Below are 70,510 nucleotides of genomic sequence, written 5' to 3'. Positions count from 1 at the left end.
ATGCTTGTTCTTGCGCAGGAGGGCAGGTGGTGAACCTCATGAGCTAGTGCCTGCAGGTGGGGTTTGCGGAGAAAGAGGTCCTGCAGGTCTTGGGTGACACCCATGGAACCGTAGCGAGGCTGCATGGGTGTAAAACACCGAAACTCGACAGAGGTGTGAAGGAGAGCTGTGGGCTCCAGTACCACAGGAAGGGATGTGTGTGCTCTGGCTTTGGATGCTTCTGTGTGTTTTAAGTGACTGAGATACGGATGCTCAGTCCGCTTGAGTGTATAGAACAAGTGTAACATCCTTTCTGATGGAGCATTGTGAAAGGAGTCCTATGGGTTTGAGACCTGCCATTAACCTTGTGGATATCATCCAGGAGTTGGGGATGAGGCAAGGAAAGTTGGGGTGAGAGGATGAGGCATAGGAACAGGAACTTTCTTGGTACATATTAACACCCCCATTTTTTGAACAGGAATCGCTGTGACTTTTTCTATGAAGAAAAGACTCAGTGCAAAGCCTGTGAATAAGTTTGTTCAGGCCTGCTGATTGGTGCTGTTCTCTACAGGGAGCTGCAGTGGAAATGGACACTTGTGGTCCCCTGTCTGGCTCCCTCCCACGTACTCAGATCAGCCTAGTTGTCAAGGCCTGGCTCTTGGTTGGTGAGTTGTAAGCGCGGTGCTTCTGGTAGCTGCAGTAAGCAGGGCCCATCAACAGACTCTCTTCACCGGGCAGTGTGGAGCAGACCCTCACCTCCAGAAGCCCACAATTGGTTCAGCCATTAATTTGACCCGCAAGTTCTCCATGTGATCATGGCTGTTCTTAGTCCTTAGCAGTCAGCTTCTTCATATAGAGGGCAAATCCCACGCCCTCCTGAATTCCACAGTAACAATCACGTCTGTTTTGTGTCAGGCTTTTGTTTTCTTTTTTTTAATTATTACTATTCTTTTCCCATTTAGTACGTAGGAAAGCTACTTTCTGAGCCAGGAGAAGAAGAAGTGCAACAGGCAACAATCTTCCTTGCACTACGCAGTTTGCATGAGTAGCCAAGTGCTCCTGAGGTCATGTGTGCTGCAGAGCTGACCTTGGTGGCAGGGGCCGTGTCTTCATTTTCTACCTGCCCCGTGGGAAATAAGAAGACTATTCAGAGCAGGAGCTGCAGAGCAGGATGAACGGCATGAGAAGGTAAGGCTGGGAACCAAGGAGGCAGCTTTTGTGTCGGGCAGCAGTGATGCAGGGGGCTCCACAGCAGGAAGCTGGCTCATCCAAACGCTTGCTGAGTGTTTGGAAGCCCAAACCCTTATGGTCTCTAAGCTGAAGGCAGCCCAGAGGCAGCATGTCCTTGATCTGATCGTGGTGTGCCTGAGTGAGGGAGTGATCCAAGCTGGATGCAGAAGAGTCATCTTAATTTCTCTGATATTTGACGTCAGATGACACCTCTTGGGTGTTGGTTTCTTAAAATTTGGATCTAGGAGGCGGCCTCTCCCTTTGCTTAAGGTTGCAGTCATTGCTGGTGTGGGATCATTTGTCCCACAGCTGGTGAGCAAAGCTGTTGCTCTCCTGAGCGTGCTGCACGTGGAGACAGAGCTTTGGACCCCCTTGCTAAAGACCACCCTGTGAGAGCCTGTCAGAAGCACTGCTGCGGTGTGCACGTGAGCTGGGCGCAGCTTAGGCTGAGCAGAACTAAGAGGTGAGCTGGGTTTGGTGCTGGGTGGTTGCTGGGAGGTGTCTCAGCAGAAAAGCCTGGCTGGGGTGTGCACGCTGTGTCAGTCCTCATCCCAGCTGGCAGTGAGAGTTGGAGGAGGGTGATGGGTGCTGCCTGCTCTCGCTGCTGCACCGAGTTTGTGGCACAGCAGCACAGTGGTGAGTGAGCTGGGAGGGGGACGGACTGCTGCTGTGCATGGCTAGGCCAGAGCTGGAGGTTTGTCCAACACGTGCATCATGCTGGTGCAGCCATTGCAGCTGCAGCAGGAGTAGAAGACAAAGAGGTTTTCTTCGTGAGAGCAACACCAATGATTTGATTCAAATGTATGACTGCTATGAAGATGGTGAGGAACAGATCCACCTGAAAGACATGCTTGATCACATCAGGAATGAGCATGTGATCAAAGACAGCCAGTGTGGCTTTCCCAGGGGAAGGCCATGCCTAACCAGTCTGGCGGCCTTCTACGATGGAGTGGCGGCATTTGTGGACAAAAGGAAGGAAACAGATGTCATTGACCTGGACTTGAGCAAGATCTTTGACATGGCCCTCCACCACATCCTTCTCTCTAAATTGGAGGGACGTGGATTTGACAGGTGGACCACCTGGTGGAGAAGGTATTGGTTGAAAGGCCACAGACAGAGGGTGGTGATTCATGGTTCTGTGTCCAGGTGGAGGCCGATAACAAGTGGTGTCATCCAGGAGTCTGTCTTGGGACCAGTGCTTTTTTACATCGTTATCAGGGACACCAATGATGCAATCGAGTGCACCCTCTGCTGTTTGCTGAGGGTGCGTCTGACACAGCGGAAGGAAGGGATGCCATTCAGAGGGACCTCGCCCGAGAGGTTGGCCTAGGTGAATCTAATGAGGTTCAACACAGCAAAGTGCAAGGTTTTGCACTTGGGCTGGAGGAATCCCAGGCATTCCTACAGACTGGGAGGAGCGGTCCTTAAGAGAAGCCCCGCAGAGAAGGACCTGGGGGTCCTGGTGGATGAAGAAGAGAACGTGAGCCATCAGCGTGCTCTTGCAGCTCAGAGAGCAAATGGTACCCTGGGCTGCATCAGAAGAGGGGATGGCCAGCAGGGACAGGGAGGTGATTGATCTTCATGATCCTTGAGGTCCCCTCCAACCCGGGCCGTTCTATGGTTCTGTGATTACACTCGCTGTCCGAAATAATGGCAGCTGTGCAGAAGCTGGATATATGTGGGGACAGCTCTTGTAAGCAGCTGATTTTAAGACCTTGCCCTAGTCGAGAGTCTAAATTGCGTGTCAGAAGAAAGCTGGGAAAGTGGTTATTGCTCATTATTTTTCATTTGCTGATTCTTTCTTTAGGGTTCCTTTTCAAAAGGAGATTTTGGTGATGGAAGCAGTTGAAGAAAGAACAAAACCAGCTCTTGCCAGGAGTGCTTGAAGTCCCTGTGGAGAGAAGCAAAGAACCTGGGCTTTCTTTGGGATGCTCCCCACCATGTCTCAGGAAGGAGACAGCTGCTGTTCCAATTTCTGCTCTGTGTGTGGAAAGGTACGCCTGGGTTTCTTCTGCTTGTTTTCTCTTTCTTGTTCTCTCTTTTAAGGAGAAGGGGTGGAGCAAGGGGAGACCCACTGGTCATTTGTTACCTCAAGAACAGGATGGATTCTGCATTCACCGTGAAAAACCTGGGCTAGTAGCACGGGCGTGTTTCAGGCTGGACTCTTCTTTTCCTGCTCAGTTTCCTTTTGGCTACAGGGAGACAGCTGTCGAAAGGTGTGTTTTCAAAGCCACTCTAGAAAACCGTGTTTCACTGTTGCAGGTGGTTCAGTGTGCTCTTGCAGTGTAGATGCGTTTGCTGTAGAATCTTAGTGGTTTCTGTTCCTAGGGGAGGACTGGGAGGAGGTAGTGAGAAGAGAATTCAATGCCTTGGGTGTATCTTAGTGAGAAATGTTGGCATGAGGTGCTGAAAGTCTTCAGCTGTAAAAGGACAGTGAGGCTCAGACTCCTTAACCTGCTGGAGCAGGGCGGAAGCAAGGAGTGGGCACTGCCCTCCCAAGTGCAGGCTGCACTTGGTTATGGTCTGCCAGGTCTCTGCTGCCCTGTGTTTCTTCTGAGAAGTTTGTTGGAGCTGCTTGGAGTAGTGAAGGGTGGGGAAGAAGTGCTGTTCAAGAGCTAAGGCTCTGCATGATAATTCTGGATGGATTGAACCACGGTGTCTGAAGACATAGCTTCCATCAGAATGATCCCAGCATTGTGCAAGTGTCTCAGCTGAACCCCCTGAGCAGGTGTCTGAGAGCACCCGCCTCCTCCAGCTGAGCCATAGGCAAGCTAACTGTGCCCAGGAATTACAGCTTATGCAGACTGAATATGCTTCCAAGTGTTTTCCTTAGTGATAAACAATGTCCCAGCACTCTGATATTCCATCTCCGGCACAATCTGGAGCATCTCTGCAAACCATGGGTGCCCCTTCCCACCACCGTTTCTTCCTTTCTCTCTTTAGAATCAGTGTGGTGCAGTTCCCTGCGTTTGTGAGCAGCAGCCAGCAGGCCGCAAGAGATCCAGTTGCACCTTTAGCAGACAGAGGGATGTGATGGGGACAGACTGTCCTTACCGCCATGCAGAAGTGAGTTTTTCCCGTCCTCTATTAAGAAGTAGGAAAGAATAGAGTTTGAATGTTACTTCTGAGCAGGTGCTGTGCTGTAGGGGATGTCAGGTAACCATTCGTTTGGGGGTGCGGGAAGGAGCAGTGCAAAGTGATGTATTAGTTTGTGTTTTGGCTGTTGAAGTGCAGTTCCATTTTGGGGAGCAAAAAGATGGGCTAATGTGGAAAACAGAAGGGAGAAGGCTAGTACCTGGACAGTGGGCTGAGCTTTGGTGACTGCAGCCATTTGCAGGAGAAGTTTTGCTGTTTTGCACAGTGGAGTTCAGAATGGGAGCTGATGATGAATGGGAGCTGCTGGAGAAACAGACTTCCATGGACAAGTTCCAGTGCCTCAATGACTTTCTTGTAGCGAGGCAGCAGTGATGCTGGAGGGCACGTGGTGAGTGCGTGGACAGGGTGGCACAAACGAGTGCGTGTGCTGAGGAGTTGGGTTGCACACAGGTGCAGACAAAGGGATGTTTGTGGTAGGTGTAGGCACGTCCGTGTTCCCAGGGATGGTTTGCACACGTCTGTGAATGCAAAGGAGGGCAGAAGATGCGGTGCGTGCATGAGGGTGTGCAAAGCAGGCAGGGTGGCACACAGGTGTGCGTGTGCACGTGGATAGGGGAAGGCTGGGGTTACAGGTTGACCTGTGCTGAGGTGAGTGGGGGCTCACGGTGTTGCTCAGTGGTAGATTTGTTCACACTGAGTGCTACCAGGAAACTCGCGCACCCTTTTTGTTTCAGCTGTGCCAGTGCTGTGATCCCTTGCTGCTGGGCTGGGGTGTTGGAGGGATGGTGTGCGTGCCGAGCTCCCATCTCTCTTGCAGGAATCAGGCGCAGAGCAAAAGGGATGTTTGGGCCTGGTGACCGCAGGAAGGCTGGCTGTTTTGGATGGTGGCAGCTGATGGAAACAGGTGTTGTTGTGACCATTCAGCATTTAACAGAAGTCAGGGGTTTTGCAGGAAGAATGACTTGGTTCTCGAATGGCTTCAAACGTGCACACCGAGTACGTCTGTCGTGCCGTGCCATCTCTGTTTCTTTTGGATGCAAGCATTTCTACTACCATGTGTTGGGCCTGTTTGCTTGTAGAAGGAGGAATGTTAGGTACAGTTCTCACCTGGAACGTCAGTGTAATTTGAATCATGAGTGTTAGCGTAGTGAAGCGAAGGAGGGCCCCGGAAGCAAATTGGGTGCTGTGGAAGCACTGCGCGATGAGAAGGTGGGAGGTAACACCTGCTGGCAGATGTGGAAACCACTTTGGGATTGAGGTGTGGAGGAAAGGAAGGGCGATGACGGAGCTGATGGCAAAGAGCTTCCTGGGGAGGCTAGGTGCTTGCTTGGGGATGGATCTGATCAACTCCTTGTGTGCAGGTGTCCAGACAGGGTGTGTGGAGCAATTTTCATCCCAGGGTCTGTCTGGTAGGACAGGGGCTTGGGCCAGGCCAGGGCAGTGTGCTTTGCTCTTGTTCTTAGTTCTTGTTTTTGCTCAGGAGGGCAGGTGGCAATCCTCAGGAGCCAAGGCCTGTGGTTGCGGTTTGCAGAGGAAGAGGTCCTGCAGGCCTTGTGTGACACCCATGGAGCTGCAGCGAGGCTGCATCGGTGTAAAACACGAGAAATCCACAAGAGATCTGAAGGTGGGTTGGGGGACTCGAGTTATGCCAGAGGGGTTGTGCGTGCTCCTTTACGTGTGCGTTGTCCACCTACTGTATGGCGGGTGGGCTTGGAAAGCTGGTACCGTGTTTGTGTTGTTGGGAGAAGTGGATATCAACTCTTCTCTCTATTGAAAGATTTAAGAAAAGTGCCTCTGCTTGCTTCTTAGCGTATGAATCATGGAGTCGTAGAATCACCAGGGTTGGGAAAGACCTAAAAGATCATCCAGTCCAACCATTCTTCAATGACCAATAGCTCCCACTAAAGCACGTCCCTCAACACAACATCCAGTCGTTCCTTGAACGCCCCCAGGGTCGTTGACTCCACCACCTCCCTGGGCAGTCCATTCCAGTGCCTGGCCACCCTTTCTGAGAAGTCATGTTTCCAAATGTCCAGCCTGAATCTCCCCTGCCGCAGCTTGACACCATTCCCTCTGGTCCTATCAATAACAACACGAGAGAAGAGGCCGTCCCCCAGCTCACTACAACCTCCCTTCAGGAAGTTATATGGAGCAAGAAGGTCTCCCCTGAGCCATCTCTTCTCCAGGCTGAGCATTCCCAGCTCCTGCAGCCTCTCCTCATATGGCCCCATTGTGCTCCAGAGCCCTCACCAGCTTTGTTGCCCTTCTTTGAACACGTTCCAAAGCCTCAGTGTCTTTCTTGCAGTGAGGGGTCCAATCCTGGAAACAGAACTTGAGTTGCAGCCGCACCAGTGCCGAGTACAGGGGGACAGTCACTTCTCTGCTCCTGCTGGCAGCGCTGCTTCTGGTGCAAAACGTATGTAAGTGTCACATGTGTGGCATCCTTTTTGATAGAGTTCTGTGACGGGAGTCCAATGGATTTGAGACCTGACTTGAAGCCTGTGGGCATCATCCCAGAGTTGGGTGAGGATGAGGCGTAGGAACAGGAACCTCTTTGGTCGTTATTAACTCCCACCTTTTTTGGTCAGGAATCTATGTGTGTGTTTGGTTTTTTTTACATAAAGAACAGACTCATTGTGCAGCTTGTGAATGAATTCCTTCACGCCTGCTGATTGGTGCTGTTCTCTACAGGGAGCTGCAATGGAAATGGACACTTGTGGTCCCCTGTCTGGCCCCCTCCCACGTGCTCAGATCAGCCAAGTTGTCAAGGCCTGGCTCTTGGTTGGTGAGTTGTGCCGAGGTCAGAGAGCTGGATTTTCTGGGCTTTGAGACACGTCTTCCAGTGGCACGCTGTGTTATTTCTGATGTGTTGACCTGTTGAGCTGCAGCCCCAAATGAGGATTCAAGTCCTACCACAGCAGGAATGGTTTGGATTGGAATAGGAATGCAGAAGGCTGGAGCCAGCAGGAGCAGGGAATCCATCATGCCCCTGTACTCGGCACTGGTGAGTCCTCACCTTGAGTTCTGTGTTCTGCTCTGGGCCCCTCACTGCAATGAAATCCTGAGATGTGTCCAGAGGAGACCAGTGAAGCTGTGAGGTGTCTAGAGCACAAGTCTTATGGGGAGCTTCTTAAGGAACTGGGATTATTTAGTCTGGATAAGAGGAGGCTCACGGAACACCTTATCATTCTCTGTGACTAACAGAAGAGAGGTTATGTGGAGGTGAGGGTTGTCCTGCTCTTCTCCCATGTAACTAGTGACAGGAGTGGAGGGAACGGCCTCAGGTTGTATGAGGGGAGATTCAGCTTGGATGTTAAGAAAACCATCTCCAAATGGGTGCTCAGACGCTGGACGCGTTTGCTGGCTGAGCGCTTTGTTGGGTGAGCATCACACTGCTGGAAAGCACGCAGCTGTTGTCTCTGCCAACAGCCCCACCATGGGAACTGGTGGCTTTTTCACGTTACCCTTGTGTTTCAAGTGCTATGTCCAGTTACTCGTGCTGTTTGAAAGCACCATCTAAGAGGCAGCCTTGATATCTCCAGCCCTGAGCTTTGTGCCACAAGAGCTCTCCCGCTTCTCGCTGTGATGTGAGACCGAATGGAAGGCCTTGCAGAAGTCTGGGTAGGTGATGTCAGTTGCTGTTGATTTCCCCACCCCGGCTGAGAAAAGCAGGGAATGGGACTGGGGGACATGCTGGCGGTGGGTTCCTGCCTCAGCAGAACTGAATGGCTGTTCTGATCCACGTATTTGAACCTGAGTGGATCTGACATTAACGAGTGAGGCGAGGGGCCTGTGGGAAGAAAATGTATGTGGCGCAATTTGTGGTGCAAGGTGTTGTAGGAGCTGCTGCTAACAGTGCCCAGAAGGCTTCCTTTGTGATGGGGAGAGGATTAACTAGGTTATTTTAATGAATCTATTTCCTTTCTGTTCATCTTTCCTACTACCTCTCATAAAACTGTCTGTGGATTCTCAAGTAGTATTTCTTGCTAAATAGAGTATGCGTGCACCCTGCGCTTTCGTCTGCGCAAAGGATCTTCTAATCATCTCTGTCTGTGTTTCTTTTAGACCCTGAGGTGGATCACAGATTTGGGTGAGTCTTCATTCAGGAGCAGGGACATGCAATGCTCATCTTGGGTGTCTGGCTGAGAAGAAGAGCAGCGAGGTAAGTTTCATAGGGTTGCGTGCCCACTTTATTTTATTTTTCATTCATGATCGTAGATGCGCAGAGGCGTTACCCAGACAAAGCAAGCATTTGTCGGCTGGACTTGCTAGAAATGACGTAGGCAGTGAAAATGGGTTTGAAGCATCCCTAAGAGCCCTGCAAAAGAGTGCTGAGAGTGAATCTGGCACCCTCCTTTGGAAACGACAGGTGTCTGCCAGCTCTTCAGCTGTGCCCAAACACCTCCCATTGCGCTGCCACACCAGGACATAATTCCAAGCCCAGCCTGAGTTCTGGAGTGTGTGGTGAATGTTGTTGAAATCAGATGTGACCCCGTGGTCTTGCCTCCCCCCCTTGTGGGGGGTCATGGTGGAGCAGGCTGGTGGCCGTTGGTGATGTCATAAGCGTCTGGACTGAGGGGAGGAGCGGTGCGTTCTGTGTTCCTTTGTGGGAGAGTTGGAGTTCGGAGTGGTTGGTTGGCTTGTTGTTCTTGTGCGTTTAGTGCCTTTGTTTGAGTACCATCGTGCGCAGCATCCTGTAGGTAAGCTGAGCCGGCGTGGGATGGACGGGTGGGCAGTGAGGTGTTGAGAAGTGCTGGCTGTCGGAGCTCCCAGCACCGCATTGCTTACTCTTGAGCATCAGACGTCATTTTCCCCCGGTAGACACGTTCCAAAGGGGGTGTCCGTAAAGGTGGCACCCGTCCCGTGCTTCTTCCGTTGTCTCCTTTGCTCAGTTGTGGAAGCATCGTCTAGTTGCTGGGCAGACAGGCATCACGTAGCCTGAGACTCAGCATGTCTTGCAGCATGTGGATGGGGACGGTTGGGCCGTGTGCATTATTCCATGGCTGGCTTAGCCCTGCTCATTAACCTGCTCTTTCTCTCTCCTCTCCCCACCCTCTGCCCACGTCCTCGGTGCAGCTTTTGCTCTCAGAAGATCTGAGCAAAGCGACAAGGAACTGCTGCAGATAGCTTGAGGTGATCTCTCTGCCGGGTAAGTGCCGTGTTTTGTCCCCCCGCATGGTTTTGCAGGCCGTGTGGCAGCGTGTTTAGTAACACAGCCTCATCCAGCTTAGATGTGACCCTGGTCACGGGTGGGATTTTCCACTGCCCTCCAGCTGCAGAAGTCTCTCCATACTGTGCTGTGTGACTAGATAAACAGAAGTGTGTTTCTGCTCTGTTCCAGGTTGTCACACCTGCTGGGATGGGCATCGCGTGCAGTGAGATCAGCAGTGAGCCTGAGGTGGCGGGCACGGAGGTACAGTGTGAAGCTCCGGCTGGTCTTTGTTCCCTGTGTTGAGCCAGCAGAGGGAGCCGCAGATGTGCTCTCCTGCCGGAAAGAATGGGCCAAAAAGGGCCTGGCCACCTGTCTGTGCCAGTGCCATTGCTGATGAGTCTGGGTAGAGAGAGATGCATCTTGGCATGGCCTGGCACTGCACGCCAGGAAGAGAAAGGACTGTCATGAGACGCGCAGCTCCTTCTGAAGTGCTCCTGATCAGGACGGAGCGCATTGCCTGCAGCTTTCTCTGCAGATGTGCTCCTCCCCTTGAAATCCTCCTGGTTTGTCCTCAGCTGCTGACCACGGCCTGTGCTCTGTTTTGCAGGCTGATGACATGCGGAAGCCGCAGCTGGTGCGTGCAGAGTCATCTGTTAACGTTCCAGCGATTGCGGCAGCCCATGTTATCAAGACCTACGTCGCCCAGGGGCCGGATGAGCTCTCCCTGGAGGTAAGCAGTTGCAGGCGTTCCTTGTTGTCAGGCACAGGAGAGTAGTCTAGGGTGTGAACGCCTCAGGAATCTTCTCAGAGCCCTTCAGAATGTCTCGTGAGGTGAAGCTTTGAAGGTTCGGTTCCAGCTTAGACTTGTGCTGGGCCGGGAGGAGTTCAGCCATCTCTCCAGTATGGTTGGATTGGGCATTTGAACCTTGTGATCAAGCAGATCACAAGCCCAGTATGGGAGCCTGGTCTCTGAGCAACAGCAGACACCACGGTGCGTGATGGGTGCAGATGTGTTCAGGAAGCCCTGCTAACTGATGCCCGTTGTGCCTTTGGCAGAGAGCCTGCTGCTTTAAGACCTGTTTCCTGCTGCACAGCTGCACTGTGTGTGTTGTGTGACTCTTTTGCCTCCAAGTTCAGTTTTAGAAAGGAAAAAAGCCTTGGGGGCTGCACTGGTGCGATTGTTGTCAAGCTCTAGGATATTCTGCGGCGCAGAAGCAGGCAGTTGTTTGAGCTGTGCTTTCCTGCCAGCTGTGCTGAAGCTGGGATTGACGTTTCAATCTCTTGCAGGTGGGAGACATGGTGAGCATTGTCGCTATGCCACCAAAGGAGCTGAGCCCCTGGTGGAGAGGCAAGCGTGGCTTTCAGGTAGGCACCCGCTTCCAACTAGAGAGCACAGCTTCAGTAGAGTCAGGAATCTCAGGTTGGAGCTGCTCTGCCTGCACAGGATGGCTTCTGGACGCAAACGGTTGCCCTGTGTTGCTGTCAGAGGACCTTCCGTTTGGCCCTGGGCACGGGCTAATGCCCTCCTGTCTTTTTGTTCTTGTTACAGGTTGGGTTTTTCCCTGGTGAGTGCGTGGAGCTCATCAGCGGAAAACTTCCCGAGTCCCTTGTCGATACATTGCCAAAGCCAGGTACACATGTTACATTTGACAATGCGGGTTAGTAAAATGGGGTCAGATCGTGGCTTTCAGGGGGTTCGTTAATGCTCGAGTTGAGCAAGCTTAGCAAGAGGACTGCATTAAGGTCCATGGGAACACGCAGAGATCTGTCCCAATCCCACTGTGTTTATTATTGGGCTTGGGGAAGTCACGGAATCCTCCTGGAATGGCTTGGGCTTGGAAGGAGCCTAAAGGATCATCCTCAGGCTCCAAGGCCCCTGCCTCAGTTTGGGTGGCCAGCCTGCGCATTTAGCAGGAGACGAGAGCAGGCTGTCCGGGGCCCCTTCCGACCTGGCCTCGGGCACTTGCAGGGATGGGCAAAATCCGTTCTTGCGTGTCCTTGTTGGGAATGTTCTTCCCGATGTTCCGTGCTCGGTCGAAGGCGTTACGCTCGGCCTCGTCCAACCGATCCAAGCCTGAAATGAACTGGATTCTTTGTTTTCTTTCTTTGCAGTGCCGAGGAAACGGGGCAAGCTCAGCACCCTCCTTCGTTCCGTGGTGAAGGCCCGCCCCAAGAGATCGGAGCAGCCGGAGCCGGCGAAGGAAGGGGTGTTTGGGTGTGACCTGGGGGAGCACCTTCTCCGCTCTGGCCGTGATGGTAAGGAACAGCCCATTGCTGAGATCTTCCTCCATTGGGCATCTGAAGATGAAAGGGAATACTGGGTGGGATGGGAGAAGAGCACGGCCTGAAGCAGGACGTGAGGAAGAAGCTGAGCTAACCGCTGGCTCTTGTTCTGTAGTCCCCCAGGTCCTGCAGAGCTGCGCCGAGTTCATTGAGCAGCATGGCGTGGTGCAGGGGATCTACCGCCTGTCCGGCGTGGCGTCCAGGATCCAGCGCCTACGGTAAGAGTGCTGCGACTGACACAGCTGTCAGCAGGGGCACGTGCCATGCTGCGGGCGTTCAGAGGAACCCCTTCCTTTTCTTGACTGTATTCTGTGTGGCTTTGGACTTGCTTTCCTCTTTCTCAAAGCCCTCTGCCCAATCCTGTGTCCTTCTCTGCAGCCATGAGTTTGAGTTGGAGCAGGTTCCCGAGCTCAGCGTCCGAGACATTCACAGCGTGAGCTCCCTCTGCAAGATGTACTTCAGGGAGCTCCCGAACCCTCTGCTGACCGAGCAGCTGTATGCCAAGTTCTCGGTAAGCTCAGGGCAATGTCTTGGAAATGACACTCACCTCTCCCCTGGGCGTCCTGGCTGATGGTTGCAGCAGTGCCCCAGCTCCGAGGTCTTATTTCTGTTAGCCCCATGAGGCATGTCTTTGCCACATCCTGCCTCAGGCTGATGCCACTTTTGGTGGTGCCAGGAGGTGCTTATTTAAGCTATTCACGACGCTTGGAAGAATTCCCTTTCCTTTGCTATTCCCGCCTGGTGTCTGAATCCCTTCCTGCCTTTTTCCAGGACGCTGTTTGCGCTGCTACGGAGGAGGAGCGGCTGCTCAGCATGCAGGATGCCATCCAGCAGCTGCCCGCTCCTCACTACAGGTCAGTGCTGCGCTCGGTCTGCTGTGTTCAGCCCTGCTGCCTTTCAGAGGGCCATGATGCGATTCCAGGTGTTGCCTCACGCTGGCAGCATCATGCCTGTGCACGCTGAAGCGGCTGAAGGCTGCGTCGGGTCGGTTGATTGGGTCAGTTCCTTGGTACGGGGGCACAGTTGGTGCAGCCGATGGCTGCGGCTGTGCTGTGCTGGGGCTTGGTGCTGCAGTGTGGTGGCATTGGGAATGTTTTACCTACTTCATATTCAGGGACGGTAGCAATGACAACAACCGGCATGAAGTGAGGTTTGTTTTGTGCGCTGCAGCACGGCTTGCTTTTTGGTGCTGAACATCTGCCCCTCTTGTTTTCCAGGACGCTGGAATACCTGATGAGACACTTGGCGTCTCTGGCCGGGAACTGCTCCATCACCAACATGCATGCTCAGAACTTGGCGATAGTGTGGGCTCCAAACCTCTTAAGGTAAACTTCTTTTTCAGCACGATGCTTACTTCTGCTCTCCCCCAACCCCAGGGGCACAATTTCTAGACAACAGTTTCTAGTCACTTGTTTAGCTGGGACTGCTGTGTCCCTGATCATCAAGGAGAATTTCGTCAGTGGCATCGCTGATTGCCCACTGCGGAAGTCTCCAGAGCCCAACTTGTCAGTTTTTGGCTACAGAAATTCAGACTGGGGGAAATGATCCTGGGGAAATGACTTGTAAGATCTGCCTTTTCTTCAGATCCCAGCAGAGCCAGTCCGCCTGCGCCAGCGGAGAAGCTGCGTGCAAGGAGCTGCAGATGCAGTCAGATGTTGTGGAGTTCCTCATCAGCCACACAGACGTCCTCTTCCCCTCCAAATCCACGCCAGCCGTGGGAGAGAGGGCAGGTGAGCGTCTTCCTCCATTAGCTTGATCTTGATCTGACACCTTGATCCAAGCCAGGCCTTCTCCAAGATCTTTGAAAATGCTTTTGCTGTTGAGGAGACTGCAGGCTTCTGGGCTTAGATTAGAATATGGTGCCCCGTTCCTGGATCCTGAGAGTGTCCAAACCCATAATTTACATGGAGAAAACCGTCACTGCTGTTCAGATGTTTTGAGCCCTTCTTCTTCCAGTGCCTCGGATTAGCAAGTCTGAGATAAATGCAGAACTGGGATGGCTGTGCGGCTGCTTTCTGATCCTCCCTCTTACCTGTGGTTTCCCCTTGCAGGGCACAGTTCTTTGGACGGGCCCAAGTCTGTGTGGGTGTCTCCTCCATCTGCAAAGCTGCTCACGCTGCAGGAGGCACAGGCTGAGAGGAGAGGCCAGAGCAGCTCTCCTGCTGCGACACGGAGCAGCAACACTGAGGTGGAGGAAGGCCCCGCAGCTGTAATGAGGAACTTCCACACGGTCATTGATTTTCCATCTGAAAGGTAAAGAGGACTTCCCTTTCCAGCCCCTATCATCATTAGTCGGGTGGGTTTGCCAGGAACGGGCAACTGTCAGCAAGGGCTCAGAGCAGCTCTTCCCTCACCCTGCACCACGACTGACAGCATGCTCTGTTTTCTCTCTCCAGACCAAGCTGTCGCAGCAAGAGGACGGAGTCACCAGCTGGCAGTTGGCGTTCCTGTTTCTGTCTGGGCAAACCATCCCCTGTGGCTGAACGCCAACTGCAGCTGAGTGCCAGGGATCCCTCAGAAGAAGAAGTCGTGGTCCTGGCAGGTAAGGGTGCAAATCCAGCTTTCAAAACACTGCTTGTCAGCAGCACAGGTAGGATTCATGCTTTCAGTGGGCTTGTACCTCCTTCTGGCATTCGAGCCCGTGCCTGACATCTTTGGTTCACCCCTGTCTTTCCCAAATGAGTCTCTTGTCAACACAAGAGCTGGACCTGCACGAGGATCACTGTCAAGACAGTGACACTGTTGCTAGAAGCCTATTTGCTTCTGCCCACCACCACTACGTAGCCAGATGTCAAGAACCTCTTTCATGATTCATCTTGTGAACGTTTGACACTAACCGCTGTGCATCTACTCCTTCCTAGGTGACCCGAGCCCATGTGTGTCCCGAAGACGCAGGGCATGCTACGACAGCGCATCCTGTGCTTCCATCAACGCAGAGCTGCTAGGAAGCACAGGGTGCTGCATTTCAATCGATAGCCTTCCATATGGAACCATCAATGAAGAGAAGAATGTCATCCTTGTACAAGCCCTCGTTCATCCCATCCCTCCGGAAGCTGCTGACCTGAGCCTGCCAGACACCACAGGCACCAGCGTGGATTGGGACCCAGTGCAGGGGTCCCAGGACAGCCCAGCCCAAGCACAGCCCGAGTGCCCCGACAGCAGCACCACCATGCAGGCTCAGGTCAGCAACACCGAGGAGAAGCCGAGCCTCTTGGAGGGGGACATAGAATCAGACCGCCAGTCCCAGCCTCCAAGCAACAGCACGAGCTGTGAGCCGCTCTCATGATGATAAGGGAGGATGAATCCCACCTTTCCTTCAGACCTCACACCCCCTCCTTTCTCCTATTGAATAAAGGCCCGCTCGTGCTCAATCAATGCCTTGACTGCATTCCGAGTCTTCATTCGCAGAGACTGGGATGAGTGCAAGAAACAGCAAGGCAGCTCAGCTTGCACCGCTCTGGCTGTGGGGTGCGTGCAGGGACACTGTAACCATACAGGGAAAGGCTTCCACTGCTTCCTAAAGCTGTAGTCCAGCCCTGCTACTGCTCTGTGGCACAAAGCCCTGAGGGGTGTTACTTATTGTTAGCCCAAGGGAAGTCAGCTTCATGCACTGCGTTTTGTTGTTGCCGGGTGAGAGGGGGATGCACCTTGGTGAGGAGATGAGCAGTGCTGGATCTGCCTCTAAGAAGATGTCCTAAGGAGGATGTGAACACTGCTGGCACTTCCTCATTGCACGTGCTTGGAGGATCTTCAGTTCATGCACATTTCAGGATGTCTGTCAACAGCTACGAGGAAATTCTCAAGTCCTGGGAATTGCATTGAACAGTTGGAACGGGTAAGTGTCATCTTTGTACAGAAACAGCACGCCTAACAGTCTGTCTCACCACTCCAGAGTTAATCTGAGAATAGATTGACAGCTCTTGTCAGTTCTCTGAGTCAGGTTTCAGTTGTATAAACTTGAACTTTTGAAACCAGTTGGAAATTGACGGTGCCGATTACCTCTTCCTCTAATTAAAGCATTACACACAGTGTATGCTAGGTGCTCTGCTTTACCTGTAGTGTTACATTAGAGAAGAATTCACCCTCAACTTTAAGCATCTGTATTTTGAACTGTGGGTGGTTTTGCAAAGGTAAAACTCGGGCGGCATCTTCTTACTGGTGAAAGAGCTGCAATAAAAGACATGGACAAAGTTACTTTAGGGGTAAGCCAAAACGCATTTCAATATGATCGTATCTTCTGTTGGAGTTGCGGAGTTCTCAAGAACACGGGGGCAGGGAGATGGTACATAGGAATGCAGCCTACTGGTCCCATTGCCTTTTGGAAGAGGCTGTAGAACTGGAAAGAGCTGAACAGAGCACCACAAACCTTGTTCCTCGTTGTTCAGAGGGCAATATTCTCTGGCTGTAAAGTGGAGGAAGTTCAACATCATGACAGCAACTTTCACAAAATGCCAATGAAAATGCTGAATGTTTTTCTGTTCAGTTTTCACAGATCTGCGTTCCAGAATTTCTATGGAGTGATGTCAGTCTTTGCTGAGTTGATGTTGAATTGTGCACTGTGCCATGTGTGCTTTTTATGTTCCACAGCAGTCAGATGTGGTACCTGGTATGGCACAGTAGTTAGCGATTCCATAGCTTGCTTTCATGGTCTCTTAAGGACGACTTGCCTCATGCTAAAACAGAAACTGATGCCACGAAGAACTGAAGTCATCCACATGTTTGCCCACTGTATCATGTAAGAGAGACACCAAAGAAATATTTATAGCCTTAGAGGTAAGAAATAGTTTCTGCCACACTTCGGTTTACTGTTTTGATCTTTAGCAGTAGACAATAATATAAAAATAAAGCTGAGATGAAATGATTCTGACAGATCTCAGTGGAGACCGGGTTCAAGATTCACTGGTTTGAAAATTAAGTAGGAAATGTGACATGTTCTCTCTTTGTAGAAGCCATTAATCAGCACTCACGGTAAGAGAACTGGTTTTAATTCCTAACCTGTTTCAGTGTTTTGAAGTAGCATCTGCGAGGTCTGTGGGACACCAGAGCCCCCGAATGTTGTCACCTTCTGAGTGATCTGTGCCACCCACAGCATGAATGCAATGCTTCAGTGACACAGTTTGAGGCCAGGGTCAGATTTCTTAGCTGGTGTGGTCTGCCACAGTGACGAGCCAGGGCGTAACTGGAGCACTTGTGCATACTGCTCTGATTGAGCACGGGGAATGGGAGAGAGTCCTGTCGGTGCTGCTCCGTGCTTTCTGTGCTGCCGTTGTTACTGATCTTTCTCTGATACTTTCTACATGCATTTTCAGATCACCTTATCTTACAGGGCAGCTCTCTGATTCCACTGTTTCTAAGGACCGCCTTTCGGAAGAGGAAGCTCGAGTCTGTTTTCGACAGATTGTTTCAGCAATTGCTTCTGTTCGCAGTCAGGGTTATGCCCACAGAGACCTCAAACCAGTAAGCCTGAACTGTAGTCAGTCTTTCATAAATAACCATTAACGTGTTTTTATGTTTCTGCCGGGGGAGAGAGAAAGTTACCCTGCTGTTGTGGTTTAACCAGGCAGGTGGCTCAGCATCACACAGTCCTCCACTCCATTCCAGTGGACTGCAGGAGAGAACTGAAGGGGGGAAAAGTAACACAAAGTGAGATGGAATTATTTACTGAGATAGAGAACAGGGAAATAGTTATGATGAATGCAAAAGCAATTGCTCGCCACCTACCAATCCGTGTCCAGTTAGCCTCCTGGTAGTGGAAGAGATTCACATGAAGTTCTACCCCCTTCAAAACTCTTTCCACAAGCTGTCGTATGGTATGGAACATCCCTTTGGCCGGTTTCAGTCAGCTGTCCTAATTCTGTTCCTTCTCACTTCCTTGGGCACTCAGCTGAGATTGACTTTGGCTCTGCACAACGCTGCCTGGCAGCAACTTCAAGCATCACCGCGCTGTCTACATTGCTTTTCTAGAATGAAAGCATTCGTACTATCAGACACTGAAGAAAATTCAGTCCCAGCTGAAACTCAGACATCCTTCATCATCTTGTGCTTAGAATTCTTTCACTGCAGGAAACGTTAGATACTTATTGCTATTTGGTACTACGTTCTGGAGCTGAGCTGGATTTTGTATCTTCCTCTGGAAGAGGAGTACAACATTATGCTCCTTATGGGACACAGATCTGATATGAGTGTTGGTTTCCCATTTTTGTTACGCTCTTTGCTGCAGTTTGTATCTAGAGAACAGCCCTTGTGGTGTCAGTCTGTTGTGTAAACTGCTCTAGTTTCGTGCCTCAAGGAAGAGTGATCCTTTAAACAAATGGTGGCCATACAGAGGGTGTGGGGTGAGATGCATTCCTCTGGCCCCATCCAGTGGATTTTCTGTCACTGAAGACTTGAAGCACAGGTTAGGTACTGGAAGGCTTGAATCTTTCCTCACAAGTAGGTTAGAGCTTTGCATTTTTTAAGCTGCCGGTATCTCTCAGTAAAGCAAATCATTACAGCACGAGCATTTTCCTAGGCATCTTATGAAATCCCTCTATCTAAAGAACCTTTCCCCTCTGAAAAAGAAAGCACTGTCTATCCCTCTTAGAAGAAACTGGCTTCCAGCTGAGAGGCTGATGGATTTATAGGCTTGGACGGTAACTTGGTGTGGAGGGGACTTGTAGAGATCTGTGCCTGAACCTGCTGCTCTGGGAATCGTCAGACCAAGTTTCTCAAGAGCTTTTCCCACTCTCATCATCGCCTTCTCCCAGGGATGAGGCTGCATGTTCTCTCTGGGGAATACGTTCAGTGCTTGAAAAGCTTTTTCCTTCTATCTAGTCTGCTGTTCTGGTGTATGGCTGTTTCCTGTCACTATCCCATCGTGACCTGCTGGCCACAGCCTCAGTCAATCTTCATACGCGCCCCCTCTGCCCCCCGTAGGCATTGAGAAGCTGCCACGAGGTTCCTCTGAACAAACATCTTTCTCCCCAGCTTCTCTTCACTGAGTGGGAGCTTCAGCCCCCTGCACAGGCTGCAGGTCATCCACAGCATCTGTTTCAGGTTGTTATCCTTCCTGGCCAAAACTAGATACAGTGTTGTAGATGCGGTCCAATGAGTGTTGAAGCAGGAATGACTTGTCCTGGTCTGGTTGTGCTGCTTTTTAATGCAGCTGATGACACTGTTGTACTTCTTTTCTGTCAGAGCGCACTGCTGGCTTGCATTCAGCCTGTGCTCTATCACCACTTGTCCTCCTAGTCCCCAGGTCCTTTGCAACAGATACAAGCTGGTATTTCCCACCTGGGCTATTGGAAGATGGGTAGTTGCTAGCAGTCAGTGAAGATCTCTGAGACGGCGAGAGCGAGTGAGCTTTTAGTAGACTGGGAACCACTGTCCACAGCAAGAAATAACAGAAGAGAAAATGTCTTTCCTTGGGCACTTGGGTGAAAATCATTCCTGACTGCTTTCCCATCCACCGGGAAAATCTGCTGACTGATAATTAGGAGCTGATAGACTTTGGACTCTGTGCAAAGCCAAAGGGAAGAGCGTCTGTTAAATAAAACATAACGTGCCCCCAAGTAATGCATGTTTGACCGCCATATGCAACAGGGACTTGTCCAAGCAAACACCCTAAAATCAAGCTGTTTCTGTGGCTGGCATGTACTTGCATCTTGTTTGGAATGGCCTGAACTGTGTGAGAGTGGTTAACAGATTGCTCAGAAGCACAGTTAGATCATTTTCTCTACCTAGACTCCCTATTTTCGTAGTCTAAGCTGTAGATAACCTTGTAGGTACATCACCTGTCTTATGCAAGGGTCTGTATTCGGAGTATGGGGTTGGTGCACCTCAGGAACCTTCTAAGGAACTGTAGGTAGGCTGAGATTGTGGATAGAATAAAATGACTTTTGCAGGTGACATGCGGATCCTATGATTGCATATGCTTGAACTGAATTGTTTCTTGATCTTCAAACTGATTTCCAGAAGCCTTTATTAACATGGAAATGGGTGCTGGTAAGAAAGAATGGGAAGGCTGCCTTACTGATTCAAAGAGAATTACGTACCCTCAAATAATTTTTCCTGGCCAAAGTTGGAGCCTCCCACAGGTAATCAAGGCCGACAGGCTGTTGTTGCACAACCAACAGGCACGATCCAGATGATCAGCTGAGGAAAATAATGCAACATGCCAAGGGCACTGGATAAGTGAGCAGCTTGAGATCTGCACATTTACGTGATACGGTCTTAGACAATACTTGCTTAGTGAGGTCACACTGAATGAAAGCAAAATGTAAGATGAATGAAAATATACACAGGAGAAGAAGCCTCTGATGCTTCTGAAGTGTTATTCCCCGAAGACGTCAACTCTGTTAAAGCCAATGTTTCTCTCCATTCTTTGTGTTATTCCAGGGAGGCCTTGATTACCGCCTGAGCACATGCTGTGGAAGCCCGGCTTCTTCAGCACCAGAGCTAATCCAGGGCAAAGTGGATACTGGCTCAGAGGTATGTAGACCGGTGTTTGTTTTACCCTCTTTCCCTCCCCTCTGCACGGAGCATTTAAACGCAGTGGAGCTCAGGTAGGCTCTCTTGGTTTCCCTTCTGAATTCTGCTAGGCTGCATTGCTTGGTAGCTCTCAGAAGCTGTCAGTGGCCGCAGACTAGGAAAGTGCAATTGGTCTCAGTTCACACAGCTGGCTGGTTTGTCTCTGGCTGATCCTGAACTGTCTCAAGCGACTGCTTTGGGGCTCTACAAAACAGCAGCTTCAGAGATTTGCACTGTGAGGCGTGTGAACCTTGTTGTGCCTATACATCAGTAGAACAGCAGCAGAGCCTTACAGGTGACTGTGCTGACGGCTCTCGTAGCCAGTAACACACAACTGTGCTAAATCCCTTGTGATGGCTTTGATTTCATTTTTGCCAGTGAAATCCTGGTCAAAGGAACTGCAGCAGTGTGATGAGCTAAGATGAAGATACTGGTTTTAGTAGCGCTCTAAGTTGAGTGGAAGAGCAATTGAATGAGGGTTATGTGCTTTCTCTGGGACTGTAAGGTTTTTTTTGCTGAGGGAAAGAGCCAGCTTTTCATGGGCCGTGTGTGGGCTTTGGCAAGGGCAGACAATGCAATCTGTCAGTAAGCCATTTTGGGTGCTTCAGGTTTGTAAGCTTGTCTTTTTGTTTTTCAGGCGGATATTTGGAGCATGGGTGTCCTGCTGTATGCTCTGCTGTGGGGGTTTTTCCTTTGGATGATGACAATACGATGGCACTCTACAGGAGGATAACATTGGGTATCAGTGGTGCTAGAATACACTGAGAAGGGAAATAGCTGAGCTTGACAAGAGGCCTTGCTGTTCGGATGGCAGAACATGCTGAACTGTGGGTAGAAAGGCCTGTCTGTACACTGAAACTTGGTCCATTTGTGAGCAGGACTTTGCCCATCTCTGCAGGGCAGCAGAAAACTCTGTGTTCATCCTTATGCCAAGAAGCAGAATGCGGCACATGGCAGATGATCCAACTGCTTCAGGTGTTCGTTTCCTTAGAGTTGTGAATAGTTTTGGACTGAGAGTTTGCAAGCAGAATGGAGCTCTTAGAGCTGTCAGAGATCATTTCTGCACTGTTCAGCTCTACCTGCCTAACATACACAGGATCTCAGAGCTGCATTGCTTGAATTGGTGGAACTTGTGTAAGTGAACTGGGATGAGCAAGTTTTAGAACTTAATCAGACTGCAGTAAAAAAGTGGATAATCTCACGGGTATTAAGATACAGGCTTGCTATTTCTGCACTGAATTGGCTTTTATTTTACGTGGCTGTGATCTGAAGGTTGCTTGAAACGCAGGCACCTGGGCACTGTTGTGTCACTGAATTTCACACATAATAGACCCTGAAATGTCCTGGAATCTAAAACTCTGACTTGTTTTAAGCCTGCTGCTTGAATCTAATCAGGGTCATCGTGTCTGTGTGCAGTGTTTCTTTCCCTGTGATGCTCCACATCATTTCATTTTGGGAATACTGAAGGAAATCGACTATGTGCCATAACTGTGGTCAGAACAAAGTATGTCTGGTGTGATCTCATGCATTTTGTAGCTCTTGTGAGCAGTTTGCCTTCCAGCATTGCCCTCAGCCAAGCACATCTTCATTTCACCATTGTATTTATTCAAGTGATTCTTAAGGCTGATTTCTCATGTGTCTGTTTCTACGTTTGGAAAGTAGAGAGACATCAGAATCCTCCAAATAGTTGTTCAAGGTTCATTCTAAATCCTCTTTTATTTTAGTTGTTTTATTTTCATTAAACTGTTTTATTGCAGAGAGGAAGATACGCTGTTCCCAAATGGCTTTCACCTCGCAGTACCCTGCTAGTTCACCAGCTGCTACAGGAAAAAGAGCCGCTTCTATTCAGATGGATCTACAAGATGCTGTTGCAGGAGCTCAAAACACTGGTGGAGTACCTGGAAATTATTCAGTGTTTAAACAAGCTAAATTGTTCCATGCCATGAAGAAAAGGTGAGCGTTGCCTTGTGCTGAAAATTCTCAAATAAAAACATGGTACCAGTTACAGGTAATAGAAATAATGACTATTTTAGTAATTAAACAGTCTTCAAGCAGCTTGCGCTTGGATGTTCTTAATTGTGCTGTAGAACTAAAACCGATCTGTAAACCAAAGATGTCTCATAAAGAAAGCTGAACATACTCAGTATGCATTTGAGCTATATCTAGGCAGTCTCATAAATACAAAATGCTCATGGAACGTTTGCTGTAACCACAGGTTCTGCAACTGCTCTTCCCAGCTCAGGTGTTTGACCTTCCTTTTGGTGATGAAATACTGCTGGTCTCTATTTGTGCTTCTGGGCACCTCGAAGCTCTCAGGAATAGAAGAATTGTCTCCGGTTCTTTTCAATGCTGTAAGTAACAGCTCGAGTGTTTCTGCCCACTAGGTAGACCCAAAGAAGCGGACTGCAGTTAAACAACTGTTAAGTCACCCTTGTCTCGTGCAAGGTCCTTCTGATGCTGTTCACTGGTTCAGTAAGTGCACGCGTGGGGAGATTGTTGCTGCAGATACTGGGAAGTTGTCGTGTATTTGCAGGCAATGGCTGCCGTTGGTCACTGGGTGGCGCTGTGTCTCTGCAGAACTTCTGCTCTAGTAAAACGTCTCATCTGCTGACAGGTTTTGTACTTGAATTCAGAGCTCAGAACCTGTTGCCACAGAGGGACTAGTTGCTGAAGTTGGATGGCTCTTTCTGTTTGCTCCTTGTAATAGGTAGCCATAACACTAACTGTTTAAAAAAGCATCTGAAATCATGGCTAATTACTGACTGCTGCATAGCAGAACACTATCACGGTGAGATTGGGCTGTGAGATGACTTGAAAGCTGCTTCCTCAGTATAGGTCTTCTTCTTGCAGCTGGGACGCCTCCATGAAGACTGTGCAACAGAGCTTTCTGTGCTTCACAACAGGAGAAGAGAGAGTCTATCAGCATTAACATCAGAGGTAATAAACGTTCACAGTTATTCTTTTTTCTCCTTTCATTGTGTTTTCTCAGCCATTCTATGTTATTTATATGGTCTGTTCTACCATGCTAAAATCCTTATGGATCTCTGGAAGTCCAGGCAGACTCAAAACAGAAACTTATGGAGAAACAACAGATGTCACATGCTGGCTTAACTCACATTAGTGAAATGTTTCACTAAGAGGTGGAAAATATCAACACGTGGCTCAGACAGCCAAGCAAGTTCGGGGAATTACAGTTCACAAATACTTAAAGAAATAAATTCATTCCTGTAACTTCTGGAAATAAATGAGGAAAGCTGAACTGAGTGCTTCCGGAGATGCTGTACAAGTGTTAACAATGGCATTCCAGGCTTTCTTTTTTGCATGCAGTACTCCAGATGGGGTTTCAATGAGTGTGGAGGGGCAGCACCACCTCCCTCCACCTGCTGGTCATGCTTCTACGCTTTAAGGCTTATGCTGTAAGGTCCTATATGCTTTAAGGTTTAGATTAGCTCTAAATGTTTGGGTACCTTACTTGTTCTGTTTGGCTTAGCAAGGAAGGTCTTCTCCTGAAGCATCCTCAGTCTTCGTCTGGGCAGCATCCTTAGAAATTACATGGACGTTACGTGAGTGGGTGCTCCAAGGGGGGGAAGAACTCACCTTTCTGATCTGTTTCCTTTTAGGACACAGTCCTGGAGAGGATTTGCTTTACTTGTTTCCTGGAGACCTGGATTCTCAGATGGCTTTGACTGCAGCAACTTCTGATGTTCAAACTCTATTTTTCAGGTTTTGTTCACTTACTGCTGTGCATTTTGTTTGCCTTTCACAAATGGAACTTTGCAAAATAAAGCACGGGTACTCAAATGAAGTGCTGCTGCGCCTCCTGTGCTGGAAGGTTAATGACCTATGTAACTTCTTTGCAAAGTATAAGTGCAGCGTGCATTGCAATATGTATTAACTGCAGCGTGAGAAAAATCAGTCCTGTCTAATTCTCATTTAGGAGATAGGAAAGCCTAATCCAAAAGACAAACAAACCCCAGAACCCGGAGACTTAATATCCAAAAGGTGAACAGGTAGGATTAGGGTCACCCTAGGAAGTAGCAAGTGCTGCAGGTTGGTTTGCTTAGCTCTGAACCACAGAGAGGCACCACAATGTGAAGGGCAAACGGAATGAAAACACATGCACAGGCGCTCCGCATACAAAGCGTTTTGGTTGCCCAGGACTTTGTCAAGGAAGCCCTTCTTGCCCCTTAGCCCCAGGAGTCTGACTGCATCACCCCTGTGATGGACTGAACAGCGACTGCAGTCACACACCTGAGAAAAACCCTGATCTCAGTCCCTCACAAGAGCACTTAGAGCTGCTGTCCTGTGAAAGTCCATCCCTGTCCAACTCTGTCACAGCACTCTGTGTTACTGTGTGTCTGAGCGGCAGCTGGCCCACCTTCCAGCACTGCACAAGATGTCACTGTCCCCCCTTATTCAGTCAGCCTGTTTCCTCTAAGCACACTCGGCTTCTCCTCACACTGCTGGCAGTAAATATTCACCTCAAAATAGGACAAAATAGGTTTTGAACACAGGCAGAAATGGCTCCATGCAGGATTGAACCTGTCAGTTGCGCTGTATCTCTGTGGCCCCTTCATTAATTAATGCCCAGAACGCAAGCGAATGGACACACTTTCCTCCTGTAAACCTGCCTCTGCACCAGTCGGGTCTATAAAAGTCTGCTCTTAGTGCAAGGGCTCCTAGGAACTCAAAGCAGGACCAAGAAGTGGAAGTTACAGACTGATGCTGAGATCCTAATGAGCGCAGTGAATTATTGCTGCCCAACCAAAGCAGCCCTAAGAGCCAATCCTTAGAGTACCGTGCACATGATGAAGGACAACCTGTCTGGCTGTCCTGACGTCCAGAAGGGCCAACAGCAAACAGACGGCCAGACCTTCATCACACACTGCCACGCACTCTCGTGTTTGCACTGTTACTCCCTGCACGTGATTCTTGTCTCCGACTGCTGAACACCTCACAGCCCTTCGTGCCTGTAAATGCGCTCCCACCGCACACAGGTGGGCTCGTGGAACAGAGCCACCTTCCCTGTCGAATCTCATTGCAAACTGCTGCCCAAATACACGGCAGCTAAAAATGGAAGTGAAAATAAAGTGTTCTACAGAGAGTTATTTGGATGTTGAGATTGAAAGGTGCTCACACCAACGCAAATCCACCGACAGCTTAGCAGAGTAAATGCATTTATTCAGCTGCTGCTTTTGTGCTTGTTTGTTTGCAGATGCAAACACATGCGCACGTATGACATGCTATTACACATGTTTACATACGTGTACCTAAACACACCCCTATAGCCAATCGTGGCACGTATATATATGCATACAGGAGTCCCAGAGCAGTTTCTGTAACCCGAAGTTCTGTCCCAAAGCTCGTTTTCTGCAAAACCCCATTCGGCTGTAACACAACAGCAGCAGTTCGCTCAGACGCCTCAACGCTGCAAGTGCGGCACCTGCAGGCACCCTAACGAAGCCAAAGTTCCGCACTAAGCCGGGCGTCTCCTTGCCCTCTTCAGGCGGCGCCTTGAAGCTCAGCCCGCACGAAGCATCAGCAGCGGAGATTTGCCGCACGGAGGAGGCGGCAGCAGGTGGCGGTGCGCCGACTCCCCGAACGAGGCACGGCGGCTGCGGGTGGCTCCGCACAGCGCCGGAGGGTTCACTCGGGGACGCCGAGGAGCAGCGCTCGGGCGCTAAGGCGGCCGGAGGGGAGCCGGGCGGCACGGCCCAGCCTACCTGCTAGAGGGGGGAGCCCGGCGGCACGGCGGCACGGCAGCACACAGCGGCACGGCACCGGGCACAGCACTCCCCCCAACGCAGCCAATGCACGGAGGGGCCGGGCCGGCACCCGCGCGAGGAAAGGGAGACAGAGCGGGACGGACGCAGGTCGGAGAACAGACTTTATTGACAGCATTTACACGTACAGGACGCGACAGCTTCCTTGCAAACAGAAAGCACGGCGGCCATTAGACAGCCGGCACGAGTCCCGTCCAGATCCCGGCGCACAGCTCTTCCGAGCAAGCAGACCTGAAACACGAGGAAAATGGTTCAAATACAGCTGCCTCCAAGTAGCAAATCCTTCAAGCAAGCTCACTGTGGTTAGATTCAGCTGTTTGCGCTGCTCTGAATAAGTGCAACAAAGGACATCCCTGCAGACACACACACCTACGTGCAGAAAGAAGCAGCAGCAGCATCTGACCCCTTTGTTTTCAATGCAGAATTTGTCCTGGTTCCAGCTGAGACAACGTTGACAGCACAAACGTGGTTCTTGCTGAGAGATGTTTGCAGTCCCAGGGCTCAGTCGGGAAGCGCCTATAAAAGTATATTAAAATAATTGGGAATCCCTGGAAAAAGGAAAACGAGTAGATTCCTCTCTCATCCTCTGCTGACACCAGGAATATTTCTGCAGCAAAAGCTGATCAAGATTTTGAGATGGACCGCGTACTGGGCAGCGCTCGTTCCCTTTTGTTTGACTTCACATATTGCTGTGGGTGTCAGTTTAAACAGAACTATTGCAACAAGGCAATCCAAAGTCATAACACTTCACAGGACAACCATCTTGTACCTACACACACAAGCACAGTGATCAGCAGCAGCCCCCACAGCTTCAACTTGGTCTTGAAGGGACATACAAACCTTGTACAACTTCTGCACAAGTAGAAAAATGGGCCACAACTTCCCGAGAACCCAAAATGCTCATAGATAGACGTGCACAGAGAAGGCTGCTCTGTTTCCCTTTTAAGTTTCCTAGACATTCACCAGTCAGAAACCATTCCCTGCAGCAGATCAGTCTCTCAGAACCTGAACACAGCATGCCCCCCTGCTCACCTGGAAGCGACTAATTCCTTGTTTCTCACAGCTCAGAAATGCAAAGACATTCAGAAGCAAACATACCATAACTACAGCATCAGCAGCTACGTTGTCATACTCCACAAATGACGATGTGCTTCTAGAGGGAAAGGAACAAGATGCCCCATCATCCTTATTAGAGGGAGTTGTTTCCTTCAGACTTTGCTTTGTGGTCCCCATCTGTGGGTTTGGGATCTCTCCTCTCCTCCTTTGCATTTCTTCTGCAAGTTCAGAACTGCTTTTTCTGCAAATTAAAGATAAAAATCCCAATGGTTTTCATCTACTCCTGCTCAAAACAAGTACAGTAAGAACGTCATAGAATCGATCCATAAAAGTGATATGTAAATAGTATTACAGGAATCCAGTTCATGCTACAGCAAACACACACCTCAGAAATGCTTGAAGACTCTCAAGGAAAAAAACAAGAAGTGATCCCAGGATTCTGTGTTACTGACTATTCTGGCACATGGGAGTTTATGAAGCGTTAAAGGAACACTGAACAACCTCCACCCTTGAGAACAAGAATATGTGACTCGTCTCTGAACTAGAGCCTGTAACTACCAGATGCTCAGAACGGTTTCTGAGAGGAACAGAGACACAGACCTGCAGGAAGAACTCAGAAGAGCACACGTCACGTCATCAGTGGGGAAACACAATATAACATCATATAATATAAACATAATGTAACATCAGAAGGCACAGCAATGAAGTAAGGATAGAGGAGGTACAAACTGTATCAAAGCAAGGATTCTTTATTTCAATTCATCGTTTCCCAGCTGCTGCAGATATACCAGATACAAATAACAGTCAGAAACAGTGTGCACAAGTACAACAGAGAGAAGAAACTAAAGCATTTAAATACTGTAGAATGGTATATTAAAACAAGAAAACATAATTCAGATAGCTGGATGGACAGATAAGAGCAATATCCTCTGAGCTGTCAGGCTAGAAAGTCCCACGGGGAAAAGACAAAATTAGTACTTGTAGAAACATGGCGAGTACTGCATCAAACCCAAATCTTATTGGCAGGAGGCCGAAAATCGTAACAAATGGATGGGTGCATATCTAAGCATTAGACTGAGCTAGGAAAAACAATGACCCCAAGTCTGTCTTACAGCCTCACGGATGTCTGTATCAGAAGAGGCATCTGTCAGTGCCTAAACAGATCGTACATCAGTAGCATCATCCCTTGGTCAATCTGCCTATTTAATGTCTAAAACACTCCAAATTTCAAAGGAGACAGTTTAATCCTTTTCAATTTCTGAGGACAGACCTATAATTCTTACAGGTCACAGAGGAGGGCAGTGCTGCTCTAGTAGTACTAACTGGAAAGAGGATATCAATGACTCAATGTGGAAAAAACATCTAACAGAACAGGCTGACAGAAACATTCTGTCAGTACCTGAGTAATGGAGCTTTAGAAGATTCTGTTTGGCTTTCTGTGCATTCCAACTGTGCTGCTTCATGTTTATCTCCCACTTTTCCTTGTTCACCTATTTCTGTTTTCCTGCTGGAGGTTAACCTGCACATCACCTCCTCTTGACTGGACGCTACATTGTGAAACGATGCTTTCCCTGAATTCTCTCAAGTTTCACACTGGCTTCTCTCATCTCCTGCTGTAATAGGCTCAGGCAGCAGGGCAGCAGTAAGAACATTTCTATTTGTTGAAGCCCCTTTCATTTGGAAAGGATTACCTGTAAAAGAGTTGAGAGTCATTAAAGAACTTCAGCGATTCCCTTTCATTGATAGCACTGTAGTCAAAAAATGAGCATAATATTAAAATGGCTTAAAAGATGAGGGCTTTTTTTTTTTTTTTCTCTTCAGTTTTTTGTCATTTTGTTTTTCAAAACCACCGCTAAGACTAAAGAATTCACAATCTACTTTTAAAGTCTGTAAAATCTCACAGACATTGTATGGAAAGAGCTGGAGAAATTTAGTTGTACAGCCGCACCCCCAATCTTTACAGCACACAACAGAGCTTAGTGAAGTCATCCAGCTGCTTACAATTCCACCATCTCTCTTTCAAGTTCACTTCGGAACCAAGAAGTACATCTCCAAACCCTCCAAAGGCTCAGCTGATTGAAAACTGTACTGTCGAGATTCTGCTTTCCTTCTGTTGATTTCTTCAGAGACTGATTAAACAGCGCATGTACTTTTTAAAAGACCAACACAGAATAAAAGGTGAACTGTGTTACAGCACAAGTTAGTTGCAGACAGGACCACTCGGGATAACGACAAGCATTAAACTGTGCTGTACCATGCATTTAGGTTAGTTTCAATTTGCATTTACAAGTTTAAATTTACCTACCAGAAGTTCTTGTACAAGGGCAAAGCCCTCTGCACTGCTGGAGCATCACACCTGCTCTTTTTACCTGAGAACTTACATAGAGATAGCAGGACTCTTTAAAGAATTGCAACACTTACTGTACTTCAGAATATTTTCCTTTGATGTTTCCCCCCTTCTTCCCAAGCTGAACAGATTTCATTCCAACCGTAATGTTGAAGTAATTCAGTTACCTTGCATTGAGGAATACTCCTACTCTAATGTACATTTAAAGTCAAAAACAAAGTATTTACCTCTCCACTTCATTCAAGCTGGTTCCACCAGATGTCACTGGGCTGATAAGTATCGGTGCTGGTAGTAATGGTTCTGAGGTCTGTTCCTGCAAAGCAGATGTATCGAACCCTCCTGAGTCAGCAAGGATTTCCACCAATGTTAAAAGGAATGTCTGTTCTTCTTCCTCCGGACATCTGCGATCATCATTCACTACCATCATTTTCCAGGGAAATAAAAACGTAACAGAAATCTGTTATTCAAGTTCCCCACATCGAGCAATGAGCATGCAGATCTCCATGAAAGAAGGCACTGGGAATATCCTTCACACAACATCCTTGCTTTCTTCTGAGACAAGATACATATCACTCTGGAGCTCTTGCACTGCAGTAGAACCCTTATTATCCCCCAGAAGAAACAATATTAAGAATGCCTAGCAGGGATGAAGCTTTTCAGTCAGGTGTAAGACGTGCTGTTTAATCGAATCTGTGTAGCCGTGGTTGCCAGATGCCCCTCTGTCTCTATATATTGCTGTGAGGTATTCAGAGTTACTTCTTTAAGTGACAGAATTCTGCTGTTGCTTTATTTCTGTGCGTTTTCTTTGTGGTGGTGTTGTTCTGTTGTTTATTTTAAAATTAATGCGCCCTGCATTACTTTTAAATGATTTGCAGCTGAAAAGTGTGTTTTCTTCAATTATCACCTCCCATTCTCCTCTTCCTCTTGCTCTACACTTGCACAGTCCAGCCCAGCCGCTCACATTCACTGCTGCTGGCATTCACTTCAACATTTCAGGAGCCACTACAGCTCACTAAGCTGCTGGAAAAATACACGGGCTTTCTCCCTCTACCACCTTCAGGTTTTGAGGGGTATGTGAGTCAGTGCCACAAAGAGCTCTAACAAATGCTGAACACGGCAGAGGTAATAAGCAGGCGTTCACTGCTGAGAGAAAAGAGCAAGAACTTCCCTTCTATTGATATCTAAGCTCAAGGAGTCATCTGAAAGGTTTCCAAGTCTAGTTTGCAATAATGAAATTTAAATAAGAAGCAAGAGTGGGGAATGACACTAAGCTATCAGTCCTTTTGTTTGTTCATTAAGTAGATTATTTAATCATAACAACACATTTTCTTTTTTTTCTTTTAATTAATCTTTGCATCACTGTAAGATACACAACTTTTTTGCTCACTTAAAATATATAGTGTGCATTATACCTGAAGTCTCTTCTCTGCTGCTTATGTGTTGCTGCTGACAATCCTTAGCATTTGTTTCATTATGGAAATATCTGAAATAAAGCAACACGGTAAGCTTGACAAAGAACTCCACAAAAGAAAGAAAGCATGTCAGACTCCAAAGAGACATAAAACCTAAAATTGTGTTTTCTCAGCTTTTCCTTCAAGGCATTCCAGGTTGAAGGATACCAGACCAACCAGAGTAATATGTAATTCATATGCAGCTCACTGTCTGCATGGATGATCTCTTGAAATAAATTGATATTTCCCAGTGCACAACTCTGTCACTGATGACTCACATAACAAATTGCTCTAGGAATGTAAGTTCCACCAACCATTACAAAACAACCAAGTGTCAAAGAGAAGCACCCAGCTCTGCAACACACCCATCCTTCTATGGTAGAAGTTCTTTGCTAAGAGAAGGAATCCTCCATTGCAAGCTGCCTCCTCCTACTGTTTCTGCCACTCCAGTATGAGCACAGTCTTTTCTGCACCCTGTTCTAAAATGACACATCTACAGGTTGCACTGAGAAAACAAGTCACTGCAATTCAGCCATTCCACAGCAACTGCAAGTATGCTGGTATCAAGCAGTGCTGGAGGTCTCAAGGGAGAGTGAATGAACCCCCCTCAGGAAAAAATCAGGTAATTCTTTATGCTAGAATGGTATCAACCACTGCAAAACTAAAGATGCAAAATATATCCATGGCCCAATAGGTATATGGGCCCTTTCACCCCCTGAAGGAACCACAGTCTGGAGGACATATGGTGGAGAAGGCTTACGCTGAAGAGTTGTGAAGGATTGTATCCCGTGGGAAAGATCCCATACTAGACCAGTGGAAAACCACGAGGAGGAACGTGTGGTGGAGGTACAGTATGATGGGCTGACTGCAGCTCCTGCTTCTTCTGTTCATGAGCAGCATGGGGAAAGGGGAGTCAGGAGTGAAGGTGTCAAGCTGAATGTGGGAAAGGTCAGGATGGGGAAGTGTGGTGGGGACGAGGTGTTTTAGTCTTCCCTGCTTCTCACCACTCAACTCTACTTTTAGTTAGCAATAAAATAAACTTTCTGTCTTGTAAAACGATCTCTCTGTCTACATCTCAATCCATGAGCTTTTCCATCTTACTTTATCCCACTGCATCTCATAACCAACCAAGCCACCAAGAATGGAAAGGGAGAAAGTGTTTAAATGCAGATATCCATAACCCGTAGCACTGAACTATATCCCTGTTTAAACTTCTGTTTCCTAACTAACTGGTCATACAAAACTAAGCATTTCCATCCTCCAAAATTATCGTACCGAAATAAACCAAAGCAAGACAGTAGATTTCACCTCCCTCAACCAAAACCGTAGCCCAGGCAATATCAAGTGCTCCTTACAAAGACTGAGAATGTAATTAAACTCCTAAGTGAAAGCAGTTCTGAAAAGCAATAGTTCTGTAAGGGTTGGACACATATCTCCTATGGAAACAGTACTTTCTTCTGGTCAGAGCTGAGTTAGGGACCTTACATACAGAGGACAAAGCTTAGACTCTGGCCACTTTATTATCACTTCACAACACGTCAAGTAAGCTGTAAGCTGGGGGTTGGAACTAGATAATGTTTAAGATTCTTTCCAGCCAAGCCATTCTATGATTCTACGGTTTGTAAAGTTTTCTCTTCTCCCAGTACAGATAGCTACAGAATAGGACTCAGAAAATGCACATTCCAACTCAAAGAAACAAAACTTTGCAATGCTTGGTCCATCTACTTGATAGAGAACAGAAGAATGTAGATAGTTTAAGCCTGTTCAAAAAAACATGAAAGAATCCAGCACCTCATGAGCATTTTTTTTTCTAAAATACATGAATTTTGAAATTCTCTCCAAGAGTAACCACAAATTGGTAGCATGTTAATGGAGAAGACACAAACAAGAGAATTGCATATCTACCTTTGTCCGCTTCTGGATTTTCATGCTCAGTTGCTTCCTTAAGCAAAAAGAAAAACATATCAGGTATTTACATAAAAATCAGTCTGCAATTTTAATGTAATGCATCCTGGTGAATTCTCAGCCCAGAGGTCGCCCTGGCTTTAAAATACATAGTAGGAGCTGACAAAATGTTACAGTTTTCCATATCTATAGTGTCACAAGCAGGCCTGGAAACCAGTCAGAGGCCAGAGCTTTGTATCTGCTATAAAATAAGAGAGAGAAAAGGAAGGAGACATGGTGAGGACACAGTGGGAATCTGTCTCCTTCATCAACTGGCTCCCAAAGGGGAAAGAACGTAATTATCAATAGTTCCTGAGAGATGGTTCCCAAAGTAGATGGCAATGCTGAATAAGATGTCAAAAACAAAGAGGCATTCTTACAGCTGGTAAGGAGTTTCCTTTTTCCTCCTCCTGTATGACTGGCTGGACAGACACACAAGAAAGACCTTCTACATTAGTAGCCACCGGCACATCAGGGATATTCAGAGATATATCCAGCTGTAAAAATTGGTTTGAAAGCATTTCAGTTCATCAGCCCTCGTAGAAAATCTGACAAATACTTTATTTTTTCCTAATAAACTACATGCTTAGCAGACATTGAACATCTCATGGAATCCCTCCACAAATCAAGTACTAAACAATACTGCAGGTTAAAGAGGGAAGCAACTGGAGGAAGAACTGGCAGTGCTGCTTGTAACCAACTAGAAGAATCAGAAAATCTACATTATCCAGCTGAGACCTTTTGAGCTGGTTATTTAACTCAAACGGATTTTGTTGATTTTATCATTTTTTCTGCTTTAAATTCTCTCACTGTCATTCAGAGCAAGAAACTGTATGATTAGTTTATGTAAATAAGAAGGATTTCAACAGGAGAAAAGAGGAAGAGAACTACTAGTAGTAAACCAAAAGGAGAGCTGGGAGCAATTTCCACTCCAGTGTTTGTTCAATTGAGATGATACTCAGTCTTGTTACATTCTTAGAGTTCTAATTCTAGTCTAAACCACAATTAAACACTAGGCCTTTACTCCAGGCTTAACTATAAAAGCAGTTCATGGGAGAGGCCAAAAACAGCTTTTGAAAAAATAATTGCCAAAATGTAAGGACCACAGGCTTTGGATCTGCCCGCACCAGACAGAGCAGGATCTTCCTTGAAATACCTCCAGCCTGTGGAAGGGTTACATTGGAGCACAGGGAAGGAGTGGATTCCACTGCTGTGTCAAACTCTACAGCCTAAACTAAAGAGATACAGGGCTGTATCTTGTAACAGACACATGTTTAAACTTAACCCATTACTTAAGTTTTATGTTACAGGAAGTATATCACAAGAACAAAGGAGGACAAACCTGCGGAGAAACCAGAAACTGTACTGGTAATCTCTCTCATTCCCTGACATTCAAATGTAGAACTGAAATGCTCCATTTGCTCCACCCTAGGCCTCAAAACATGCAGTAAGCACATCAGACTGTGCCTAAATCCAGTCCCAGATTAATTACCTGGTGAGCACCCTGCAGACCTGCTGATAGTTCATAACAGTGTTTGGATCCCAGGCTGATGTACATTCATCTGAAATCAAGTACATGTGTCAAGTAAACATCCTTGCTACTGTCAGCACTATTCTTAACAAACTAAACAAGTACTAGCAATTGCAATTGGAATAAAAGCTTCTGTTTGAAGAAACAAAACAAACATGGACACAGAACGCAGCTACATTATACCTCTTGCATCGTCTCCTCTATCTGAACAGGAATAGGTTTAGGAGATCTAAGACCTACTGGAACAAACACTGGTGCTTTGTTTACTTCCTCTTCAGCAAAACATTCATCTTCATCAACAGGCTCAAAGTCATCTGCTTCCTCCTCATCTTCTTGAGAAGCCCGGAGGGTCACCAGGCTGCTTGTTTTTGAACTTCTCTGCTCCTTCACCGGTTTCTTTCTGTGGGCAGTTTTCATGCTTTTGCCTCTAGCAACACTTGATTTCACTTCTTGTCTTCGATTCCCCTTCTCACAGTAACTGGCCTCACATTCAGAAGCAGAAGATGGATCAGTTCTCAGCTCCAATCCATGTTTTGGTAGTGCTGTCTGTTTTGATGACCTCCTAGGTTGTCTCCTAGAACACAAAGCAAGAGCACATAACATGAGTATACTAAAAATATCAATCAAGTCTAATACAATCCAAAACATTAAAAGAGACACCACAAGTAAAAACCAACTCAATGAACAGAAAAGAAGAAAAGGAGCACTGTGATCAAGAATACAGTCCTGTTACTTCCTGCAACACGCTGGCAAAAATGCATTCGGGTATTACTCCATCCGGAAACCAAATCTTCACATGTGCACAAAAGTACTGATCTTAAGCATGGAGTAAGCAGTTTCAGAGAGCTGAGAAGCTGCAGTATGAAATCTGCAATGTATGGAATTATTAGAAACAAACAAATTCACTTTCACTTTGAGATAGGTGAAGCTTGCAAACTTTGTAAATCATGGGAACTTCTCTAGTTTCTCCTTTGCTAAAAGCACAGTACAGAACCCAAACTATGAGATTTTAGTTCATCTTACTAATGCCTAGAAACCAGAACTGTTAGATGATCATTAATTATCAGCTCCCGTTTCTTAGAACACAATCCCTTTGAATTAGCTACCGCTTCCATCCCCAAAGCGATGGTCGCAATTGCTCTAAGCAAGAAAAATTATTCCAAATTTCACCCTTAGAAGAGCTTGCATTGTCAACTGATAGAGAGATGAAACCAAGTACAGAGGACACTTCCAGCACAGTTTGTTTGGATAACTCTCATAATCCCATTGTCCCCAGCATGGGTATTTTTAAAGGACACTTCCAGCACAGTTTGTTTGGATAACTCTCATAATCCCACTGTCCCCAGCATGGGTATCTTTAAAGCTCTCCTTTTAAAGTCTGGAACTGTTACTCAGACCACAGTGGACTCCGGGGTAGGCTGGTGAGAGTGCTGGCTGTTCATTTTATGAAGCTGCAAACAGAGTAAAGGGTGCAGGGATTTCTGCACGCCTCTGGTATGGTTCAGGTGTGTCATGGTTTTGTGCTGTTGCTGTCAATATTCTACATCATGACATCATGTGCAGTATGAATCATTAACTGAGGGTACAAATAGTGGCAAACTGTTTTGGTGGTAAAAGAAAGTGTAGTTGTTAATGGCATACAGAAGTACAACAGAGGGTATGCGGAAGTGTGGAAGGTTCATGCTCCAGTTCTGTGGAATGGCAGCATCCTGAGTACTCAGCTCTTGGAGGAGAACTACATATCCCAGGGGACGACGCGGCCAGAGACGAATCACCGGAGGAGGACACGTATATAATCTCGCTCCCAGGCTGGAAGGTCCTTCTTTTCGCTCTATCTATCACTTTTGGAGCGCTCCATCCCTGCCGTCTCCCTCTATCAGCAACGTTCCAGCCTGTCGCCTAGAGATTACAGTAGGCCCCCTGGTTCTCGGGGACTCTTTTTCTCTCCCTCTTCCTTGATGGCCCGAGGTCTCATGGGCCCATCGAGCTAGAAATAGTTCGCCCTTATTCTGCCAGTCCAAGTCAATTTGAGCCACCTCAATTCTGGCAGCTTGATCTTCTTGGTGGCATCTGACGTGGAAGAGCGTATGAAGCAGAAATGAGTTGCTGAATTCCTCCACACAGAAAAAACAGCACCCAACGACATTCATCAATAGTTGCTGAACTCTTGTGGAGCACAAAGAGTAGATGTGAGCACGGTGAGGTGGTGGATGCCGTGTTTCTGCAGTGGTGACAGATGTCACCTCTGCTGGTGCAGATTTATATGAGGGTGGTACGCAGGCCCTCGCTCGTCACCAATGAGAATGCATTGCTAATGGTGGTTACCATGCTGAAAAATGGCGCGTGGTAATGGAGCATTATGCTCTACCAAGTGATCCATCTGTTGTAGTTTGCACAGGAATAAACAGGAGGCATTACTTTCAGAGCGACCTATGCAGTACGCACAATGATGGGAAATGAAAACATTTCATTAAACGACAATTGCCACAATTTTCAAGCGTGGGTGCTGAATGAAACCCCTGAGCAATTCTTAAAGGGCGGAGGAAGAAATTAAGCACGTCTGGTCAGCTCCAAGCGTTCTGGGCTTGACACAGACATCAGTGCCGACACAGACTGTTACAGTGCCTGTATCAGACATGCTTACAGCACAGCGCTGCAGCAGCAGACTGTGTTATCCACCACACGGTTTGCCAGCACGAGACAAGCCACCAGCTGCAGGCTGGGCCTAACAGATGCCTCACGCCCTTAGCAAGGCACAGCAGGCGGGGCTGAGTCAGAGTCAGCAGCGCAGTCGGCACCCCCCCACCCAAGTCCCGTCCTGCACAGCTCGGCTACGACGAGCAACGCGGTACCGGCACAAAGGTGAGGCAGGAGGGCCCGCTCTGCTGCGTGCCCCTCGGGGTGACTCGGGTATCCGGGCCGTGCCTGGACCGCCTCTATGGGCAGGAAGGGCTGCTGTGTGCGGGCGGCTCCCTTACCGCCCAGGCAGCCCGCCGGGAGACCCTCACGGCCCAGCCCGCGCTGCGCCCCTCCCCCAGGGGGCCGGTCTTACGCACCGCCGCCGTTACAGGCCCGACGAGCCCCGCTCCAGGCTCCTCCTTCAGCGCCGGGACAGCAAGGCGGGCGGCGGGGCCGGGACAGACGGCGGCAGCCCACGGGAGGCCCACCGGGCCGAGTTCCGACCGGGCCGAGTTCCGACCGCGGGCCCAGCGCGCACCGAACCCGCCGCGTCGCCCGGAAGTGACGCACTCGTGGCGACGAGCGGAAGTGACGCACTCTCGGAGCGCCCGCCGGAAGCGGCGGCATCGCGGCGTGGCGCTAGCCAATGGGCGGCTTGTGGCAGCGCTCAGCTTCGTGTCACTGAAGGACGTGCAGGAAAACGTGCGCTTTCAAACCATGCGCTCTTCAAGTCATGGTTCTTTGTCTGTCAGGTTTCAGAAGCTGAAAGGCTTTCATACGTGGGGAATAACTTCAGCAGCGGAGCCATGAAATGCAGCTCCCTGTGCAGGTATGGGGAGCTGGCCACACTGTGCGAGAGACAAGAAGGTGAAAGCAGAGGAACTGCGCAAATGAAATGGCCTTGTAGCCTTCTGTCAAGGTGACTGGTGAGTTCCCATTGAGGCCGTGGTGCGAATGAGGAGGATTTGGGCAGTTGATGTCATCTGGCAGCCGCACCATTTTGCACGCTGCTTCCTCGGGAGCTGTGATCTTACACATAAGTGGAGTTTAGATCTGCTGGAGAAGAGTGAGAAGGTGTCTGCACGTGGCTGAAACCTGGGGACAACAGCATTATTCCTTCTTAGCTGTCCAGATCAGTATCCAGGAAACCAGGGGGTCGTTGGTCAGCATTTAACTTCTGGGCCACAGTCCGGAGGTGCTGTATGAATTAATAACTTGTCTGTGCCTCGTGCTGTAATGGGAAGCCTTGGTGAAATCACCAGTTTTCACATGTGCTGGTTTTAGAAGGTGACCTTTGTAGCCTCGAGGCAGCTCCCATGAATTCCTAAGAACTATTTTGCATGGGGGATCGTTCCCATCCTCTGGTAGAAGAACCTCTTGTATAAGTGGAAACCAAGTGTAAAATCATCTTACTTTGTCATAGCTAACCTACAGAGCTCTGAAGTACATTTGGTGTGTGTGTCAGGCTCCTGTTAGTGAGTGCTGTGCCCCGTGAACGCGCTACATTTGTCCTGCAGCGTTTGCTCGTGGTTTATGTCTACTCTGACCACGGGGGTTACTTAAAGTAGAAGTGGGGTGACACAACGTAGAGTAAACAGAATTGCAGAAACTGTTAAGACGAGGTGCTTCCAGCCATTTAATGTCCTTGTGCTGGTTCTTTTGACGGGGTCATGATATTATTAAATTTTTCTCTCCAAATACAAACTGGATGATGCTTAAAGGTCCAACTCTAAGGATTCTATGAGTCTGATCTATGATTCTGTGGTGAGGAGCAGCACAAACTATTTGGGTTTGCTCCTCTGAAGTGTGAAATGAAAAATAACTTGCTACAAATTAACCTGTTCTATAGATTTCAAGTTAATTTTTCTCAGCTCTGAGACTGTCAATGGTTATCATTTGCACTTGTTCTCCCCAGGTATTTTCTTGGTGTTTAAACAAGGATTCTGGGCAAATGGAAGTCTATAATGCTGAAATATTCAACATGCAACCTTTACTGTCAGGTAGGACAGTTCTGTATTTAACCCTGGTGCCGAGGTCACAATGTCTTGGAAATATGTATGCATTCAAAACTGACTAATTGGCTACTGACAGCATTGCCCTGTTTCCTCCTACTCTTATTTCTGCTGTGCTGCCTTAGAATGAGGGAAGGAGGATACATCACTCTGTCCACGCCTGGGGAGCAGTATGGAATGAAAAAAGGGAGAATGAAGCAGAATCACAGCTGATAGTCAGGGGAAGAGTTAAGCAGAGAGCTCGGGTGTGGGAGGGTGGAAATACCAGAGTTAGAAATAAAGTTGTCACTGCTTAGGATAATTGCAGCCCTTCTCCTGCTGAGGGAAGCTTGGAAATAATCAAGTTAGTAGACTGAATCGTTCACTGAAAAAGAAAACAGCTTTTCCCCAGCAGAACTGCTTTTTATTACTGAATCTAGTGGAAATAATCCTGAGAATATGATCTTTAAGGAACTGTTTTCTTTTTTAGGCAACAGGAGCTTAGTATTGCTGCAACCTGTGCATTATGCTTTTAGATTTTGTAGCAAAAATTGTCCCTCTTTATTTTAGGTACATAATCTTTCACATTCAACGTATTCTATTAACAAAATCCTGTAGAGAAGACCCTGAAGTGGTGTACCTAGCCCTTCTGTAATTGATTAGAGGGGTACCCAGTACATGCACTTTCCTGCCTGCTGCAAGCCAAGCATACTAATTTTTATTCTTTTGTAGATAATTTAATTCCTGATGACACAAGGGATTATCAGAATAAATCCTACAGGGAAAAGGTAAGGTTGAAACCTGATATCATAATGTGCTGTAGTTATCCAGCAGACAGTGGTAAATACTTGTCTGAAACTGAGATGTTTGATTTGTTGCAGGACAAACTTGTGCAGGGTCAGCATTCTTTCTATGCACTGATGGTTTTTGAGACAGCATGTTGTTAGTGTCTAGCTTAGCAGTATGTTCCTAAATACTTTAGACTTGTCTACAGTCCCAGGTAAAACATGCCCTTTTGCATTTCTTTGTCATATGCTTTGTTTGTACCCAGCGTTATGTTTGGAATTACTTTAAAAACGTACCTGTAGAACAAGCAGTGGTTATCTGGGTATTCTTCCTGCATGCAAAGTGTCTTGAGTTCAGTGTGTTGTCGTTGCTTCTGTGTTATACACAGGTGGATTTGTGCATTGAGGCATTTGGTACCAGCAAGCAGAAGCGAGCTCTGAACTCTCGGCGAATGAATGCAGTGGGCAATGATATTCTCAATACAGCTGTGACAAAAGCAGCAGCAGATGTTATAGATGCAAAGGGGGTAACAGGTAAGAATGTTGTCTGAGATGTTGAGGAAGGCAATCAAAATTACCATTTTCCTGTTTTTTCCTTGCCAAACATGGTGGGAAGAAGAAGGGTGTTTTCCTTGAGTAAGAAGGGAGGAGGTTGGTTTAACTGCTGAGATGGGCACGTGTTGAGGACCTTGCCAAACTTGTTATTGGAAAAGGAACTGCTTTATTATTTCGCTAGGAAAAACTGTGTTATCACCGTCCATCTCTGCCCATTTTTGGTGGTGTTCTAGAAGTCCACTCTTTGTGGCTTTGTCTGCACGGTCCAAATACTCTCTTCTTTCCTTCTTCCCTCCAAAGCTTTGATCCAGGATGTGGCCCAAGACGATGAACAGAACATGTCCATTTTCCTACCACCATGTCATGAGGATGCTGACAAACCAGAACATGTTTACAAGTTTGACGACAGTATCTTTTTCAGTGACCGTGTGGTTTCTGGTGCCTGTAAACTTTCCTGTTGGCAGTCTGGCATGTGGAGAAAGTGCTGCTGGGCATGTGACAGCAGGGTTGAGCCTTCTCCCCTCACAAACCAAAAGCTGATAGCAGGAAGTTAGTATGTTGAGGCTTTGGGGTTCCCAGTTCTGTATTCTTCCTCCCTACAAAGACAGGGGTACTATGCCTGCCTGTTGGGAGCTGTTCAGCTAAGAATAGCAGTGATGTCAGGAGTATATGAGAAATTATTTGTGTTTGAGCCACTGTACCTCAGAGACGTTTGGTTTGGTTACAACAAGTTCTGTTGTTACTTTCTGCTAATTTATAATTTTTTCCCCACTTCCCTATCTCACACCTCCCATAGCAAGAGCTGACAGACCATATCTCACTGTGAGCTATTCAGAACCAGAAAGAACCATGTTCTTTTCTTTAAAGTCCATCCAGTTCTGTCTCCAGCAGAGTATGAAGCATTGCAGGGTCCAGCAGCAGCCTTTATTAACATCACTCCAGAGGAAATTGCCAAGAAAACAGAAGAGAAAAGGTAATACTTCCACAGGCAGCCTTTTAATAGCTAAGGCTGGCATTATGAAATCGTGGTTCTTCTTACAGGCAGGATGGCAGCTGTAACCAGCTAGTCCTAATCGTGTGCCCCTGGTGGCGCATTGGTATAAAGTGCTGCTTGTGGCACCGAAGGGCCCGGGTTCGAATCCCCCTTGTGGCGCAGGGGGTAGAAGTGCCGCTTCGCTACACAAGGGGCTCGAAACCCGGGAGTTGGACTCGATGATCTCTAGGGTCCCTTCCAACTCGCAGGATACTATGATACTATGATACTATGATACGTTATGATATTCTCTGGTCTTCATGTTCCCTCTTTCCTCTTCAGCCATTGCTCCTTTGTCTTAGAAGAGCTGAAATTCCTGCCTGCTGATAAGAAGAGCAGGGACCGCAAAGCTCGATGCCTCTGGTTCCTGGACATCCTTATTAAGTTCAGCTTCCTGAAAATAATCAAGAAGAAGCGTAAGACAATTTTCAACTCTTACCCTTTTCAGCTGCCTGCTGGGACTTGGTTTGTAGTTACCATAATAGCAAACAATGAAGCTTCCCAGAGTTACCTGTTTGATAAATGGCTACATGCAGCAGTTACAGTTCAGCTTGTTTCATGATGAGGTTCAGCATTTCCATGCCATTGTGGAGTTTTAGATCTTCACCTACTGGGATATACGTGTGTCATTCTCTTCAGTCCTTTTCTAACTGTCATACATCAGGGTCCTGCAGTGAGATCCTATTTGTAGGAGATAAAATAGTTTACATCTGAGTTTGAGATTCCTTTTTTGCTTACAGACAGTTCATGGTTTCTGTACCTGAAAACATTTTATATCGTCAAGCTTTACTCCTAAGCCAGGAGGCAGGAAACTATCAGTGCTCTTCCTCATCTAGCCTCCATTTTTTAGCTGCAAGAGGCATGCAGTACACAATGCAATCTTTAGGTGTTTTTGTGCTGTCTTTGTGTCAGACTTTTCTTAGTATCTCAGTGTGTGGATGACAGTCTTCAGAATGTTTCTTATAAAGTGGCAGGAACTGCTTTTCTCAAAAGCAGTGCACAAATGTTTGGATTGAAGTTTTCAGGACTTGCTGTATTTCACAGACCTTGTGTTTCTGTTTCTTACAAAAATTCCAACGTTAGCCTTTTCAGTGACTGGTAAGATGGGTGAGGAAGGTAAATCTGTCTGTAAATATCTTTTTGCATTGGTGGAGACGCTGGGGTCATCCAACAAGAGTTAGTCTAGGAGGCTTGAAATGGATGTGAAAATAGCCAGTCTTGGTGCTCACTGTGAAACCCCTTTTTATTCTAGATCCAATGGGTCCTGAATGCCCCCACATCATTAGCAGGAAGCTTATGAAGAACTTCACTTCACTGACCTACAACAATGGCGGGTAAGGAACTGTGATTGCTTTGATGTTATTGATGTTCAGAGGATGTAGAAAACAGCTTGAAGGGCCACAGAGTCATTATCAAATAGCACTGCACCAAAACGGGAACAGCAGAAGCTTCTCTTGAGTAGCAGGCCAGGCCAGGTAAAATATTCTGTTATGGCTGATGTTCATCCATGAATAATGGAAGTCAGAAACATAACTGGGAGAGGCAGAGTCATGTGTGCTTAAACAAGCCTGTACCTGTGAATTTAGCCAGGCTCACCAGGCTGACTTGATCAGCAAGAGGGAGAAGATTTGTAATTGCTGCTACAGTGCCTTTTCTCAAGAATCCAACAGCCTCTGCGTAGCATAACTGCCATTGCTCAGCCATCATATATCTGCTGTTTGCTGTGAACTGGAGGTTAACAGAGAGGTTGAATCCGTGTGGGCCATCAAGGGTGCATTTGTTTATAAAGACTCAGACCAGAGGTGAACAGTAAAAATAAATGCTTTCAGACCTGCTCTGTGTGTTGTGTATGGCTGCAGTGAGTACCTTCAGATCAGCTTCACCTCGCTGTCATCTTGCCAGTGTGCCACAGAGACAGAAGTATTTGTAGACAGTGATTCAGTCAAGTCTATAAACCTGTAAACATCTCCAGAGACCTGCACTTTTGAACAGAAACATAGGCAGTTGTTGAGGAAGACCTTGAGGCCTCTGTGATCAGGGACCTGTGTTTTTAAAGCTCTTTTTTCATGTCTCGGAAATGCTTGTCATAGCTAACTGGGGCTCCAGTTCTGTCTGCACCTGGTGGGTGGTTGTGTTTTGGGTTTGCTAACTCTCTGCTTTTCATCTGTTCTCACACTTGCTGTTCAGTGTTCAGAATTTAATCTCTGCGTCGCTGAAGACTAAAATTGCAGCATATGTCATTGCACTGGCTCTGCACATTAAAAACTTCCAAGTTGACCTCACTGTCCTGCAGAATGACTTGAAGCTCCACGAAAGTAGGTGAGTCATGTTTGCTTATGCCTGTTAAGATGCCTGTGGTCCTCGTGCAAGCAGTCCCTGGGGAAGAGGGCTCTGGAGCCTCTTCTGTGCCCAAATAATACAGTGATACCCGCTGTGAGTTCCCTATGTTGCAGTTAGACTCTGAGTGTGTTGAAGTTTTATATTCAAGCCCTGCTACGTCTAATGGGGTAGTTCTATGTGTCAAAGCTTTGAAAGAGTGCTTTTCACAAACCTGCTCAGGTGCACTGTGAGGCTTTTTGTCCATCTGAAAGTGGAAAAACTTGAGTCAGGCAGCATCAAAATGGCAGAAAACCTATCCAGGTGCTACCCAGTGCTGTATCTTGCCTGCTAAGTCATGTTGCTCCTCACTGAATCCCTTCTTTCAGCAGAGATCTGGTGTCAGCTAGGTACCAGTCTGGATGCAAGTACAGATTTGTATCTGACTGTAACTGGAAAACTAGAAACAGATATGTTGGGGCTTCTCCTGGAAGGATTTAATATCAAGATTCTGGGATAACTGGAAGTTATCGGGGCTGTTACCAGCCCTTGGTTTTGTGAGCTCTGTAGTCAGATTTGATGTAAAGATTTCTGGGCTTTGCCTCCAGTTCTGCTCTTTGTTGACTAATAGTGGCATTAACAGTATAATCTAATGTTGGTTTCCCACCTTTTTAAAATTTTATTGCTTTGGAAGTAAGCTTTTCAATAAAAGACATGCTCTTTTTCTGCAACAAACACCAAAGTTTTTGCTTTTAAGTGCTCTACTGGAGCTGGGAGCATAGATTGTAGCGTGGTGATAAGAAAAAAGTGGGAGAAGCAGCAACATGTTGGAAAAACAAAGATGAGGGATATGGCTGCGAGGCTCTTGATTTAGCCATGGAATGATCATTGCTTATGGTGGGAGGTTTGTTTGAATAGCACCAGATATCTCTTGCCATCTGAATCTGTTTTTCTTTTAAAGACGTAATGTCAGCTGAGAGGATTCTGAGGTGTGTTCTCATGGCCCCAGATGAGGCAGGACTTTCATTTCCTTGCTGCGTTTGCTCAAACATGCTTCATTCTGTGTTTGACAAGTCTCCAGGTGTGTTCTGGCTGGTGCCATCTTGATCAAGCCCTGCTCAGTACCAATCTCATCCAAAATGTGTTTACATCTAGGACTGCTGTATTTCAGCAGTTAAGAGGAGCTGCTCTCTGTACTAGGTTCTTTCCATCCTGTCACTCGTGGTATAGGATTCTGTTGGAAATACGGGCTGCTTGCTTTTTTTTTCTCCAAGATTGCTGTACACTGAGTAAGGCACCGTGGGTTTATAGTACTCTCTGGGGTGCTCGTGTCCAGTTTGGTAGTGTTCTAGCCTTTCCAGCAAGGCTCCCTGCCTTGTAGTATTTAAATACTTCCAGTTTGCGTTCTGGTGGTTGTGTTGGGATGCAGAGCAGACATCCTGCTTGCTTCTGCCTCCTAGCTTCCCTCCTGAGGTGAAAAAGCTATTGCTCATTTCTGCAGTGTCTTTCCCAGGAGACCACTCTACCCCACTAACACAACGTTTCTCTGTTGTTTTCCAGGTTGATGGACATTGCAAGGGCCATGCGGTTGAAGGTCTCCAAGGCAAAGGGGATGCCAGGACTTGAGAATGATCAAAATCACAAGCTTGGCACCCTTTCTCTCCCCTTGCCTGTGCAGAAAGCATCAGGGAGCCAGAGGAAGCGCAAAAAGATGAACTGAGAATCTGGGAGGTGTGAGCAGGGGTGAAACAGTTCTGTTCTCAACAGTTGTTCTGCACACACAGCATCATGGGGATGCATTTGCCTGTTGGATTTGGCTTTCCAGCATCATGGCACAGCCCTGTTGAAGTCTCTGTGCTGACGGGAACAGCTGTTATTTCATTAAACTGTTTACCTTTCTTACGTATTTAGAAAATGTATCAACCCTTTGTCTTTCCTCCTGTCTGTGAGGGGAGAAAGATGTACACAATGTGCCAGAACAAAATCATGTTGTTAGGAATTGTAGGTGCTGTGCTGACTGCGTACTTCAGGCGGGTTTTACCCCTTTGTGACACAAATGCAGAGATCTTGGAGGTTACCCTGAGGATGGTGGCCATGCAGTTCCCTGAGAGCTGTCCCAGCACTCCACCAGGAGCTTGCCCCAAGGCAAGAATGCTCTGCATCTCTCAGCTGGACCTCCCACAGGCCAGGAAGCACTGCAGCTCATGCTGCTGACCCTTGCTCTGTTGAGCCTGACAGTGCTGAGAAGGGCTTGGCTCTGACTGCCCTTCAGACAGCTGAGGGCTTTGCTGTACTAGTCAAGCTCAGCTCCCTCCATCTCACCTCATTGGCCACATTCCTGTCAGGCCTCTGCTGGACCCTTTCCCCACTGCTGCAGAGGTTCTGAGGGACACCAGCAAGGATGCTGAGCGCATCACTGCTCTTGATGTGCATTCTACTTGCTGCCAGTGAGAAAAAGGGAGAACAAAATGAGTGACTTAGAGCCCTGCAACATCCCTCCAGAAGGCAGAGAGGATCTGCAGAGGTAGAGCTCCTTCTGGCGGGCCAGCAGCAAAGCATGGACATACAGGCATGCCTTTTACTGTGTCACCTCCACATTAGCGAGGCTTAACTTAAAAAATAAAATAACCCCAGTGCAATGTCTCTTCATCCTGTTCGCTTCTCTCTTCAGGTCATATCTGTTGAGATCTTGGAAGCTCTGCCAGGAAGATCAAAACTGTTTCTGTTCCTGAAAGTAACTGTGGTTCTTCTGTCATGATAGGACCTTCTGAATGGAATCCTGAGGATCCATCAGCCCCCTTCTGTGCAGCTCAGGCAGAACCAAATCTCAGAAACTCTCTCTCCTATATTTATTTTTAACAGTTGATTTCTGTTTGCCTTGTTTACTTTTTTGGGGGCAAACAACTCTTTCTGATCTACATCAGTATGAACTGTGCAAAGGTAGGCATCACTTCTGGTGGCAGCTTTCTTTTCTTCTACCTGGAAGGAACCCCATTTTCCAGGGACTGGCTGCTGGAATTGCAGTGAATGAGGACGGAAGAGGGCAGATCACAGATAGAGGAACAAAAGTGTCTTTGTTGTGCCAGTTCATCTCTCCCAAGTGTTCTGTCTGTTTATTTGATTGCCAAAATTATCTTGTTATGTTTCTTGAGTGATGCCAGGTATAACAGTCTCCCAGTTTGCATTTCCTAGTTGTCACTTCTGTTGCTGTTGAGGCAACATAGCTTTCATGGAATCACCACATGGTTGTGTTGGAAGGGATCTGGCAGCCACATAAAATGCGGTTTCTCCATCCCTCACTGTCTATTTAAAAAAGTAACATACAGTTGATGGAGGTTTTTTTGTCTACTTTTATTTTGCCTGACACCCATGACAGAGGGAGGCAGTGATTGTGTAGAACTGCTAATGGCTTTGAATGGCTTTGAGCTTAACCTGTTGATCTCTGTGTGGACATGGAAGAGGCATTTGCAAGTGAGCCTGATGATGGCAATTACATACTTTTGTAAAAGCACGGAAGAGGTGAGGGGAAACATGAAATAACAGCCACTGGAAAAGCAAAAGGGGCTCGTGTACACGTGGCCACCAGGTTGGGCAATCTGTGTGCCCACTCAGTATCCTGTCTACTGTGGTGAGCAGCTGCATCTGCACGCACAGGGAATGTAAGGAGATGGGGTACATGGTACTGCCTGCTGCAGCATGGCCTCTCTGCTCCACCTCTTACCCAACCTCCTGCTTACAGCTGCACCTGATGGACTCCGCACCTCCTTAGAATTGAAACTACCTCTTACTTCAGACTGTCCTATCTGCCTGTATTTCACAGCATCCCGCAGCAAGAGGGCTGTGCACTGGGCAGGCTCAGCAGGTGGTGGATCACCTGCAGCAACCCTGTGGTGTCTGTACTTTGGGGGGCAGCAGTGTGGGGCAGAGGTATGTGCCCCCACAAAAACATGATGGAGCAGCAGGGAGTAGCAGCTGGGGCTCTGCATTGGATAGAGAAGCTGCAAAACAAACAGGCAGCCAGCAATGGTGCCAACGTTGAACAAGGTGGAAGGAGCACAGGCAGTGCCACGCTGGGAAGGATTACCAGGGAACATTAATCAGGCCCCATGCTGCAGCTGAATCACCGTGTGCCATCCCCAGCATTCCTGGCCAAGGGACAACTCAATGTAGATAAGAAGGAATGAAGACAGGACACCCCACCCCATTATACCAGCTAAGATACCCCACTGCAGGCTTTGCATTATGCAGAATATAAATGTCAGTTTTTTTATTCCCTTAGATCCAATTGCTACAGATGATGCCTTTTTCTCTGCCAATGACCACAATGCCTGAGCAAAGGCCACCGTGTATCTTACTGCACTGCAGTGCACGTGTGGAGAGAATTAAAGCAAAGGAAGGTCACTCATTCAAGCGAGCAAGAGGAGAGCACAGAGAAACATTGAGTTGAGGGACATGGTTCAGTGGGAACTATTGGTGATGGGTGGATGGTTGGACTGGATGATCTTGTAGGTCTTTTCCAACCTTGGTGATTCTGTGGTTCTGTGAAACCCAACACCACCCAGCACTGCTAGAGAAGAGGGAAGGCAGGTCATTAATCCAGCAGCCAAGAAATCACTCTCAAAGGGCTGAGGCACACCGAGACTTTACCTTCTGTGGGTTTCCAGTAAACTGTGCCAACTCTCCCTTCACAGAATCACAGAATCACAGAATTATCAAGGTTGGAAAAGACCTAAAAGATCATCCAGTCCAACCATCACCAATACTTCTCAGCTAAATCGTATCTCTCAACACAACATTCAAACATTTCTTGAATACCCCCAGGGTTGGTGACTCCACCAGCTCCCTGGGCAGTCCATTCCAGTGCCTGGCCACCCTTTCTGAGAAGTCCTATTTCCTAATGCCCAGCCTGAATCTCCCCTGCCGCAGCTTGACACCATTCCCTCTAGTCCTATCAATAACAACACGAGAGAAGAGGCCATCCCCCAGCTCACTACAACCTCCCTTCAGGAAGTTATATGGAGCAAGAAGGTCTCCCCTGAGCCATCTCAGCCTCGCTACCCCCAGGCAGGTCCACACTCCCAGCCAATTTAGTGTCATCTGCGAACTTACTGAGGGTGCACTCAATGCCCTCATCGAGGTCATCAATAAAGATGTTGAAGAGGACAGGCCCCAGCACCGACCCCTGGGGAACACCACTCATGGCTGGTCGCCAGCTGGATTTAACTCCATTCACCACCACTCTCTGAGCCCAGCCCTCCAGCCAGCTCCTTACCCAGCCAAGAGTTTACCCATCCAAGCCACGGGCTGCCAGCTTCTGCAGAATACTGTGGGGGTCAGTGTCAAAGGCTTTGCTGAAGTCTAGGTAGACCACATCAACAGCCTCTGACTACATCAACAGCCTTTACTCCCTTCAGCATAAGGACGGCCCATCCCCATCACGTCCCTCTGTGTGCTGAAAGGTGCAGTTGGATCTCTTACAGCCTGCTGGCTGCGGCTCACAAACGCAGGGAATTGCACCACACTGATTCTAAAGAGAGAAAGGAAGAAACGGGGGTGGGAAGGGGCACCCATGGTTTGCAGAGATGCTCCAGATTGTGCCGGAGATGGAATATCAGAGTGCTGGGACATTGTTTATCACTAAGGAAAACACTTGGAAGCATATTCAGTCTGCATAAGCTGTAATTCCTGGGCACAGTTAGCTTGCCTATGGCTCAGCTGGAGGAGGCGGGTGCTCTCAGACACCTGCTCAGGGGGTTCAGCTGAGAAACTTGCACAATGCTGGGATCATTCTGATGGAAGCTATGTCTTCAGACACCGTGGTTCAATCCATCCAGAATTATCATGCAGAGCCTTAGCTCTTGAACAGCACTTCTTCCCCACCCTTCACTACTCCAAGCAGCTCCAACAAACTTCTCAGAAGAAACACAGGGCAGCAGAGACCTGGCAGACCATAACCAAGTGCAGCCTGCACTTGGGAGGGCAGTGCCCACTCCTTGCTTCCGCCCTGCTCCAGCAGGTTAAGGAGTCTGAGCCTCACTGTCCTTTTACAGCTGAAGACTTTCAGCACCTCATGCCAACATTTCTCACTAAGATACACCCAAGGCATTGAATTCTCTTCTCACTACCTCCTCCCAGTCCTCCCCTAGGAACAGAAAACACTAAGATTCTACAGCAAACGCATCTACACTGCAAGAGCACACTGAACCACCTGCAACAGTGAAACACGGTTTTCTAGAGTGGCTTTGAAAACACACCTTTCGACAGCTGTCTCCCTGTAGCCAAAAGGAAACTGAGCAGGAAAAGAAGAGTCCAGCCTGAAACACGCCCGTGCTACTAGCCCAGGTTTTTCACGGTGAATGCAGAATCCATCCTGTTCTTGAGGTAACAAATGACCAGTGGGTCTCCCCTTGCTCCACCCCTTCTCCTTAAAAGAGAGAACAAGAAAGAGAAAACAAGCAGAAGAAGCCCAGGCGTACCTTTCCACACACAGAGCAGAAATTGGAACAGCAGCTGTCTCCTTCCTGAGACATGGTGGGGAGCATCCCAAAGGAAGCCCAGGTTCTTTGCTTCTCTCCACAGGGACTTCAAGCACTCCTGGCAAGAGCTGGTTTTATTCTTTCTTCAACTGCTTCCATCACCAAAATCTCCTTTTGAAAAGGAACCCTAAAGAAAGAATCAGCAAATGAAAAATAATGAGCAAGAACCACTTTCCCAGCTTTCTTCTGACACGCAATTTAGACTCTCGACTGGGGCAAGGTCTTAAAATCAGCTGCTTACAAGAGCTGTCCCCACATATATCCAGCTTCTGCACAGCTGCCATTATTTCGGACAGCGAGTGTAATCACAGAACCATAGAACGGCCCGGGTTGGAGGGGACCTCAAGGATCATGAAGATCAATCACCTCCCTGTCCCTGCTGGCCATCCCCTCTTCTGATGCAGCCCAGGGTACCATTTGCTCTCTGAGCTGCAAGAGCACGCTGATGGCTCACGTTCTCTTCTTCATCCACCAGGACCCCCAGGTCCTTCTCTGCGGGGCTTCTCTTAAGGACCGCTCCTCCCAGTCTGTAGGAATGCCTGGGATTCCTCCAGCCCAAGTGCAAAACCTTGCACTTTGCTGTGTTGAACCTCATCAGATTCACCTAGGCCAACCTCTCGGGCGAGGTCCCTCTGAATGGCATCCCTTCCTTCCGCTGTGTCAGACGCACCCTCAGCAAACAGCAGAGGGTGCACTCGATTGCATCATTGGTGTCCCTGATAACGATGTAAAAAAGCACTGGTCCCAAGACAGACTCCTGGATGACACCACTTGTTATCGGCCTCCACCTGGACACAGAACCATGAATCACCACCCTCTGTCTGTGGCCTTTCAACCAATACCTTCTCCACCAGGTGGTCCACCTGTCAAATCCACGTCCCTCCAATTTAGAGAGAAGGATGTGGTGGAGGGCCATGTCAAAGATCTTGCTCAAGTCCAGGTCAATGACATCTGTTTCCTTCCTTTTGTCCACAAATGCCGCCACTCCATCACAGAAGGCCGCCAGACTGGTTAGGCATGGCCTTCCCCTGGGAAAGCCACGCTGGCTGTCTTTGATCACATGCTCATTCCTGATGTGATCAAGCATGTCTTTCAGGTGGATCTGTTCTTCGCCATCTTCATAGCAGTTATACATTTGAATCAAATCATTGGTGTTGCTCTCACGAAGAAAACCTCTTTGTCTTCTACTCCTGCTGCAGCTGCAATGGCTGCACCAGCATGACGCACGTGTTGGACAAACCTCCAGCTCTGGCCTAGCCATGCACAACAGCAGTCCGTCCCCCTCCCAGCTCACTCACCACTGTGCTGCTGTGCCACAAACTCGGTGCAGCAGCAAGAGCAGGCAGCACCCATCACCCTCCTCCAACTCTCACTGCCAGCTGGGATGAGGACTGACACAGCGTGCCCACCCCAGCCCGGCTTTTCTGCTGAGACACCTCCCAGCAACCACCCAGCACCAAACCCAGCTCACCTCTTAGTTCTGCTCAGCCTAAGCTGCGCCCAGCTCACGTGCACACCGCAGCAGTGCTTCTGACAGGCTCTCACAGGATGGTCTTTAGCAAGGGGGTCCAAAGCTCTGTCTCCACGTGCAGCACGCTCAGGAGAGCAACAGCTCTGCTCACCAGCTGTGGGACAAATGATCCCACACCAGCAATGACTGCAACCTTAAGCAAAGGGAGAGGCCGCCTCCTAGATCCAAATTTTAAGAAACCAACACCCAAGAGGTGTCATCTGAAGTCAAATATCAGAGAAATTAAGATGGCTCTTCTGCATCCAGCTTGGATCACTCCCTCACTCAGGCACACCACGATCAGATCAAGGACATGCTGCCTCTGGGCTGCCTTCAGCTTAGAGACCATAAGGGTTTGGGCTTCCAAACACTCAGCAAGCGTTTGGATGAGCCAGCTTCCTGCTGGGGAGCCCCCTGCATCACTGCTGCCCGACACAAAAGCTGCCTCCTTGGTTCCCAGCCTTACCTTCTCATGCCGTTCATCCTGCTCTGCAGCTCCTGCTCTGAATAGTCTTCTTATGTTCCCACGGGGCAGGTAGAAAATGAAGACACGGCCCCTGCCACCAAGGTCAGCTCTGCAGCACACATGACCTCAGGAGCACTTGGCTACTCATGCAAACTGCGTAGTGCAAGGAAGATTGTTGCCTGTTGCACTTCTTCTTCTCCTGGCTCAGAAAGTAGCTTTCCTACCTAGTAAATGGGAAAAGAATAGTAATAACTAAAAAAAAGAAAACAAAAGCCTGACACAAAGCAGACGTGATTGTTACTGTGGAATTCAGGAGGGCAAGGGATTTGCCCTCTATATGAAGAAGCTGACTGCTAAGGACTAAGAACAGCCATGATCACATGGAGAACTTGCAGGTCAAATTAATGACTGAACCAATCGTGGGCTTCTGGAGGTGAGGGTCTGCTCCAGGCCGCCCGGTGAAGGGAGCCTGTTGATGGGCCCTGCTTACTGCAGCTACCAGAAGCACCGCGCTCACTGACTCTTAACTTGATGGGGGATTCCAGTCAGGCTGGGAAATCAGCATGGCTGGCTGCAAGCTGTCTGAGAGACTGCTGGAGTGCACAGAGATGAACTGTGTGGCCCAAGCATTAAGCACACCAAGCAGAAGGGAAGCATTACTGGACACGGTGCACAGCAGGGCTTAAGTCTGGAGGTGGTCAGGCCTGTAGTGACCATGCCCTCCTAGAGTTCCTCATCTCGAGGAATGCGGGCCTGGCCAAAAGCAAAGTCAGGACCCTGAGCTTCAGGAGAGCCAGCCGCAGGCTGTTCCAAGAATTCTTGGACGAGAGCCACTGGAAAACCGTTCTGAGGGGCAAAGGAATGGAAAAGAGATGGGAACTTGCTCAGAAAAACTTGCTCAGAGCTGCCTACAGCTACCACAAACATCCCTGTGTGTGCACCTGTGTGCAACCCAACTCCTCAGCACACCCCTGTGCAAGCACACATTGGTGCCACCGCATCCACGCACTATCCATGTGCTCACACACACTCACGCAACCACATCCCTTAGTGCAGCCCTGTGCGCACACACACAGACACACGCGCAACCCCTTCCTTTCACTCCCAAAGTGCACACACACACCGGTACCACAATGTCTTTGCACAGCTCCAACCTTTACACACCCCTGTGCACGCACATATATGTGCGTGCTTGTCCTTGCTCACATACCCACTGACATGCACAGACCTGAGCAACCCCACTGGTTTGTACACTCATGAACACAAACGTGTGCAACAGCATCTGTGCACAAATACACACACACTGGTGGAACCCCACTGCTTTGCACAATCCTGTGCACACTCACGTGTGTCATGCACTGATTTCCCAGCCAGTCCTCGTGGGGTCTCTTACTTAGGATGGGAGTGCAGGGGAGCAGCCAGAAGCTGTTTGCATTCCCTGCTGTCTGCTGGGCAGGTTTGTTGGCGATGCTCGGGTTGCTTTGCTTTCCCTTGGGAGGTGGGAAGGAGCTTTGGGTTGGAGGCACATCCCGTGCCAGAGCTTCCCGATGGGATCAGCAGGTCTGTCAGAGAAGTGGGTGAGGTTGCACGCCAAGCTGCAGCAGAGGAAGGGGAGGAGGTCCCAGCACAGCTCTGCACCACGCTCTGCCACGCCGGGCAGCTTGTTCCTGGCTCAGCAGTGCCATCAGACAAGAAGCAGGGAAGGAAATCAAGGATGGGGGGTACCATCAAACGCAGTCGGTGCGTGCCTGTGCAGACTCACAGACTCAGAGCTTGCGGGTTGTTTCTGCTTTTGTAGCATTCGTGTGCTGTAGTTGGGCAAAAGGTCCTGCTGCTTGAATCTTCTTCTGCAAGAGCCGCCTACCAGTAAATGGCTGCGGGGATGGAGGATGTGACAGAAAGCATTTGTCTCCACAACAGCGTAGTTACACTTGGTCTAGAGAGTGAGAGAGGCAGGCAGCACTGCCTGATGTTGGTCAGGGTGAGCTCCTCCTGCCGCAGCGCCATGATGGCAGGGCTGGAGATGATCTGCAGGGCTGGCTCAGAGGTGGGAGCCGGGAATGGAAACGACGAGAGGACAGAGGTGTTAGAGCATCCAAAAAGCAATAAAGAAAAAGCACTGAAAAGCATCACAAAGCCGCAGCCAGGAGGCTTGGAGTTTTCATGAGCAGTTCCAGGATGCTAGGATAAAAAATGGTAGCAGAGCTCTCGCTGCAGGCATCCCAAAGTCAGGCAAAATGGGAACACACCCAGAGCTCGGCTGCACGCACCCCACAGCCAGAGCACTGCAAGCTGAGCTGCCTTGCTGTTTCTTGCATTCATCCCAGTCCCTGTGAATGAAGAATCGGAATGCAGCCAAAGTGTTGATTGAGCACGAGCGTGCCTTTATTCAATGGGACAAAGGAGGGCGTGAGAGGTCCAGGCTTTAAGATGGGACCAATCCTCTGTTGTTAAGGAGAGAGTAACTCAGAGCTCGTGCTGTTGCTTGGAGCCTGGCACTGGTGGCCTGATTCTACACCCCCCTCCAAGAGGCTCGGCTTCTCCTCGGTGTTGCTGACCTGAGCCTGCATGGTGGTGCTGCTGTCGGGGCACTCGGGCTGTGCTTGGGCTGGGCTGTCCTGGGACCCCTGCACTGGGTCCCAATCCACGCTGGTGCCTGTGGTGTCTGGCAGGCTCAGGTCAGCAGCTTCCGGAGGGATGGGATGAACGAGGGCTTCAACGACGATGATGTTCTTGTCTGCATTGATGGTGCCATATGGAAGGCTCTCCACTGAAATGCAGCACCCTGTGCTTCCTAACAGCTCTTCATTGATGGAAGCACAGGATGCGCTGTCGTCCCATGCCCTGCGTCTTCGGGACACACGAGGGCTCGGGTCACCTAGGAAGGAGTAGATGGACAGCGGTTAGTGTCAAACGTTCACAAGATGAATCATGAAAGAGGTTCTTGACATCTGGCTACGTAGTGGTGGTGGGCAGAAGCAAATAGGCTTCTAGCAACAGTGTCACTGTCTTGACAGTGATCCTCGTGCAGGTCCAGCTCTTGTGTTGACAAGAGACTCATTTGGGAAAGACAGGGGTGAACCAAAGATGTCAGGCACAGGCTCGAGCGCCAGAAGGAGGTACAAGCCCACTGAAAGCATGAATCCTACCTGTGCTGCTGACAAGCAGTGCTTTGAAAGCTGGATTTGCACCCTTACCTGCCAGGACCACGACTTGTGCTTCTGAGGGATCCCTGGCACTGAGCTGCAGTTGGCGTTTGGCTGCAGGGGATGGTTTGCCCAGACAGAAACAGGAACGCCAACTGCCAGCTGGTGACTCCGTCCTCTTGCTGTGAGAACTTGGTCTGGAGAGAGAAAGCAGAGCGTGCTGTCAGTCGTGGTGCAGGGTGAGGGAAGAGCTGCTCCGAGCCCTTGCCGACAGTTGCCCGTTCCTGGCAAACCCACCCGACCAATGATGATAGCGGCTGGAAAGGGAAGTCCTCTTTACCTTTCCGATGGAGAATCAATGACCGTGTGGAAGTTCCTCATTACAGCTGTGGGGCCTTCCTCCACCTCGGTGTTGCTGCTCTGTGTCGCAGCAGGAGAGCTGCTCTGGCCTCTCCTCTCAGCCTGTGCCTCCTGCAGCGTGAGCAGCTTTGTGGATGGAGGAGACACCCACACAGACTTGGGCCCGTCCAGAGAGCTGTGCCCTGCAAGGGGAAACCACAGGTAAGAGGGAGGATCAGAAGGCAGCCGCACAGCCATCCCAGTTCTGCATTTCTCTCAGACTTGCTTATCAGAGCCACTGGAAGAAGAGGAGCTCAAAAGAACCGTGTGCTCAGAGCTATGCTCGTGGCAAAGGACACAGCCACAATTAAGAGCAGCTCACTGTATCGAAACAGGCAAACAAAAAACCTAGAAAAACTAGGGGGCAGGGACCTCGGAAAGCTTTGCTGCCACACTTCAATCAAGCTTCACCTGCTTGCAAAACATCTGAACGGCAGTGACGGTTTTCTCCATGGAAGCTTTGGGTTTGGACACTCTCAGGACCCAGGAACGGGGCACCATATTCTAATCTAAACCCCGAAGCCTGCTGTCTCCTCGACAGAAAAAGCATTTTCAAAGGTCTTGGAGAAGGCCTGGCTTGGATCAAGGTGTCAGATCAAGATCAAGCTAATGGAGGAAGACGCTCACCTGCCCTCTCTCCCACGGCTGGCGTGGATTTGGAGGGGAAGAGGACGTCTGTGTGGCTGATGAGGAACTCCACAACATCTGACTGCATCTGCAGCTCCTTGCACGCAGCTTCTCCGCTGGCGCAGGCGGACTGGCTCTGCTGGGATCTGAAGAAAAGGCAGATCTTACAAGTCATTTCCCCAGGATCATTTCCCCCAGTCTGAATTTCTGTAGCCAAAACCTGACAAGTTGGGCTCTGGAGACTTCCGCAGTGGGCAATCAGCGATGCCACTGACAAAATTCTCCTGGATGATCAGGGACACAGCAGTCCCAGCTAAACAAGTGAGTAGAAACTGTCACCTGGAAATTGTGCCCCTGGGGTTGGGCCAGAGCAGAAGTAAGCATCGTGTTGAAACGGAAGTTTACCTTAAGAGGTTTGGAGCCCACACTATCGCCAAGTTCTGAGCATGCATGTTGGTGATGGAGCAGTTCCCGGCCAGAGACGCCAAGTGTCTCATAAGGTATTCCAGCGTCCTGGAAAACAAGAGGGGCAGATGTTCAGCACCAAAAAGCAAGCCGTGCTGCAGCGCACAAAACAAACCTCACTTCATGCCGGTTGTTGTCATTGCTACCGTCCCTGAATATGAAGTAGGTAAAACATTCCCAATGCCACCACACTGCAGCACCAAGCCCCAGCACAGCACAGCCGCAGCCATCGGCTGCACCAACCGTGCCCCCGTACCAAGGAACTGACCCAATCAACCGACCCGACGCAGCCTTCAGCCGCTTCAGCGTGCACAGGCATGATGCTGCCAGCGTGAGGCAACACCTGGAATCGCATCATGGCCCTCTGAAAGGCAGCAGGGCTGAACTCAGCAGACCGAGCGCAGCACTGACCTGTAGTGAGGAGTGGGCAGCTGCTGGATGGCATCCTGCATGCTGAGCAGCCGCTCCTCCTCCGTCGCAGCGCAAACAGCGTCCTGGAAAAAGGCAGGAAGGGATTCAGACACCAGGCGGGAATAGCAAAGGAAAGGGAATTCTTCCAAGCGTCGTGAATAGCTTAAATAAGCACCTCCTGGCACCACCAAAAGTGGCATCAGCCTGAGGCAGGATGTGGCAAAGACATGCCTCATGGGGCTAACAGAAATAAGACCTCGGAGCTGGGGCACTGCTGCAACCATCAGCCAGGACGCCCAGGGGAGAGGTGAGTGTCATTTCCAAGACATTGCCCTGAGCTTACCGAGAACTTGGCATACAGCTGCTCGGTCAGCAGAGGGTTCGGGAGCTCCCTGAAGTACATCTTGCAGAGGGAGCTCACGCTGTGAATGTCTCGGACGCTGAGCTCGGGAACCTGCTCCAACTCAAACTCATGGCTGCAGAGAAGGACACAGGATTGGGCAGAGGGCTTTGAGAAAGAGGAAAGCAAGTCCAAAGCCACACAGAATACAGTCAAGAAAAGGAAGGGGTTCCTCTGAACGCCCGCAGCATGGCACGTGCCCCTGCTGACAGCTGTGTCAGTCGCAGCACTCTTACCGTAGGCGCTGGATCCTGGACGCCATGCCGGACAGGCGGTAGATCCCCTGCACCACGCCATGCTGCTCAATGAACTCGGCGCAGCTCTGCAGGACCTGGGGGACTACAGAACAAGAGCCAGCGGTTAGCTCAGCTTCTTACTCAAGTCCTGCTTCAGGCCCTGCTCTTCTCACATCCCACCCAGTAAGCCCAGCCGGGCCACCGCTTGCTTCCTCCTTAGAGGAGAAAGCTGGCAGAGACAGCTGTGAGGAAACTGCACAGAGACGTGTTCTTGGCTTTCCAGAAATGCCACCACCAATCAACAGCCTGGAGAAAGTAATTCTGGCAAAACCACAGACACTGCAAGTCCCATCACAGCTCCCTGGGGAATGGAGGAATGCAATCTCAAGTCCAGAAGAGCTAGGAAAAGGATGCAGGATGCTCTGTTTGGCCAGAAGGCTTCCTATGTTTTCAGACTGAAACAATTGTTGGATATGATCTCCCTTTTATCTTTAGATGCCCAGCGGAGGGAGATCTCAGCAATGGGCTGTTCCTTACCATCACGGCCAGAGCGGAGAAGGTGCTCCCCCAGGTCACACCCAAACACCCCTTCCTTCGCTGGCTCCGGCTGCTCCGATCTCCTGGGGCGAGCCTTCACCACCGAACGAAGGAAGGTGCTGAGCTTGCCCCGTTTCCTCGGCACTGCAAAGAAACAAAACAAAGAAACCAGTTCATTTCAGGCTTGGCTCGGTTGGACGAGGCTGAGCGTAACGCCTTCGACCGAGCACGGAACATCGGGAAGAACATTCCCAACAAGGACACGCAAGAACGGATTTTCCCCGTCCCTGCACGTGCCCAAGGCCAGGTCAGAAGGGGCCCCGGACAGCCTGCTCTCGACTCCTGCTAAATGCGTCGGCTGCCGACCCAGACTGAGGCAGAGGCCATGGAGCCTGAGGATGATCCTTTAGGCCCCTGCCAATCCCAAGCCATTCCAGGAGGATTCTGTGACTTCCCCAAGCCCAACAATAAACACAGTGGGATTGGGACAGATCTCTGCGTGTTCCCATGGACCTTAATGCAGTCCTGTTGCTAATCTTGCTCAACGCTAGCATTAACGAACCCCCTGAAAGCCACGCTCTGACCCCATTTTACTAACCCGCATTGTCAAATGTAACATGTGTACCTGGCTTTGGCAATGAATTGATGAGGGACTCGGGAACTTTTCCACTGATGAGCTCCACGCACTCACCAGGGAAAAACCCAACCTGTAACAAGAACAAAAAGAGAGGAGGGCATTAGCCTGAGCCCAGAGCCCAAGGGAATGTCCCCTGACAGCGACACAGGGCAACCGTTTGCATCCGGAAGCCATCCTGTGCAGGCAGAGCAGCTCCAAGCTGATATTCCTGACTCTACTGAAGTTGGGCTCTCTAGTCGAAAGCATGTGCCTACCTGAAAGCCACGCTTGCCTCTCCACCGGGGGCTCAGCTCCTTTGGTGGCATATCAATAATGCACACCAAGTCTCCCACCTGCAAGAGATTGAAACGTCAATCCCAGCTTCAGCACAGCTGGCAGGAAAGCACAGCTCAAATAACTGCCTTCTTCTGCGCCACAGAATATCCTAAAGCTAGACAGCAATTGCACCAATGCAGCCCCAAGGCATTTTCCCTTCTAAAACTGAACTTGGAGGTACAAGGGTCACACAACATACACAGTACAGCTGTGCAGTAGGAAACAGGTCTCAAAATCAGCAGGCTCTCTGCCAAAGGCTATGGAAGAGCTCCACTTTAACCACGGGCATCGGTTAGCAGGGCTTCCTGAACACATCTGCACACTTCACACACCCGTCTGCTGTTGCTCAGAGACCAGGCTCCCATACTGGGCAGGATCTGCTTGATTACAAGGTTCAAATGCCCAATCCAACCATACTGGAGAGATGGCTGAACTCCTCCTGACCCAGCGCAAGTCTAAGCTGGAACCGAACCTTCGAAGCTTCACCTCACGAGACATTCTGAAGGTGTCTGTGAATATTCCTGAGCCGTTCACACCCTAGACTACTCTCCCGTGCATGACAACAAGGAACGCCTGTAACTGCTTACCTCCAGGGAGACTTCATCCGGCCCCTGGGCGACGTAACGCTTAATAACATGGGCTGCCGCAATCGCTGGCACGTTGAAAGATGACTCCGCACGCACCAGCTGCGGCTTCCACATGTTATCAGCCTGCAAAACAGAGCACAGGCCGTGGTCAGGAGCTGAGGACAAACCAGGAGGATTTCAAGGTGAGGAGCACATCTGCAGAGAAAGCTGCAGGAAATGCGCTCCCTCCTGCTCAGGAGCACTTCAGAAGGAGCTGCACTTCTCATCACAGTTGTTTCTCTTCCTGGCATGCAGCAGGATCGCCAGGCCATGCAAAGATGCATCTCTCTCTACACAGACTCATCAGCAATGGCACTGGCGTGGACAGGTGGCCTGGCCCCCTTTGGCCCACTCTTTCCTGTAGGAGAGTACATCTGCAGCTCCCTCTGCTAGCTCAACACAGGGAACAAAGACAAGTCAGAGCTTCATACTGTACCTCCGTGCCCGCTACCTCGGGCTCACATCTGATCTCGCTGCATGCGTTGCCCATCCCAGCAGGTGTGACAAGCTGGAACAGAGCAGAAACACACTTCTGTTTTCTCTATTCACCCAGCACAGTATGGAGGGACTTCTTCAGAGCTACCCTTGCATACCCTGCGGCATAGGCAAGTGTTCGAGAAACTACCCCTTGCTTCAGTAAATTCAAACGTGACAGCCTCTGAGGCAGTGCTGTACCAAGTTGCTATCCCTCTGCCAGCAGATGGGGACTCTGGCACAGAGCAGCAGATGCATTCGCCCAGAGCGCTCTGACAGTGCGACAGCAGGGCATTAGACAGCACTCTTCTGAGGGCTGAGCTGGAGGGCAGTGAAGAAACCCACGGCATGCAAAATGACGTGGTGGGACAAAAGATGGCACGTACCTGGCAACGAGATCACCTCAGGCTATCTGCAGCAGTTCCTGGTCACTCTGCTCAGATCTTATGAGAGCAAAAGCTGCACCAAGGCAGTGGGCAGAGGGTGGGCAGAGGAGAGAGAAAGAGCAGGTCAGTGAGCAGGAATAAGACAGCCATGGAATAAAGCACACAGCACAACTGTCCCATCCACTTGCTGCAAGACATGCTGAGTCTCAGGCTATGTGATGCCTGTCCGCCCAGCAGCTTTACTCTGCTTCCACAACTGAGCAAAGAAGACGGCTGAAGAAGCATGGGACGGGTGGTACTTTTATGAATACCCCCTTTGGGACGTGTCTACCGGGGGAAAATGACGTCTGATGCGCAAGAGTAAGCAATACGGTGCTGGGAGCTCCGACAGCCAGCACTTCTCAACACCTCACTGCCCACCCGTCCATCCCACGCCGGCTCAGCTTACCTACAGGATGCTGCGCACGATGGTACTCAAACAAAGGCACTAAAGGCACAAGAACAACAAGCCAAACAACCACTCCGAACTCCTACACGCCCACAAAGGAACATAGAACACACCACTCCTCTCCACATGCCAGCCGCTTATGACATCACCAACAGCCACCAGCCTGGTCCACCATGACCCCCCACAAGGGGGGGAGGCAAGACCCCCTGGTCACATGTGATTCCAACACGGCACCACAACATTCCAGAACTCAGGGTGGGGTTGGAATTACATCCTGGTGTGGCAGCGCAATGGGAGGTGTTTGGGCACAGCTGAAGAGCTGACAGACACCGGAGGTTTCCAAAGGAGGGTGCCAGGTTAACTCTCAGCATTCTTTTGCAGGGCTCTTTGGGATGCTTCAAACCCATTTCACTGCCTAGGTCATTTCTAGCAAGTCCAGCTGACAAATGCTCACTTTGTCTGGGTAACGCCTCTATGCATCATGAATGAAAAAGAAAATAAAATGGGCACGCGACCCTGTGAAACTTACCTCTCTGCTCTTGTTGTCAGCCAGACACCCAAGATGAGCATTGCGTGTCCCTGCTCCTGAATCAGATGCACCCAAGCCTGTGCTCCACTCTGACCCACCTCATGGTTTACATTATAGCACACATTGTGGCACATACATTTTTTTTCCCACAGGCCCCTCGCCTCTCTTGTTAGTGTCAGATCCACTCAGGTTAAAATACATGGATCAGAACAGCCATTCAGTTCTGCTGAGGCAGGATCCCACCGCTGGGATGTCCCCCAGTCCCATTCCCTGCTTCTCCTGGCACGGGTGGGGAAAGGAACAGCAAGTGATATCACCTACCCAGACTTCTGCTGGGCCTTCCATTCGGTCGCCCATCCCAGGGAGAAGCAGGGGAGCTCCCGTGGCACAAAGCTCGCAGCTGCAGAAATCAAGGCTGCCTCTAAGATGGTGCTTTCAAACAGCACGAGTAACTGGATGTAGGACTTGAAACACAAGGGTAACATGAAAAAGCCACCAGTCCCCACGGATGGGGCTGTTCGCAGAGACAACAGCTGCGTGCTTTCCAGCAGTGTGATGCTCACCCAACAAAGCGCTCAGCCAGCAGATGCCTCCAGCGTCTGAGCACCCATTTGGAGATGGTTTTCTTAACATCCAAGCTGAATCTCCCCTCATACAACCTGAGGTTGTTCCTTCCACTCCTGTCACTACTTACATGGGAGAAGAGCAGGACAACCCTCACCTCCACATAACCTCTCTTCAGGTAATCGTACAGAATGATAAGGTCCTCCCTGAGCCTCCTCTCTTCCAGACTAAATCATCCCAGTTCCATAAGAAGCTCCCCATAAGACTTGTGCTCTAGACACCTCACAGCTTCACTGGTCTCTTCTTTGCATGAAAAAAAAAACAACAAAAATACATACATAGATTCCTGACCAAAAAAGGTGGGAGTTAATAACCACCAAAGAGGTTCCTGTTCCCTGGCCTAATCCTGGCACTCCAACTCCTGGGTGATGCCCACAGGCTTCAAGTCAGGTCTCAAATCCATTGGACTCCCGTCAGAGAACTCCATCAAAAAGGATGTTACACATGTGACACTTACATTCATTTTGCGCCAGAAACAGCACTGCCAGCAGGAGCGGAGAGGTGACTGTCCCCCTGTACTCGGCACTGGTGATGCTGCAACTCAAGTTCTGTTTCCAGTTTTGGACCCCTCAGTGCAAGAAAGACACTGAGGCTTTGGAACGTGTTCAAAGAAGGGCAACAAAGCTGGTGAGGGCTCTGGAGCACAATGGGGCCATATGAGGAGAGGCTGCAGGAGCTGGGAATGCTCAGCCTGGAGAAGAGATGGCTCAGGGGAGACCTTCTTGCTCAATATAACTTCCTGAAGGGAGGTTGTAGTGAGCTGGGGGACGGCCTGTCCTCTTGTGTCATTATTGACAGAACTAGAGGGAATGGTTTCAAGCTGCAGCAGAGGAGATTCAGGCTGGACATTAGGAAATATTACTTCTCAGAAAGGGTGGCCAAGCACTGGAATGGACTGCCCAGGGAGCTGGTGGAGTCACCGACGCTGGGGGTGTTCAAGGAACGACTGAATGTTGTGTTGAGGGACGTGGTTTAGTGAAAGCCATTAGTAGTAGGAGAACTGTGCTAACACTCATGATTCAAATTACGCAGAAGTTCTCGGTGAGAACTGTACCTAACATTTCTCCTTCTTCAAGCAAACAGGCCCAACACGTGGTCGTAAAAATGCTTTCATCAGAAAGAAGCAGAGATGGCATGGCAGGACAGATGTACTCAGTGTGCATGTTTGAAGCCATTCGAGATCCTAGTCATTCTTGCTGTAGGACCCCTGACTTCTGTTAAAAGCTGAACGGAATACCCATTTTCCATCAGCTACCACCATCCCAAACAGCCAGCCTTCTTGCAGCCACCTGGCCCAAACATCCCTTTGGCTCTACACTTGATTCCTGCAAGAGAGATGGGAGCTCGGCACGCACACCATCCTTCCAACACCCCAGCCCAGCAGCAAGGGATCACAGCACTGGCACAGCTGAAACAAAAAGGGTGCGCGAGTTTCCTGGTAGCACTCAGTGTGAACAAATCTACCACTGAGCAACACCGTGAGCCCCCACTCACCTCAGCACAGGTCAACCTGTAACCCCAGCCTTCCCCTATCCACGTGCACACGCACACCTGTGTGCCACCCTGCCTGCTTTGCACACCCTCATGCACGCACCGCATCTTCTGCCCTCCTTTGCATTCACAGACGTGTGCAAACCATCCCTGGGAACACGGACGTGCCTACACCTACCACAAACATCCCTTTGTCTGCACCTGTGTGCAGCCCAACTCCTCAGCACACGCACTCGTTTGTGCCACCCTGTCCACGCACTCACCACGTGCCCTCCAGCATCACTGCTGCCTCGCTACAAGAAAGTCATTGAGGCACTGGAACTTGTCCATGGAAGTCTGTTTCTCCAGCAGCTCCCATTCATCATCAGCTCCCATTCTGAACTCCACTGTGCAAAACAGCAAAACTTCTCCTGCAAATGGCTGCAGTCACCAAAGCTCAGCCCACTGTCCAGGTACTAGCCTTCTCCCTTCTGTTTTCCACATTAGCCCATCTTTTTGCTCCCCAAAATGGAACTGCACTTCAACAGCCAAAACACAAACTAATACATCACTTTGCACTGCTCCTTCCCGCACCCCCAAGTAAATGGTTACCTGACATCCCCTACAGCACAGCACCTGCTCAGAAGTAACATTCAAACTCTATTCTTTCCTACTTCTTAATAGAGGACGGGAAAAACTCACTTCTGCATGGCGGTAAGGACAGTCTGTCCCCATCACATCCCTCTGTCTGCTAAAGGTGCAACTGGATCTCTTGCGGCCTGCTGGCTGCTGCTCACAAACGCAGGGAACTGCACCACACTGATTCTAAAGAGAGAAAGGAAGAAACGGGGGTGGGAAGGGGCACCCATGGTTTGCAGAGATGCTCCAGATTGTGCCGGAGATGGAATATCAGAGTGCTGGGACATTGTTTATCACTAAGGAAAACACTTGGAAGCATATTCAGTCTGCATAAGCTGTAATTCCTGGGCACAGTTAGCTTGCCTATGGCTCAGCTGGAGGAGGCGGGTGCTCTCAGACACCTGCTCAGGGGGTTCAGCTGAGACACTTGCACAATGCTGGGATCATTCTGATGGAAGCTATGTCTTCAGACACCGTGGTTCAATCCATCCAGAATTATCATGCAGAGCCTTAGCTCTTGAACAGCACTTCTTCCCCACCCTTCACTACTCCAAGCAGCTCCAACAAACTTCTCAGAAGAAACACAGGGCAGCAGAGACCTGGCAGACCATAACCAAGTGCAGCCTGCACTTGGGAGGGCAGTGCCCACTCCTTGCTTCCGCCCTGCTCCAGCAGGTTAAGGAGTCTGAGCCTCACTGTCCTTTTACAGCTGAAGACTTTCAGCACCTCATGCCAACATTTCTCACTAAGATACACCCAAGGCATTGAATTCTCTTCTCACTACCTCCTCCCAGTCCTCCCCTAGGAACAGAAAACACTAAGATTCTACAGCAAACGCATCTACACTGCAAGAGCACACTGAACCACCTGCAACAGTGAAACACGGTTTTCTAGAGTGGCTTTGAAAACACACCTTTCGACAGCTGTCTCCCTGTAGCCAAAAGGAAACTGAGCAGGAAAAGAAGAGTCCAGCCTGAAACACGCCCGTGCTACTAGCCCAGGTTTTTCACGGTGAATGCAGAATCCATCCTGTTCTTGAGGTAACAAATGACCAGTGGGTCTCCCCTTGCTCCACCCCTTCTCCTTAAAAGAGAGAAAAAGAAAGAGAAAACAAGCAGAAGAAACCCAGGCGTACCTTTCCACACACAGAGCAGAAATTGGAACAGCAGCTGTCTCCTTCCTGAGACATGGTGGGGAGCATCCCAGAGGAAGCCCAGGTTCTTTGCTTCTCTCCACAGGGACTTCAAGCACTCCTGGCAAGAGCTGGTTTTGTTCCTTCTTCAGCTGCTTCCATCACCAAAATCTCCTTTTGAAAAGGAACCCTAAAGAAAGAATCAGCAAATGAAAAATAATGAGCAAGAACCACTTTCCCAGCTTTCTTCTGACACGCAATTTAGACTCTCGACTAGGGCAAGGTCTTAAAATCAGCTGCTTACAAGAGCTGTCCCCACATATATCCAGCTTCTGCACAGCTGCCATTATTTCGGACAGTGAGTGTAATCACAGAACCATAGGACGGCCCGGGTTGGAGGGGACCTCAAGGATCATGAAGATCAATCACCTCCCTGTCCCTGCTGGCCATCCCCTCTTCTGATGCAGCCCAGGGTACCATTTGCTCTCTGAGCTGCAAGAGCACGCTGATGGCTCACGTTCTCTTCTTCATCCACCAGGACCCCCAGGTCCTTCTCTGCGGGGCTTCTCTTAAGGACCGCTCCTCCCAGTCTGTAGGAATGCCTGGGATTCCTCCAGCCCAAGTGCAAAACCTTGCACTTTGCTGTGTTGAACCTCATTAGATTCACCTAGGCCAACCTCTCGGGCGAGGTCCCTCTGAATGGCATCCCTTCCTTCTGCTGTGTCAGACGCACCCTCAGCAAACAGCAGAGGGTGCACTCGATTGCATCATTGGTGTCCCTGATAACGATGTAAAAAAGCACTGGTCCCAAGACAGACTCCTGGATGACACCACTTGGTATCGGCCTCCACCTGGACACAGAACCATGAATCACCACCCTCTGTCTGTGGCCTTTCAACCAATACCTTCTCCACCAGGTGGTCCACCTGTCAAATCCACGTCCCTCCAATTTAGAGAGAAGGATGTGGTGGAGGGCCATGTCAAAGATCTTGCTCAAGTCCAGGTCAATGACATCTGTTTCCTTCCTTTTGTCCACAAATGCCGCCACTCCATCACAGAAGGCCGCCAGACTGGTTAGGCATGGCCTTCCCCTGGGAAAGCCATGCTGGCTCTATTTGATCACATGCTCATTCCTGATGTGATCAAGCATGTCTTTCAGGTGGATCTGTTCCTCACCATCTTCATAGCAGTTATACATTTGAATCAAATCATTGGTGTTGCTCTCACGAAGAAAACTTCTTTGTCTTCCACTCCTGCTGCAGCTGCAATGGCTGCACCAGCATGACGCACGTGTTGGACAAACCTCCAGCTCTGGCCTAGCCATGCACAGCAGCAGTCCGTCCCCCTCCCAGCTCACTCACCACTGTGCTGCTGTGCCACAAACTCGGTGCAGCAGCGAGAGCAGGCAGCATCCATCACCCTCCTCCAACTCTCACTGCCAGCTGGGATGAGGACTGACACAGCGTGCCCACCCCAGCCAGGCTTTTCTGCTGAGACACCTCCCAGCAACCACCCAGCACCAAACCCAGCTCACCTCTTAGTTCTGCTCAGCCTAAGCTGCGCCCAGCTCACGTGCACACCGCAGCAGTGCTTCTGACAGGCTCTCACAGGGTGGTCTTTAGCAAGGGGGTCCAAAGCTCTGTCTCCACGTGCAGCACGCTCAGGAGAGCAACAGCTCTGCTCACCAGCTGTGGGACAAATGATCCCACACCAGCAATGACTGCAACCTTAAGCAAAGGGAGAGGCCGCCTCCTAGATCCAAATTTTAAGAAACCAACACCCAAGAGGTGTCACCTGAAGTCAAATATCAGAGAAATTAAGATGACTCTTCTGCATCCAGCTTGGATCACTCCCTCACTCAGGCACACCACGATCAGATCAAGGACATGCTGCCTCTGGGCTGCCTTCAGCTTAGAGACCATAAGGGTTTGGGCTTCCAAACACTCAGCAAGCGTTTGGATGAGCCAGCTTCCTGCTGTGGAGCCCCCTGCATCACTGCTGCCCGACACAAAAGCTGCCTCCTTGGTTCCCAGCCTTACCTTCTCATGCCGTTCATCCTGCTCTGCAGCTCCTGCTCTGAATAGTCTTCTTATGTTCCCACGGGGCAGGTAGAAAATGAAGACACGGCCCCTGCCACCAAGGTCAGCTCTGCAGCACACATGACCTCAGGAGCACTTGGCTACTCATGCAAACTGCGTAGTGCAAGGAAGATTGTTGCCTGTTGCACTTCTTCTTCTCCTGGCTCAGAAAGTAGCTTTCCTACCTAGTAAATGGGAAAAGAATAGTAATAACTAAAAAAAAGAAAACAAAAGCCTGACACAAAGCAGACGTGATTGTTACTGTGGAATTCAGGAGGGCAAGGGATTTGCCCTCTATATGAAGAAGCTGACTGCTAAGGACTAAGAACAGCCATGATCACATGGAGAACTTGCAGGTCAAATTAATGACTGAACCAATCGTGGGCTTCTGGAGGTGAGGGTCTGCTCCAGGCCGCCCGGTGAAGGGAGCCTGTTGATGGGCCCTGCTTACTGCAGCTACCAGAAGCACCGCGCTCACTGACTCTTAACTTGATGGGGGATTCCAGTCAGGCTGGGAAATCAGCATGGCTGGCTGCAAGCTGTCTGAGAGACTGCTGGAGTGCACAGAGATGAACTGTGTGGCCCAAGCATTAAGCACACCAAGCAGAAGGGAAGCATTACTGGACACGGTGCACAGCAGGGCTTAAGTCTGGAGGTGGTCAGGCCTGTAGTGACCATGCCCTCCTAGAGTTCCTCATCTCGAGGAATGCGGGCCTGGCCAAAAGCAAAGTCAGGACCCTGAGCTTCAGGAGAGCCAGCCGCAGGCTGTTCCAAGAATTCTTGGACGAGAGCCACTGGAAAACCGTTCTGAGGGGCAAAGGAATGGAAAAGAGATGGGAACTTGCTCAGAAAAACTTGCTCAGAGCTGCCTACAGCTACCACAAACATCCCTGTGTGTGCACCTGTGTGCAACCCAACTCCTCAGCACACCCCTGTGCAAGCACACATTGGTGCCACCGCATCCACGCACTATCCATGTGCTCACACACACTCACGCAACCACATCCCTTAGTGCAGCCCTGTGCGCACACACACAGACACACGCGCAACCCCTTCCTTTCACTCCCAAAGTGCACACACACACCGGTACCACAATGTCTTTGCACAGCTCCAACCTTTACACACCCCTGTGCACGCACATATATGTGCGTGCTTGTCCTTGCTCACATACCCACTGACATGCACAGACCTGAGCAACCCCACTGGTTTGTACACTCATGAACACAAACGTGTGCAACAGCATCTGTGCACAAATACACACACACTGGTGGAACCCCACTGCTTTGCACAATCCTGTGCACACTCACGTGTGTCATGCACTGATTTCCCAGCCAGTCCTCGTGGGGTCTCTTACTTAGGATGGGAGTGCAGGGGAGCAGCCAGAAGCTGTTTGCATTCCCTGCTGTCTGCTGGGCAGGTTTGTTGGCGATGCTCGGGTTGCTTTGCTTTCCCTTGGGAGGTGGGAAGGAGCTTTGGGTTGGAGGCACATCCCGTGCCAGAGCTTCCCGATGGGATCAGCAGGTCTGTCAGAGAAGTGGGTGAGGTTGCACGCCAAGCTGCAGCAGAGGAAGGGGAGGAGGTCCCAGCACAGCTCTGCACCACGCTCTGCCACGCCGGGCAGCTTGTTCCTGGCTCAGCAGTGCCATCAGACAAGAAGCAGGGAAGGAAATCAAGGATGGGGGGTACCATCAAACGCAGTCGGTGCGTGCCTGTGCAGACTCACAGACTCAGAGCTTGCGGGTTGTTTCTGCTTTTGTAGCATTCGTGTGCTGTAGTTGGGCAAAAGGTCCTGCTGCTTGAATCTTCTTCTGCAAGAGCCGCCTACCAGTAAATGGCTGCGGGGATGGAGGATGTGACAGAAAGCATTTGTCTCCACAACAGCGTAGTTACACTTGGTCTAGAGAGTGAGAGAGGCAGGCAGCACTGCCTGATGTTGGTCAGGGTGAGCTCCTCCTGCCGCAGCGCCATGATGGCAGGGCTGGAGATGATCTGCAGGGCTGGCTCAGAGGTGGGAGCCGGGAATGGAAACGACGAGAGGACAGAGGTGTTAGAGCATCCAAAAAGCAATAAAGAAAAAGCACTGAAAAGCATCACAAAGCCGCAGCCAGGAGGCTTGGAGTTTTCATGAGCAGTTCCAGGATGCTAGGATAAAAAATGGTAGCAGAGCTCTCGCTGCAGGCATCCCAAAGTCAGGCAAAATGGGAACACACCCAGAGCTCGGCTGCACGCACCCCACAGCCAGAGCACTGCAAGCTGAGCTGCCTTGCTGTTTCTTGCATTCATCCCAGTCCCTGTGAATGAAGAATCGGAATGCAGCCAAAGTGTTGATTGAGCACGAGCGTGCCTTTATTCAATGGGACAAAGGAGGGCGTGAGAGGTCCAGGCTTTAAGATGGGACCAATCCTCTGTTGTTAAGGAGAGAGTAACTCAGAGCTCGTGCTGTTGCTTGGAGCCTGGCACTGGTGGCCTGATTCTACACCCCCCTCCAAGAGGCTCGGCTTCTCCTCGGTGTTGCTGACCTGAGCCTGCATGGTGGTGCTGCTGTCGGGGCACTCGGGCTGTGCTTGGGCTGGGCTGTCCTGGGACCCCTGCACTGGGTCCCAATCCACGCTGGTGCCTGTGGTGTCTGGCAGGCTCAGGTCAGCAGCTTCCGGAGGGATGGGATGAACGAGGGCTTCAACGACGATGATGTTCTTGTCT

At 49.4% G+C, this 70,510-nt stretch overlaps 1 protein-coding gene and 1 pseudogene across 3 annotated transcripts; one reads left to right on the top strand and one right to left on the bottom strand.

Annotated features, from left to right (window-relative positions):
• Positions 1-26,122: 26,122 nt before the first annotated feature.
• Positions 26,123-34,928, bottom strand: LOC140263829 (transcription factor TFIIIB component B'' homolog). Of its 3 annotated transcripts, XR_011905966.1 has the most exons (7): positions 33,210-33,368; positions 32,791-32,827; positions 30,847-30,917; positions 29,662-29,851; positions 27,130-27,328; positions 26,401-26,547; positions 26,123-26,262 (listed from the first exon to the last, which is right to left on the bottom strand). XR_011905966.1 is itself a non-coding variant. In XM_072359086.1 (6 exons), the coding sequence occupies exons 1-3, from the start codon at positions 34,775-34,777 to the stop codon at positions 30,868-30,870; spliced, it is 264 nt and encodes an 87-aa protein (XP_072215187.1). In that variant the 5' UTR covers positions 34,778-34,928; the 3' UTR covers positions 26,123-26,547; positions 27,130-27,328; positions 29,662-29,851; positions 30,847-30,867. The 3 variants fall into 3 exon arrangements, 1 of the variants encoding a protein (XP_072215187.1); XM_072359086.1 differs by lacking the exon at positions 33,210-33,368 and adding an exon at positions 34,601-34,928 and having other exon boundaries at positions 26,123-26,547; XR_011905967.1 differs by lacking the exons at positions 26,123-26,262; positions 26,401-26,547; positions 27,130-27,328 and adding exons at positions 34,322-34,391; positions 34,601-34,732 and having other exon boundaries at positions 29,714-29,851; positions 33,210-33,326.
• A 2,164-nt stretch (positions 34,929-37,092) lies between these two features.
• LOC140264591 (DNA-directed RNA polymerase I subunit RPA49-like) lies at positions 37,093-45,621 on the top strand (annotated as a pseudogene).
• The last annotated feature ends 24,889 nt before the right edge of the window (positions 45,622-70,510 follow it).

The sequence above is a fragment of the Excalfactoria chinensis genome, chromosome Z (assembly GCF_039878825.1).
Source record: "Excalfactoria chinensis isolate bCotChi1 chromosome Z, bCotChi1.hap2, whole genome shotgun sequence".
Classification (NCBI taxonomy): domain Eukaryota; kingdom Metazoa; phylum Chordata; class Aves; order Galliformes; family Phasianidae; genus Excalfactoria; species Excalfactoria chinensis.
Note: the sequence above shows the minus strand (reverse complement) of the source record. Positions and strands in the feature narration are given on the sequence as shown.

Bases quoted from the DNA above. Each gene is read 5' to 3' on its own strand.
- LOC140263829 (XM_072359086.1), bottom strand. From the start codon at position 34,777: ATGAAAACTGCCCACAGAAAGAAACCGGTGAAGGAGCAGAGAAGTTCA. The intron at 32,828-34,600 runs GTAGGTCTTAGA...TTTTTGCTTAAG, and splicing joins AAGCACCAGTGTTTGTTCCA to GAAGCAACTGAGCATGAAAA. The intron at 30,918-32,790 runs GTAGATATGCAA...GCTTTATTTCAG, and splicing joins AAATCCAGAAGCGGACAAAG to ATATTTCCATAATGAAACAA.